Source organism: Neoarius graeffei, chromosome 1 (assembly GCF_027579695.1).
Source record: "Neoarius graeffei isolate fNeoGra1 chromosome 1, fNeoGra1.pri, whole genome shotgun sequence".
NCBI classification, from domain to species: Eukaryota; Metazoa; Chordata; class Actinopteri; order Siluriformes; family Ariidae; genus Neoarius; species Neoarius graeffei.
In genome coordinates this window covers 40057178-40129266 of record NC_083569.1, presented here as the reverse complement: position 1 = coordinate 40129266, position 72089 = coordinate 40057178, and the positions used below count along the sequence as shown (strand labels likewise).

At 44.0% G+C, this 72089-nt stretch overlaps 1 protein-coding gene across 1 annotated transcript; it reads right to left on the bottom strand.

The window, feature by feature from the left end:
- Window positions 1-16162: 16162 nt before the first annotated feature.
- On the bottom strand, window positions 16163-48009 carry LOC132887421 (cystatin-like protein). The gene is made up of 4 exons (XM_060922898.1): window positions 47827-48009; window positions 24913-25026; window positions 24671-24751; window positions 16163-16404 (listed from the first exon to the last, which is right to left on the bottom strand). The coding sequence occupies exons 1-4, from the start codon at window positions 48007-48009 to the stop codon at window positions 16306-16308; spliced, it is 477 nt and encodes a 158-aa protein (XP_060778881.1). The 3' UTR covers window positions 16163-16305.
- Window positions 48010-72089: the final 24080 nt, after the last annotated feature.

The following is a 72089-nucleotide window of genomic DNA, read 5'->3' as shown; positions in this document are numbered from 1 at the left end:
TTAAATGAAACGTGATTTGGCAGCCATTAACAATCTGAGTGCCATTAGTTTCAATATTTCATTGATTTTTGTTCAGATATTTTTTTTTCAGAAATAAAAACTAAAGCAGGAGTCTGAAGGAATCTAAAGTCTTCTGAAGGGAAGCTGAGTGGTTAAAAACTGGCTGATTGGTAGAAACAAAAGCTGGTATGTGTAGTGTGTACAGACAATTTTTTTAATTAAAAGTGATCCTCTTGGCACTTTTTATATTTACACAGCAAACAGTTTCTCTGCTGTCCTCATGTTGTGGAGTCTGTAGAAGAGATTTCTTTCCAAATGAATAACCGCATAATCATTTCATTACCCACAATCACTTTCAGGTCTGATGCCATTTGAGTCTGATCGAAACTGTCACTATTTTGTTCTCCACCTTAAAAGAACATCTAACAGGTGATTGCTGAGCAATACCCATCTTCTAAAGATGCTTACGTACACTGACCTACCAGTTTATTAGGTCCTAGATATTACATCAGGTAAATGTGGCTATACAGGATCAGTAATGTCCTACTTTATTATGTTACTCTGAACTTCCAGCAAGTAAGAGTGATGATCACATCTGCCACAAGACATAAATGAGCAATCAGCATGTAGTGTAAGTGTGGAATAATAAAGAATGAAATCAGTCAACAGAACCTGAACTTAAATTTGCAGTGTATTTTTTTTTAAACAATCAGCAAAAACCAGCCGTTTTAGCATATGCTGAAGCATGACATCATTGTGCTGTGTGGCCAGGATTGAGTTTATTACAGCCTGGCTCGTTTCCTCTTTCTGAGTATCCTCAATGTTCTCTCTGAATTGCTTCAACTTACAGTACCAGTCAAGTTTGTATACCCCTATTCATAGTTTTTTAATTTTAGTTTCTTCAAAGTAGCCAGCGTTTACCTTGATGACGCTTTGCACACTATTGGCATTATCTTAACCAGCTTCATGAGGTAGTCACCTGGAATGCTTTTCAATTAACAGGTGTGCCTCGTCAAAAGTTATTTAGTGGACTAGTTTCTTACCTTCTTAATGCTTCTGAGATCAAATAGTAAATAATAAGTAAAGTAAATAACCTTATTCCACAAATGTAGTAATCCATATTATGTCAAGAAATGCTCAACTAAGTAAAGAGAAATGTTTACATGTTTGTTTTTTACATTCATTATATTTTCACTTCTTGAAAAAAGATGAAATACCAAAACAATGTAGATTTATTTTATTAACCTTTGTAACCTCACTTTCATTGCGTTCCTCCAAAGATCATGTCAGGTACAAGGCCAACTTTAACAAATATGAAATTAGTCAGTCTGACGAAAGGTGTCTAAAATCTGGTTAGATAAGTGTGATTTCCCCACACAGTGGATGTCATGCTTTGATCAGGTTGTTGGAGAGTTATGTGCCATAACAAAATGGACATAAGCCTAATCAGTGTAAAATTCAAGGTTTATTGGTCATACACACCAATTTAGTTAAAACAACACTGTCTATGAGCTATGAATTTAGTTCTTAATCAGATTCAGGCTGTTGAAATATCCATGCTTCTGCCACACAGATCTTCTCAGTTTTCACTTTTGGGGGTAAAAAGACTTTAAAGTGCTCGAAGTTCACTTGAGAAGATAAATATTTTAGTTCAGTTCACCATGTGAATGGTTTTACATGGCTACAAAACAATTATAGATGAAGATAAAATTACAGAGTACAAGTGAGAAAACACTCTTAAATGTGCTTTATTTACTCATGTGTGATCATGGCAAATTCAAATTTTCCATTGAAGCATATATTTTCACTTCTGCCATGAGCATTTTTTTAATGATTTGCAGATTGACAGATTAAAAATTATTTTTTTAGCCCTTCATTTTCTCTCACTTGTATGATTTGATATATAAAATGTAGTGGTGGCAAGGTGGTGTCGTGGTTAGTGCTGCCCCATGGCTGGCGAGGGCCTTTCTGTGTGGAGTTTGCATGTTCTCCCCGTGTCCACGTGGGTTTCCTCCGGGTGCTCCGGTTTCCCCCCACAGTCCAAAGACATGCAGGTTAGGTTAACTGGTGACTCTAAATTGACTGTAGGTGTGAATGTGAGTGAGAATGGTTGTCTGTGTCTATGTGTCAGCCCTGTGATGACCTGGCGACTTGTCCAGGGTGTACCCCACCTTTCACCCGTAGTCAGCTGGGATAGGCTCCAGCTTGCCTGTGACCCTGTAGAACAGGATAAAGCGGCTAGAGATAATGAGATGAGATATAATATACAGTGTGTTTATATATATATATATATATATATATATATATATATATAAAGATATACACGTGTGTGTGTGTGTGTGTGTGTGTGTGTGTATACAGTGGTGCTTAAAAGTTTGTGAACCCTTTAGAATGTTCTATATTTTTGCATAAATATGACCTAAAACATCATCAGATTTTCACACAAGTCCTAAAAGTAGATAAAGAGAACCCAGTTAAACAAATGAGACAAAAATATTATACTTGGTCATTTATTTACTGATGAAAATTATCGAATCTGTGTGTGGCAAAAGTATGTGAATCTCTAGGATTAGCAGTTAATTTGAAGGTGAAATTAGAGTCAGGTGTTTTCAATCAGTGGGATGACAGTCAGGTGTGAGTGGGCACCCTGTTTTATTTAAAGAACAGGGATCTATCAAAGTCTGATCTTCTCAACATGTTTGTGGAAGTGCATCATGGCACGAACAAAGGAGATTTCTGAGGACCTCAGAAAAAGCGTTGTTGATGCTCATCAGGCTGGAAAAGGTTACAAAACCATTGCTAAAGAGTTTGGACTCCACCAATCCACAGTCAGACAGATTGTGTACAAATGGAGGAAATTCAAGACCATTGTTCCCCTCCCCAGGAGTGGTCGACCAACAAAGATCACTCCAAGAGCAAGGCGTGTAATAGTCAGCGAGATCACAAAGGACCCCAGGGCAACTTCTAAGCAACTGAAGGCCTCTCTCACATTGGCTAATGTTAACGTTCATGAGTCCACCATCAGGAACAACAATGAACAACAATGGTGTGCATGGCAGGGTTGCAAGGAGAAAGCCACTGCTCTCCAAAAAGAACATTGCTGATCGTCTGCAGTTTGCTAAAGATCACATGGACAAGCCAGAAGGCTATTGGAAAAATGTTTTGTGGACGGATGAGACCAAAATAGAAATTTTTGGTTTAAAAGAGAAACGTTATGTTTGGAGAAAAGAAAACACTGCATTCCAGCATAAGAACCTCATCCCATCTGTGAAACATGGTGGTGGTAGTATTGTGGTTTGGGCCTGTTTTGCTGCATCTGGGCCAGGATGGCTTGCCATCATTGATGGAACAATGAATTCTGAATTATACCAGCGAATTCTAAAGGAAAATGTCAGGCCATCTGCCCATGAACTGAATCTCAAGAGAAGGTGGGTCATGCAGCAAGACAACGACCCTAAGCACACAAGTCGTTCTACCAAAGAATGGTTAAAGAAGAATAAAGTGAATGTTTTGGAATGGCCAAGTCAAAGTCCTGACCTTAATCCAATTGAAATGTTGTGGAAGGACCTGAAGTGAGCAGTTCGTGTGAGGAAACCCACCAGCATCCCAGAGTTGAAGCTGTTCTGTACGGAGGAATGGGCTAAAATTCCTCCAAGCCTGTGTGCAGGACTGATCAACAGTTCCCGGAAATGTTTAGTTGCAGTTATTGCTGTGCAAGGGGGTCACACGTCCAGATACTGAAAGCAAAGTTTCACATACTTTTGCCACTCACAGATATGTAATATTGGGTCATTTTCCTCAATAAATAAATGACCAAGTATCATATTTTTGTCTCATTTATTTAACTGGGTTCTCTTTATCTACTTTTAGGACTTGTGTGAAAATCTGATGATGTTTTAGGTCATATTTATGCAGAAATATAGAAAATTCTAAAGGGTTCACAAACTTTCAAGCACCACTGTATATGTGTGTGTGTGTATATATATATATATATATATATATATATATATACACACGGGCGGCACGGTGGTGTAGTGGTTAGCGCTGTTGCCTCACAGCAAGAAGGTCTGGGTTCGAGCCTCTTGGCCGGCGAGGGCCTTTCTGTGCGAAGTTTGCATGTTCTCCCCGTGTCCACATGGGTTTCCTCCAGGTGCTCCAGTTTCCCCCACAGTCCAAAGACATGCAGGTTAGGTTAACTGGTGACTCTAAATTGACCGTAGGTGTGAGTGTGAATGGTTGTCTGTGTCTATGTGTCAGCCCTGTGATGACCTGGCAACTTGTCCAGGGTGTATCCCGCCTTTCACCCGTAGTCAGCTGGGATAGGCTCCAGCTTGCCTGCGTCCCTGTAGAACAGGATAAAGCAGCTAGAGATGATGAGATGAGATGAGGGCAGGAATTTCACGAGGGCCATGGCCCTCATGCCCTCTCAATTTGGCCTTGTACCCTTGGAAAAAAATATCTGCTGTAAGGCCACAGTGGCCTTGATGCCCTGCGGTTTTGTAGTCTGCCTCGTGACTGCCAATAGGCTTTAACATCACCTGCGTCTATTGAGAAAAAAAATGTCTTTTGATGACATTCTGGATTCTTATTGGGAACTCATCAGTGGTGGATCAGACTCGAGCCTGGCATGAACCGCTCCGACATGCTATAATGACACCAATCTATCACCAGCCAACCAGGAGACTTAATCAAACCTATCCCATGCTCACTTGTGTCCATGTCTGAGACGTTGAATTTTCACAGTAGGAGGGAAGAAGTTGACTGAGGTAAGACTGTGTGATAAATTAACGAACAAATAAGATAGTAATTTCAACGTATAGGGCTTAAGTTTCTTACTGTTAAATAAGCATTGCTTGTACAGTAATGTTATGTCCAGGGGCATCAGAAGTATTTTTAATGTGGGGGGGACACACTGGCGGGGGGTCTGGGGGTTCTCCCCCAGAAAACTTTTAATTAATTAGATGCCATTTCCTGCATTCTGGTGTACTTTTAACAGGTTGTTAAACACCTAATTTTATCTACAAAAGTCACTTAATTCAATGACTATTTTAGAGACTCAACAATGCGTCCTCATTCAACTAGTCCATATATTCATCAGCCTGTTTTTAAACCCACTGCTCTGCCTAAGATAATGAGATGAATGTGACACAATTTATCACCAACAACGACTTTATGGGTGCATTTTACTTTTTATTTTGTGTTTTCTTTTTTATTTAGTTTTAGATGTAACACAACATGCCACTGGGCCAAGCAATAGTGACACTCAACTGTATGTTTAAAAATAAGAATATTCATAATTTCACACAATGAACAGGCATGACATGGCATCATGCAAACTTCATAACACAAAATCACACTGTGTCAAGCTACATGCAATAGTGGTACTACAGTAACATTTTCAGATTAGTATAACAAATAGATTTATAGATATAACTCCTTCTTACATTGGTACCACCACAATTTCTACCACTTCATAACTTTTATCCCCCTTTCCTTCACAATCCACCTGGAATAACATCCAGCAAGGTAGTAGAAAACTTTGCTTTCTACTATTCCTTCCCCATACACTGATTTCCCATGTTACTTTCCAGAAAACTGGCAAAGACCAGACAAAACAAGTTCTTCAAATCACAACAGGGAATCAATAAATATCATCAGAGCAGACTTGACCTCATTCTTGGCATTACAGTAAGGCAGGCCTACTGGGTTTGAATTAAATGATAGCTAACATTAAGCTAGCTGATACATCTCCTAACATTGACTAGCCAGCTAAGGCTACATCCACACGACAACGGCAACGAGATTTTTTTTTTAGCGGGTAAAAAAAATATCGCGTCCACATGGGCAACGGATCAGTAAAATATCAGGTACATATGGCAACGCAACGCTTGCTGAAAACGATGCAATGCACATGCCACACCTCTACGTGTGCTGTAAGACGGTCCCATCGGAGACACCAGAACAATAGAAGAAGTAGGACGCATGCGCATAAACCCCTTCTTCTACCCGGCGTGAAGCACTCACAGGAACACAGGATCACAACAACAAGAAGAAGATGGCTGCGACTACGCGAGGAAAAAACGACTTTCTTGTCTGGACCGATGACAAAGTGGATTTACTTCTGTGAGTTACTCCTGGGGTCTGCCATTGTTGCTGTTGTTGTTACGAATGATGCGCGCAAGAGTGCTGCTTGTTCTAGTCATGTGGTTGTGACGTCATCATAAACAAATCCGTTCTACTCATCCAGATGACTTCGCAATGGCGCCGTTGCCAGATTTTTCCACTCTGGAAACCGTCCTCAAAAAATATCATTTTGGGGCACCCAAAACGCCGGTGCCGTGTGGACGCCAGGCCGAAACGATAAAAAATTTTATCGGATTCACCTGAATCCATTGCCGTGTGGACAGGGCCTAAGACAACATTTATCAGCCTAAGACATCATTTATCAGCAGCAAAAAGGGCAGTAATGTGCAAACGTGCAAACAATGTAAACAGATGTAAACAGTCAAGGAAACGGCAGCAAAAAGGGCAGTAATGTACAAACAGATGTAAACAGTCAAAGACAATTTGCAGGGAGGTAGTCCATGGTTATGACTCCTCCTGTCAGCTGTTCAGGAGTCTGATGGCGCTGGGAAAGAAAGAGTTCTTTAGTCTGACAGTCTTACATTTCACACTTCTGTACCTCCAGCCTGAGGGTAGAAATGTGAACAGTCCATGCTGAGGGTGGATGGGGTCTCTGAGGATGGAGGCAGCTCTCCTGTGGACTCTGTGGTAGATGCTCTGCAGAGAGGGCAGTGAAGTTTTGGTGATCCTCTCGGCAGTCTTCACCACCCTCTGCAGGCATTTGCAGTCCACTGCTGTAGTGCTGCCATACCACACAGTGATGCAGTTGGTCAGGATGCTCTCAATCACACAGCTGTAGAAGTTGTTGAGTATCTTGGGCGACATACCAAACTTCCTCAGCCTCCTCAGAAAGTACAGTTGCTGTTGAGCCTTCCTAACCAGCTGTGTGGTGTTAGGTGTCCATGTGAGGTCCTCACTGATGTGAACACCCAGGTATTTGAAGCTGCTCACCCTCTCCACCTCAAGCTCCCAGATGAACAGTGGCCAATGAGGTCTCCTCTCCTTCCTCATGTCCACTATCATCTCCTTCATCTTGTCCATGTTGAGCGTGAGGTTGCTGTCCTCACATCATGACACCAGACTGGCCACCTCCCTCCTGTAGGCCATTTTGTCTCCGCCAGTGATGCGTCCTATCCATAGGCGGTTTTAAACGGGGGCCGGGGGGGCCAGTGCCCCTGTAAAATTGCTCCTGGCCCCTGTTGTGGCCCCTGTGCTGAACAGGTAACAAGATTTATTAATTTTGACGTGCGCTGGCTCGAAGATCGGAACTGACATGACGGAGTGTTCTACACGGACTCCTTAAAGCGCTACACGCACACTGTTACCTGCAGCAGAAAGACGCACAGCAGCGCGAATTGTAAACTTCGGACGTGAGAGATAACAGCTGCAGCCCTGCAAGGACTAGGCTACCTACTGCAAAGAGGCGAAGGTAAGGAAAATTATTCAATTTCGTAACGTCAGTGTTTGCACATATCCGTGTTTTACTGTTGTTGTTCACTACAATAATAAATCCGTTTTATTGCGCTTTCTTAAAAGTGCGTTGCACAGCAATAAGTAGCGTAACTTAATATTTTTGGGAAATGGGTAAAATAACCGACAGTGTTTAACCTACTTGTAAAACTTTAATGGCCTTTTGATATGTAGAGGCTACATTCCTCTCCGTTTACTTTTTAGTATAGACCTACTGTAGGCTATCATCATGGAAAGGAGCAAGAAGGACATTATGTCCTTTTTTGCCCCTGTTGGCAAAAAGCAACATAGAGAGAGTAAGGAAGATGAAGATTATGAAAGAGGAGAGAGAGCCAGAGGTGGAGAGAGAGCCAGAGGTGGTGGTTGGAGAGGTGGAAAGTGAGGCATCTGAAAGGCAATCTGAGAGTGAGGATGAAGACATTCAGGATCAGATTGAGGGACAGAATGAGGGACAACCCAACGAGTCATTGGGACAACCAGATTCACCATGCATATCAAGTACAGCACCATCAGGTTTGTGATGTTGAACAAATGTATGTGTGTGAGCAGTGTCGACCTACAATTCATATAGCCTACCCTGAAAGTGTGAAGTCTGAATAATAATTAATAAATATAAAATACAAATAATAGATATAATAATAAATTAATAAATGAATAATGATAAATAAATGTTGTTCTCAGTCGCACTCTCATATTTACTGTATTCATCTTTCTCCAGATATCAGCAAGTGCTTGGACAACACTCCAGTGCAGCCACATCTGAAGAAAAGGTTCATTGTATGCAAAAATAGAAATCTTATTTTACAAAAAAGAGAAACATGGTTTTAAGATTTACTGAGCACAATTTATGTTTAGGCTATTGAGACAGAATGTTTCTCATTGTATTTATGCTCAATGTATTTTGTTTTGGTTTTAAATAAACTAAACAAAACATTTTGAACGCTTAAATATTGCCATGTTTTGCTTATATGTGCCCCCCTGAAAAAACACTGGCCCCACCTCGGCCCCCCTAGTAATTTTGGTCTAGAACCGCCACTGGTCCTATCACTGCAGTGTCAATCTGCGAACTTCAGGATGATGTTGTCCTTGTGGGAGGCGACACAGTTGTGGGTGAACAAGGTGTAGAGGATGGGGCCGAGGATGCATCCCTGTGGGGTGCCAATGTTTGTAATGATGCTGGTTGAAGTCCTATTACCAATCCTGACAGTCTGGGGCTAGGAAGTCGAGGAGCCAGTCACAGAGGGTGGGGTGCAAACCAAGTGTGGACAGTTTATGGGTGAGTTTGTGGGGGATGACTGTGTTGAAGGCAGAGCTGTAGTCAACAAAGAGCATTCTGATGTTAGAGTCTTTGTTTTCCAGGTGGGAGAGGGCATAATGGAGGGCAGCAGCGATGGCATCTGAGGTGGACCTGTTGGGCTTGTAGGCAAACTGCAGGGCGTCCAAGGTTTCTGGTATACTGCTCTGAATGTGGGCCAACACCACTATCTCAAAGCACTTTGAGATGACTGGAGTGAGTGCTATCGGCCTGTAATCATTCAGGCAGGTGGGTGGGCTCTTCTTGGGAAGAGGGACAATGGTTGTGGTCTTGAAGCAGGAGGGAACGGTGTTCTGGCTGAGGGAAATATTGAAGATAGCAGTGAAAACATCAGCCAGCTCATTGGCACATACTCTGAGGGCCCACCCAGGGATGTTGTCTGGTCCTGCTGCCTTCCTAGGGTTGATCTTCCTCAGAGCTTTGTATACCTGGCCTGGTGAGACTGTTGGTGGGGGGAGAGGGGGATTGGGTGGTCCAGGTGTGTGTGTGTGTGCCTCCTCTCTGTGCTGTAGCTGGAGGTCTCAAAGAGGGTGTAGAAAGTGTTGAGGTCATCAGGCAGGCTGTCTGTGAAGTTGATGGTGCTGGTGGTGGTCCTGTAGTCTGTGATGTGCTGCAGGCCTTGCCACATCCTCCTGGAGTCAGCAGTAGAATTAAAGCCGTCCAGCTTCTCTCTATACTACCTCTTGGCCACTGTAATGGCTTTCCTCAGTCCATACTTCACCGCTTTGTACTCCATTTCATTACCTGATCAAAATGCAAGAGATCGAGCATGCAGCATACGTTGTACCCGACTGTTTACCCAGGGCTTTTGGTTGGGGAACTTCCTGATCTGTATGGTGGGCACAATGTTGCAGACACATGTGCTGATGTACCCAGTTACATACTCAGCATAGTCCTGTATACTGACAGAAGAGTCCTCCAAAGTGGCTGCAGCTTTAAAGACATCCCAGTCTGTCCGAGCAAAACAGTCCTACAGGGTGCTCTCAGTCTCTGGGCTCCAGAGTTTGACTTGTTTGGTGACAGGGTTTGTTTGTTTTAGTCTTTGTCTGTAGGCCGGGTACAGGAACAAAGAGATGTGGTCCGAGTGTCCGAAGTGGGGGAGGGGGGCGGCCCTGTATGCACCGCGTATGTTGCTGTAAACATGGTCTAGTGTGTTCTTATCATGAGTGGGGATGTCCACATGTTGATAATATTTAGGGAATACAGTCCATAAATTGCACTGATTAAAGTTGCCGGCGATGATAAAAACAGCATCGGGATGAGCCATCTCTAACATGCTGATGTTGTCATGGAGTTTGCTGAGTGCTGCCGTGGAGTTAGATCGTGGGGGGCGGGTGCAAACAGCGGCCAAAAACACAGCAGTGAATTCCCTTGGTAGATAACAAGGGCAGCATTTCAGCATTAACAGCTCCACATCTGGCAAACAGTGCTTATAAAAAGTCTGTATATCTCCACACCAAGAGTTGTTAATAAACACACACACACACACCTCCCCCTTTAGCCTTACCTGAGGCTGCGGTCCGGTCTCCTCGGTGTACAGAGTGAGTCTGTTGCTAAATGGTGCATTCTGGGATTTTGTCTGAGAGCCAGGTCTCGGTGAAAATTAGAGCACAGCTTTCTCTTATTTCCCACTGAGCTGTGATTCTGGCTCTTAGTTCATCCAGTTTGTTTTCCAGAGACTGCACAGTGGCTTGCAGGAGGCTGGGTAGCTGTGGTCGGCTAGCATGAGCTTTTAGCCTAGCATGGAGCCCCCCTTGCCTCGCTTGTGTCGCTGTCTCCGAAGCACTCTCCTGGGGTCAACATGCTCACTCGGGCCTGGTGCTTCAAGGCCTTCCTGGGGCTGGTGGTGGTTGCGGGGGCGAACAATGAGTTGTAGCTCCGGTGGTATAAAGCCAGTAAATTCCAAATGGCTGTGTGTGTTAGCAATGTCCAGCAGTGCCTGTCTGTTATATGTTAGCAGTGCATGACATTTGTGCACTCCAGAAAGAACAGAAAATACACAAAAACGAAGAAAAAGCCAGCATTCAAGAGCAGAGCGAGCAAACACGTCTGCCTCGAGGGGCGCCATGACTACTACAATCTCATCTCATTATCTCTAGCCACTTTATCCTGTTCTACAGGGTTGCAGGCAAGCTGGAGCCTATCCCAGATGACTACAGGCGAAGGGCGTGGTACACCCTGGACAAGTTGCCAGGTCATCACAGGGCTGACACATAGACACAGACAACCATTCACACTCACATTCACACCTACGGTCAATTTAGAGTCACCAGTTAATCTAACCTGCATGTCTTTGGACTGTGGGGGAAACCGGAGCACCCGGAGGAAACCCATGCAGACACAGGGAGAACATGCAAACTCTGCACAGAAAGGCCCTCGCTGGCCGCAGGGCTTGAACCCAGACCTTCTTGCTGTGAGGCGACAGCGCTAACCACTACACCACCGAGCTGCCCGACTACTACAATGTGAAGCAAAAATCATGGCTACTACAAAATGTGAAGCAAAAATCATAAACCATCGGCCGTGGTATGTTCTGGGAAGTGGAGATTCTGGTGTATCTTAATTTTGGATGTAACACTTGTCGTGGTTCCATCACTTGATTTATTTAACAATTGATAAATAATGTATGTGGGCGGGGGGGGGGGGGGGGGGTGCAGCGTAGTTATGCAGTAATTAGCACTGTCACCTCATGTCGACTTCGAACCTCGTGGCTGACTGGGGCCTTTCTGTGTAAAGTTTGCATGTTCTCCCCATGCCTGTGTGGGTTTCCTTTGTGTATAAGATTGGACACCCATGGCTTAAAAGATTACTGACTGATGTAAAGAATCAGACTTTTCCAGTCGTGAGCAGATCATATGATCAACCTCAGCTACAGTTAATCATTTGTGACCTTGTGCTGTCAGTTTTATCATTTATTTATTCAATAATCATTTTTGCTGAACACAAAGAAATGTCCTAAACACAACCCTACATCAGAAATATTGGGATGGTATGTTGAAATTGGAATAATAACTGAAAACAATGATTTGCAATTTAGTCCTTGACCTGCATTGCACTCAAAACAATACAGCAGCACATTATGTGATGTTTTATCTCATGATTTTTTTTTCAAGATAAACACATTTAAACGAGAGTTACAACAGTAAAGCATTTACCACTTTGTAATGTTGCCATTCCTTCTCACAACACTTAAAAGATGTTTAGGGACTGAAGACACCAAGTGAGAAAATGTTTCAGATGTTATTTTGTCAAATTCTTCCTGCAAACAGGTGTTAAGGTGTGCCGTAGTAAAGGGTCATCATTGTCAAATTTTTTTTATCTCAAAATTCCAGAAAAAAAAAACATGAAATATATTGTTTTCATACTGTCTGCAATGAAATACAAGTCAAAGTAAATTTGGAAATCACTGCTTTCTGTGGGCAGCACGGTGGTGTAGTGGTTAGCGCTGTCGCCCCACAGCAAGAAGGTCCGGGTTCAAGCCCCGTGGCCGGTGAGGGCCTTTCTGTGTGGAGTTTGCATGTTCTCCCCGTGTCCGCGTGGGTTTCCTCCGGGTGCTCCGGTTTCCCCCAAAGACATGCAGGTTAGGTTAACTGGTGACTCTAAATTGACCGTAGGTGTGAATGGTTGTCTGTGTCTATGTGTCAGCCCTGTGATGACCTGGCAACTTGTCCAGGGTGTACCCCGCCTTTCGCCCGTAGTCAGCTGGGATAGGCTCCAGTTTGCCTGCGACCCTGTAGAACAGGATAAAGCGGCTAGAGATAATGAGATGAGATCATGGTACACCATTTGCAAAGTGATATCTTCAGGCAAATATTATTAGACTATTCATTAATGTTTAGCTATTGAGAATAACACTAAAAATAATTGTTTTGCAATATTTGCATGAAACTAAAGTGAGTGTATTGAGGACGATAACGGCACCTTATATGGATAATGAGATGGCTTTCGGTTTGTGAGTGATATAAAGGAATAGGAGGACATCTCATGACAGGGAAGGGAGTTAAAGTAAAATTAATTAATTAGAGGAGGCAAAAATATCCCATCTTTGGGATTTTTAAGGTCATGCATGACAGCCATTCTTCAGTGTTTGCTCTTGAGGCTCACCTCCTTTATTGCTTACTACCTTTGTAATAAAGTTTATGATGATTTTGAGAAGTTTTAGTTTCCTTGTTTATCCTCAAACCTGCTGTATATGGGAGAAGGGGAAGTACTGCATGATACATTTCATAAAAAAAAAAGATTATTTTCATCATTTCAGGTTGGAATTGCTGCCATGTGGGGTGGGGTGGGTGGAGTGTGATTTCCCTATGAATTGCACTACAGGCTTCATTACTTCATGACAGATGAAGGTAACTAATAGAATGATCAGTTGCTGTAAAATAGACTGAGCTCTTGTGTGTGGATGACAGATATTTTACCTACTTATTGTGTATCTTATGGCAAGATCTTTTCAAAAGTCTTCTCTGTTTTTTTTGTTTGTTTGTTTGTTTGTTTGATACCTTGACTTTCGTTACCTGGTGTAAATCTGTACTTGAAACCCAGCACATCTCTGCATAGAAGAACTTGTTAAACAACACTGTCTATATTTGGATTACAGGTTAATTCACAGTGAGAGTCATGAAGCGATGGCCTAATGGTTAGAGAAGCAGCTTTGGGACCAAATGGTAACCAGTTAGATTTGCTGGAACAGCAGGAATGACTGAAGTGCCTTTGAGCAAGGCACCTAACCCCCAACTGCTCCCCAGACTGCTCTGGGTATGCTGTATGTCGCTCAGGATAAGAGTAGCTAAATGCCATATATATATATATATATATATATATATATATATATATATATATATATATATATATATATATAAAAACTGACTAGTGGCTTGAAATAAACCCTTTTTCTCATCATTATACTCTTAAGCATGACTGTGAAATAGATACCAAAAATACAAGAGCTGTTTTTGTCAAATCCCACATACTTGGAAGATAGCAGATACACTTTTAGTATTTTTACTGCAAATGACTGTCTTTCTGGGCGGCATGGTGGTGTAGTGGTTAGCGCTGTCGCCTCACAGCAAGAAGGTCCAGGTTCGAGCCCTGTGGCCGGCGAGGGCCTTTCTGTGCGGAGTTTGCATGTTCTCCCCGTGTCCGCGTGGGTTTCCTCCAGGTGCTCCGGTTTCCCCCACAGTCCAAAGACATGCAGGTTAGGTTAACTGGTGACTGTAAATTGACCGTAGGTGTGAATGTGAGTGTGAATGGTTGTCTGTGTCTATGTGTCAGCCCTGTGATGACCTGGCGACTTGTCCAGGGTGTACCCCGCCTTTCGCCCGTGGTCAGCTGGGATGGGCTCCAGCTTGCCTGCGACCCTGTAGAACAGGATAAAGTGGCTAGAGATAATGAGGTGAGATGAGACTGTCTTTTTCTAAAAGGTGGTTTCAGGGCAAATTACCTCTTGTACTTTGACATGAACAAAAACAAATATTGAAATGACCTGTACAAAGACCTGTAAGGCCTTCACCTTTGGTTAAATAAATGAAGAGTGATTTGGCAACTATTAACAATCTCAGAGTACCATTAGTTTCAACATTTTATTGATTTATTTTTGTGTTCAGATATTTTTTTCCAGAAATAAAAACTAAAGTAGGAGTCTAAAGGAATCTAAAGTCTTCTAAAGGGAAGCTGAGTGCTTAAAAACTGGCTGATTTGTAGAAACAAAAGCTGGTATGTGTAGTGTGTACAGACACAATGTTTGTAATTAAAAGTGATCCTCTTGGCACTTTTTATATTTACACAGCGAACAGTTTCCCTGCTGTTCTCATGTTGTTCATTCATAGTTTTTTTTATTTTAGTTTAGTTTCTTCAAAGTAGCCAGTGTTTACCTTGATGACGCTTTGCACACTATTGGAATTATCTTAACCAGCTTCATGAGGTAGTCACCTGGAATGCTTTTCGGTTAACAGGTGTGCCTCGTCAAAAGTTAATTAGTGGACTAGTTTCTTACCTTCTTAATGCTTCTGAGATCATGAAACAGTAAATAGTAAATAATAAAATATACAGTAAATAGCCTTATTCCACAAATGTAGTAATCCATATTATGTCCAGAAACGCTCAACTAAGTAAAGAGAAATGTTTACATGTTTTGTTTTACATTCATTATATTATTTTCACTCCATGAAAAAAAAGCTGAAATACCAGAACAATGTGGATTTATTTTATTCACCTTTTTCAGCTTGCCTTGACTGCATTCCTGCAAAGATCATGTCGGGTACAAGGCCAATTTTAACCAGCCTCACTAGATAAGTGCAACTCGCTTTGATCAGGTTGTTGGGTAGTTACCGTATGTGCTGTAACAAAAAGGACATAAGCCTAATCAGTGTAAAATTAAAATTTTATTGGCCATACACACCAATTTAGTTAAACAACACTGTTTATGAGCTATGAGTTTCATTCATAATCAGACTCAGGCTGTTGAAATATCCATGCTTCTGCCACACAGATTTTATTCCTTTTCACTTCTAGGGGTAAAGAGACTTTAAAGTGCTCGAACTTCACTTGTGAAGAGAAAATTCAGTTCACCATGTGAATGGTTTTACCTGGCTACAAAACAATTATGTTTCTGGTTGAGAGTATGCTGTGCGTATTTTGGCTGCCGCTTCTTACCTGAGCTTTTTATACTTCTTTTTTCCCCTCTTTGTTTTTCTTTGTGTTTGTATTGTTTGTTTTTTGTTTGAATGTTTTGTCTGCTGATTGTGGCGTCATTCCGAATCCAGTTTTGGGCATCAGTTTCCTTCAGGCCTTGGTCCGCCATGGGGGATGCCTGTGCTCCTTGCGATGGACTGTAGTGAGCTTGTTGCACCTTTTTAACATTGGGGTTGTCCAGCACTCTGTGCAGCAGTGCTTCTATGCTCACTTTATGGATCCATGGTGCGGCGTTACCCAGTGGCGGCTGTGCAGGTGGTGCGAGACATCCCTTTGTGCGCCTTTTGTTGGGACTGTGGTTAGCTACGTCATTGGAATTACCTCCTGACCCTCTTAGGGTGGATTTTTTTTTTTGTAATTGTCAAGCGATCTCGGGTGTGAGAAAGGTGCTATATAAAGTTGAATATTATAATTATTATAGACTAAGAAAATAAAATTGAGAACAAGTGAGAACACTCCTCTTAAGTGTGCTTTATTTCCTCATGTGTGTAATCATGGCCAACTTAAGTTTTATATTGAAGCATATTTATTTTCACTTCTGCTGTAACAAGAAAATGCTGTTTTTAAAATGATTTGCTACTGTATTAACCATTTCACTGACAGATTAAAAATTCTTTTTTTTAGACATTTCTCTTTCTCTGAGTGTGTGTGTTAGAGTTTGTGCTATTGTGATTTGTGCAACTTCACACACATCTGAGACATCCAATCTACTTCACATCATCCAGAAATGGTGGCTTCAGACCCATGATGCCTCCTCCTGAAGGGAAATATTTCTCACAGTTATCTCGAATTTCTTTGCGTTGTCCCTGAAAAAGAAGCAATTAGTTTTTAATAGTCTTGATGCAGCCCTATGAAAATTAGATAATAGTTTACAGGTTCATCAATAGTAGAAATGGAATAAGTTCATAAACAGGATTTAAAAGGTTAGAAATATTTGAATAATATTGGCTGGCTTTTTTTCGTGGTCTATCAGATATATTCTATTCAGCTAGCATGATATTGAACTTTTCTTCGACTTGTTCAATATAATATGATTTACACACACACACACACACACACACACACACACACACACACACACACACACACACACACACACACACACTCTCTCTCTCTTCCAGTTTTTTGATGTCCATTAGTATGTTTTTCTCTTGTAAGCAGAGAGGAACTGTCAGGGCCTTTTAGACATTCAGAGAAGGCCAAAACATAACATTTCAAATGGTATATTTAATTTCTTTCATCATTTCATTATAATAATTGTCTTCTAATTTGGCCTCATTGTCTATCAGATTTGCTTTAGATATGAAAGGGTTACTGTCCCGAATACATTAAAATCAAGTTATTCAATTAGATTTTTTTTTGTCTGTCTCTCGGCAGAAAAGAGTTTATAGCTGGCTCACTCATTGGTTAGGACTTCATTGCCGGGACAGAAGACCATGGCAGTGCATGTTTATGTAGGAAGTGACAGATGAATTAACCAATCAGATTTTGATTTGGGGCGGCACGGTGGTGTAGTGGTTAGCGCTGTCGCCTCACAGCAAGAAGGTCCTGGGTTCGAGCCCCGGGCCCGGCGAGGGCCTTTCTGTGTGGAGTTTGCATGTTGTCCGCGTGGGTTTCCTCCGGGTGCTCCAGTTTCCCCCACAGTCCAAAGACATGCAGGTTAGGTTAACTGGTGACTCTAAATTGACTGTAGGTGTGAGTGTGAATGGTTGTCTGTGTCTATGTGTCAGCCCTGTGATGACCTGGCGACTTGTCCAGGGTGTACCCCGCCTTTCGCCCGTAGTCAGCTGGGATAGGCTCCAGCTTGCCTGCGACCCTGTAGAAGGATAAAGCGGCTAGAGATAATGAGATGAGATTTTGATTTGTAGTGGGAGGGACCAAAAATTTATCATCCTCGGCCTTCTCAAAGGCCGACGCTAGCTTAAACATGAATTGGCGCCATCAGCGCGGCAGTGAAGTCACCTTCTAGCCGGTGTAGCGTTCATCAGTAGTGTTAGTGAATGCTAATAAAGCAGTCAAGCCAGTGCTATCGAGAACAAGTAGCACAGGCTAACGACTGAGAAAGTAAGATTGGAGTCTCCAGACTCTTCCACGCATGCTCGCCCAGTATTTTTCACTCATACTGAAGTATTCATTTCCCTGTGTAATTTACTTTTTTACTTTTAAAATCAACATCGACAGCTACACACAACGGAGCGACCTGGCAGCCTGACGATATTCTCTTGCAAAATCATTTGCCCTGTTGCTTTTTGGTGTATCTGGCTAAGCTTTAGCTGAACTGAACTCCCAGCTCTAATTGCAATGGTTCACCACTGCTTGTAAATATGCGTGAAGAATATCTAATGAAGTTTTGGTCGCTTTTTGGGTCTTTAACATGTCTTTAGTTTCAGTTTTCAGTTTATTTATTTAGTGCTTAATTATAGCATAGTTAATCTTAGCACTGGATTCGCCTAGTCTTTCTCTTTCCCAGCAAATAAAGAAATGGTTCTGTGCATGCACAGCAGAAAACTCTCTCACTGGATATTCACATCAGCTCCAATGTGTGACATGTTGTCTTGACAACATGCAGTATCATAAACCATATTCAATGCTCATTCTCCACTGGGTAGAGTGGCACAATACACGTAGGATAAGCAACCTGCTAAGAAGATTGTATGTTATCAAACCAAATGAATGAAACCTGCTTGAAGGGGATAGAATACATATATTTACCAGCTGGGAGGTCCGTATCATGAAATACCATGACTGAGGTCTTGAAAGTACTGACCAAGGCCCTCTGGGCCAAGGTCAGTATTCAAGGCCAAGGTCACAGTATTTCACCGTACGGACCGACCTTAAGCTGGTAAATAATATATTTATTGTTTTAACCAAATTCTAACAGATAATGAGAGCGCCCAAAAGGGAAAACCGAGGCGAGACGCCATTTTGAATCCTCATTCACAGCTGTAATGCAAATTGCTTCCTCCTCGGTATATAAGTGCACTTCCATGGCAGGAAAAAAACTACATTTTGCCACCTATGTAGTCCCCTATTTATACAAAATTGAGTCATTCAGGATTCAGCCATGCTTTTGCTTGGCTTTAGCAAGTTAGAGGTTTTTAGCTTTCTCCTGAAATGTTTTATTTTATTTTGTCTTCCTCAGGGTAGTAAAACTCACTTTCACTGTAAAGACTGTTGTTATCACTATCCATGATGTAAAATTAATGCTATTCTCATGAGACATGCTGGCAAAAATTTATAAGGTTTTTGATAATCTTATAAATAAATCTTATAAAAAACAAGATAAATGTTGACAAAAAACTATGTTTGTTGTTGTTGTGAACGAGCGAGTTGCCAGAGGTCTGTAACTGGGCTCCATACCATAGGATACGGACCTGCTCGCCAGCCAAACAGAGTGCAGGATTTGATGGAAACTGCACTGCGAAAAAAATAAATGTTTTTATTCCATGGAAAAAGTAGCCTTTATCTGTAATAATCTGTGATACTGCATAGTTCATGCATATGTTGGTGTACGGAATTTCATGGTTTAGTTCATATGTTGTGTCATTTACATGTTATATTTATTTTGTTTGTTAAAATACTAATTTCATCATGATGGAAATGCTTTAAGAATATTTTTTGTATGCAAAGAAAAATGGGATTGAAATGTATCATTTGTTATTTCTATTGTCCGAACCAATGAGAAATTTGTTAGAGGTCAAGGGTTATCTGGAAGTGAATGGGAGAGATGGGAGAGAGATGAGGAGAAGAGCAGGAAGACAGTGAGTGAGGAGCGGGGAGAACACAGTTCATATATCTTGCCTTTCAGATTTTTCAGGTTTTGGTCATAAAAAGACTTTTCCCTGACACCCAATTATTTTTGTTTAGTGGACCGAAAGCTACTGAATTCAATTCACAGACTTCAAATTTTATTTTTTTAAAAATAAAACAATTAATGAATTTAGGGCCATGTGGCCACCAAATTATCCGCTATTTTTTCCTGCTTCACCATGACCCAATTCAAGATACATCATGTGATGGGCTTTCCCCATTCATGCAAGGCATTGTGGGATACGAATTTGAAACAGAAGAGAAAAATGGAGGACATTGTGCGATTGAAACGTGAAAGACCGACTACAGTCACAGAAAGCAAGAAGAAGACGTTTTGTTGTGAAGAAAAGGAAACACAGGGCCAAACTAATAAATATCGGCAGTCAGCGAGCACCTCGGTATGATCAGCTGTTCGTTTAGCGACAGAATGATGTAATTCAGTGCATGGTCAAAAGGTAAGTGTGCGCATGCGGACTTCCTCTGTCTGCTTGACTGCGCAAAGCATTTTCAATCAATGGGATGACAATCAGGTGTGAATGGGCACCCTGTTTTATTTAAAGAACAGGGATCTATCAAAATCTGATCTTCACAACACGTTTGTGGAAGTGTATCATGGCACGAACAAAGGAGATTTCTGAGGACCTCAGAAAAAACGTTGTTGATGCTCATCAGGCTGGAAAAGGTTACAAAACCATCTCTAAAGAGTTTGGACTCCACCAATCCACAGTTCAGACAGATTGTGTACAAATGGAGGAAATTCCATTCCATTGTTACCCTCCTCAGGAGTGGTCAACCAACAAAGATCATTCCAAGAACAAGGCGTGTAATAGTCAGTGAGGTCACAAAGGACCCCAGGGTAAATTCTAAGCAACTGAAGGCCTCTCTCACCTTAGCCAATGTTCATGAGTCCACCATCAGGAGAACACTAAACGACAATTGTGTGCATGGCAGGGTTGCAAGCAGAAAGCCACTGCTCTCCAAAAAGAACATTGCTGCTCATCTGCAGTTTGCTAAAGATCACATGGACAAGCCAGAAGGCTATTGGAAAAATGTTTTATGGATGGATGAGACCAAAATAGAACTTTTTGGTTGAAATGAGAAGCGTTATATTTGGAAAAAGGAAAACACTGCATTCCAGCATAAGAACCTTATCCCATTTGTGAAACATGGTGGTGGTAGTATCATGGTTTGGGCCTGTTTTGCTGCATATGGGCCAGGACGGCTTGCCGTCTTTGATGGAACAATGAATTCTGAATTATACCAGCGAATTCTAAAGGAAAATGTCAGGACATCTGTCCATGAACTGAATCTCAAGAGAAGGTGGGTCATGCAGCAAGACAATGACCCTAAGCACACAAGTCATTCTAACAATGAATGGTTAAAGAAAAATAAAGTTAATGTTTTGGAATGGCCAAGTCAAAGTCCTGACCTTAATCCAATTGAAATGTTGTGGAAGGACCTGAAGCAGGGGCGATTCTAGCATCTGATCTTTGGGGGTGCTTAGCCCCCAGAGCTGACAGAGGCACCTGGCTTGAACGACAGTGTTTCCACGTTTATTCCGCATTTAGACTAGACTTAACTAGACAAGAAGACTAGACTAGACAAGACTAGACTTATGCAATGTTTTAACAGAAGCTGACCCAATAAACTATGATATCTACACATTTACAACCACTGACACAAATATTTACGTTATATTTTTAACTAAACAAGACCTACTACTGCATTTGTAATGTTGGAGCTATTCATTTAGAACAGTGGTAATTGTTAATTAATGTGTTATTGTGTATTGTGTAATAAGTGTGTATTATGATTTTACATTAGTTTACATTAGTTTATATTTTTTGTTATATTTGTTATATTTTGGTAGTGTTCTTTTGAAAATGTAGGCTATATCCAAACCACACTCACTGTCCCCCCAGACAATGACCAGGGTTTGGATTTGTGAATGATAAGCAAACGTAAACGCTATGTTACATTAAATAAAATTGACTAACACACGGTGGTCTAGCACCGTAGCACTTGTACAGCTCTGCACAAAAGTATCTCGATATCATATCGAGATACTTTTGATGATCGATGATAAATGTCATTTTTATCATTCTGTTCATAGACCAGGGAACATTAATATTGCATTATGCATATTATTGTGTTGTGTTTAACAATTGTAACTCCAGTCCGTACCTTCACATCTCGCTATGCCAGTAATACTCAGGTGCTACTTCGAGTTCCTCATCGGCGTGGAATCCAGTTAAAAAAAAAAACACCATGTCGTAGCAAGCACTCGCGCGGACAGGCAACCCAATCAGAGGGGACGCAAGGAGGAGAGGTATTTTACTGGTCATAGAACTATCACGTAACAGGTGAATTCAAGAACACACACACGCCCGCGCACACATTCATTGCGCAGTGCGCAAGGGCACTTATTTCTGAAAATTACGTCCAAAAGCAGTGTTTTTGAGGGTGCTGAGCTAGGGGGTGCTGAGCTCGTTTTTGGGGGTGCTTGAGCACCCCCAAAAATAGGCTAAACACGCCCCTGACCTGAAGTGAGCGGTTCATGTGAGGAAACCCACCAACATCCCAGAGTTGAAGCTGTTCTGTATGGAAGAATGGGCTAAAATTCCTTCAAGTCGGTGTGCAGGACTGATCAACAGTTACCAGAAACATATAGTTGCAGTTATTGCTGCACAAGGGGGTCACACCAGATACTGAAAGCAAAGGTTCACATACTTTTGCCACTCACAGATATGTAATATTGGATCATTTTCCTCAATAAATCAATGACCAAGTATAATATGTTTGCCTCATTTGTTTAACTGGGTTCTCTTTATCTACTATTAGGACTTGTGTGAAAATCTGATGATGTCTTAGGTCATTTATGCAGAAATATAGAAAATTATGAAGGGTTCACAAACTTTCAAGCACCACTGTATCACAATGACCAAATTTCAGTGGGAACTAAATTTCACCGATTTTATGAAATCAAAAGGCCGTCTACTTTTAAAACACCATTTTTAGTTCATATAAGCGGTCGGCCAGATCACGGAGAGTGGCTATAGTGTTGAGTTCGTCAGAGCTGGAGTATAACTTCGGACAGAAGTTTAACTGCCTCAGAACAGAGTTAAAAGTTTGAGTGAGCTAGCCATCAGCAGCTAAATGTGTCTGTCGTTAGCTGGACTGAGCTTACAAGTTCACATACACACACATATACACACACACACATATATATATATATATATATATATATATATATATATATATATATAATCTCATTATCTCTAGCCGCTTTATCCTTCTACAGGGTCGCAGGCAAGCTGGAGCCTATCCCAGCTTACTATGAGCGAAAGGTGGGGTACACCCTGGACAAGTCGTCAGGTCATCACAGGGCTGACACATAGGCCAAGTTTACATTAGACCGTATCTGTCTCGTTTTCTTCGCGGATGCACTGTCCGTTTACATTAAAACGCCTGGAAACGCCGGGAAACGGGAATCCACCAGGGTCCACGTATTCAATCCAGATCGTGTCTGGTCCGGTGCTGTGTAAACATTGAGAATACGCGGATACGCTGTGCTGAGCTCTAGCTGGCGTCGTCATTGGACAACGTCACTGTGACATCCACCTTCCTGATTCACTGGCGTTGGTCATTTGACGCAACTGCTGAAAAACGGCGCGGACTTCCGCCTTGTATCACCTTTCATTAAAGAGTATAAAAGTATGAAAATACTGCAAATACTGATGCAAATACTGCCCATTGTGTAGTTATGATTGTCTTTAGGCTTATATATATACACACATATATATGCATATGAGGAACCGATCATGTAAACGTGTAGTATTGTAGAAAGGAAGATGTCTGTCGCCATACCACCGCAACAATGAGGGAGTTGTGCCCTTATAGGCAGACGATAGAAGCTGAGGAGCAGCACGAAATGATCTTGTTCTTCAGCCGAAAGACAGATGCAGAATGCTGCCGACACGCTGGTTTTATACCCACTCCTGGCTTGCTTCACACGCAAGTCATGAGTGACTGTCACGTGCTAATCACGTGCGTCACACATGCTTCCCAAGTGTGGCCCATACTCCTAGTGCAGGAAACTTGTAAAATGCAAGTCACATGCACTCGACACTCACTGAACACGCACTGATCATGTGCGTCAGACATACGCTTTCCATGGGCTAAAGGCACAATTTTTCTCATGCTCGAGGAAGTCAGGCATGTAACCTGTACTTGGCACAAGTACTTTGCCCGTACTCCTCCCACAAACTTTCCCCTGGGTTCACCATGACCCTGCAGCACAGCTGAGAGCTACCAAACCCTGCGACCTGTGCGTGTCCAAAACACTTATGGCAGGTTGAGAGTGTGGCATAACACAGCCTATTGCCAAGACAAGGAGGACACAGATGGCACCAGACAGTGCACTTTGGACTGGAGTGATGTGGATGACAGCTGCCGTGGAAATCTCCTCTTCATTTGCTTTCCTTCACATTTCCTCCATGTGTAAGACACCAGGTACTTAATTTCGTTCAGGTACCACGTTTTATTTTTCTCTCATGGTGAAGCAGCCATCTTGTTTTTTTTGGTTACAATGCACCTGAGCAAATTTCAAGCCTGTAGTGATGGACTTTGAAGTTTTTGTTTTATTAACATTCGTAGGCTATTGCCGGCTTAGTATTATTTAGGCGCTTGGTATAAAACTTTGGAGAGTTGAATTAATGTGAACATTTATTTTGGACATGCGCGCTTTGAAAACAAAGGTAAAACTGAAGGTTATAGTGAAAGCTATTGAAATTGCCTGTGTGTGATGTATATTAATGTGTACATAATAGTAAATGGTTAATGATTTTGTATATTTGTGTGTGACTTCTCATCAGTCTGTAACTGAAGATACTTTAAGAGACTACTCTTCTTAAAGTGTTCTAAGCTTAAAGGGCTTCACATGGGGATACTAGTATGACAGTGTGGAAATAGGTTACACAGGGGTGTGAACTACGTTGGAAATTATTCGTTCAAGTGTGAGTTGAACATTATAAATTAGATTAACATTGCTATATCATTTGTTAAGACCCAACACATAGACTAAAGTCATATAGTTTGAAATTAACCTTTATTGTTAGTGATAACTACAAAGAGCTCAGGGTAGTTACCGCCATTTAGTGCCGGTAAAGCAAGGGGACGATACATTGACAAACTCCAACCTCATGTACAGTTGATGTCTTTTCTTTGTGGTGCGTGTTTCTATATCTGCTGCAGTATACTTACATTATTGACATCCATCAACCTGGCACAGTCAACCAGTTCTTTACCATCTTTTGTCTTACACACAAGACAGTCAATTATGGGCTGTGGAAAATAAAGTTATGACCTTTTTGTGAGCTGAAAAAATATCCAGGATTGCAGTGTTTCTATGGTTAATGGGTATGTCAGTGTCAAAAGGTGAAAGACTTTAAATGAAAATGTTTATATAAGGTCAAGAATAAGGGCAATAAAGATGTCATACACACCGTATTTGGTTTTCGTGTAACACAATCATCTCGGTGCTCATATGCGTTTGGAGAAGCCTTCTTGCATGGTGTGACTATCAGACGGGCATTGACATAGAAGTTGCTTTCCTCAGTCTGTGAACAAGGGTATTATATAGCCACATTAATACATGTCTTTAAAAGAATGACTTGAATACATAGTGATAAACACAAAATGAGCAATCATATGATGCTACTGATATTGATATCGATTGATAGTTATTTTTTGTTGTTCCTTTATACATCCTAGTTGAGACCACAGTAAAGTTGATTTTTATATTCAACAATCACCAAACATTTGCATTTAAAATTCCATTAGCATACATATGCTCCATCAGCACAATGTAATGTCTACACACACACACACACACACACACACACACACACACACACACACACACACACACACACACACATCCATAGAGCCATTCACACCTATGAGTAGGCAGTTGACCAAATCCACATGTCTTTGTACTGTGGAAGGAAACAGGAGGACCTGGAGGAAACTTATGCAGACACAAGGAGAACATGAAAACTCAACACAGAAAGGCCCTGGTCAGCTGGCAGCTTCAAACACATAACCTTTTTGCTGTGAGGCAACAGGACTAAGCACTGCACCACCTCAAAGATTATTTACAAGTCATTATTTTCAGTTTTAATTTCAACATACAGTCCCAAATTTGGCGGCACGGTGGTGTAGTGGTTAGCGCTGTCGCCTCACAGCAAGAAGGTCCGGGTTCTAGCCCCTTGGCCAGCGAGGGCCTTTCTGTGCGGAGTTTGCATGTTCTCCCCGTGTCCGCGTGGGTTTCCTCCGGGTGCTCCGGTTTCCCGCACAGTCCAAAGACATGCAGGCTAGGTTAACTGGTGACTCTAAATTGACCATAGGTGTGAATGTGAGTGTGAATGGTTGTCTGTGTCTATGTGTCAGCCTTGTGATGACCTGGCGACTTGTCCAGGGTGTACCCCGCCTTTCGCCTGTAGTCAGCTGGGATAGGCTCCAGCTTGCCTGCGACCCTGTAGAACAGGATAAAGCGGCTAGAGATAATGAGATGATAATGAGAATGAGTCCCAAATTTTTCTGATTTGGGGCTATAGAAAAGAAATGTTTTGTTAAATTTTAATTTCTGCTAAAAAAAAAATCAGTAAAGCAATATAGTAAAAATTTTAAGTATTACACATGTAAAACCACACGATGCATAGTTCTAAAATACACTTTTGGTGCAACTTAAGACACATCATCAGTGTTATAACCTGGGTTCATTGGGTGTTTCGGGTCTCACAAGACACCCTCGCCCAGGGGACCCAGCCGGGGTGATCAAGTCCCGGCTTGTGTCTTAAGAGCATGTGTCCACGGATCGCCCCGCTTGATCCATAGCCATCTGGACGCCTTTTCTGCAGCATCACTGATATTTTTGATGGCTCTCCTGCTGTGCAGTCCCTTCACCCCCAGCATCTTGAGCGCCCTGATGAGAGACTGGCCGGCGAATCCTCTGCACCCGACCTCGATGGGGTTGCATTGGGTCCTCCATCTCCTACTTCGGCATTCACCTGCCAGCTCCTCGTACTTGGCCCTCTTCCTCTCAAAGGCCTCCTCTATCTGGTCTTCCCAGGGAACAGTCAACTCCAGCAGGACCACTTGCCTTGTTGTTTCTGACACCAGGACCATGTCTGGCCTGAGTGTGGTCACTGCGATGCTCTCCGGGAACTTGAGCTGTCTCCCTAGGTCAACTTTCAGCTGCCAGTCCCGGGCTGTTGCCAGCAGCCCCCCTTCTTGACTCCGGAGCTGCTGCGGCTTCTCCCCAGCCCTAACAAATGCGATGGACTGCTTTGATGGTTGTTGGTGTTTGCTGGTGGAAATCCCTGTACTGATGGCCTCCGCAATGACCCGCAGCACCTGATCATGGCGCCAGCGGTAACGCCCATCTTCCAGTGCCCTTGGGCAGCAGCTCAGGATGTGCTCCAGTGATCCAGTTCCTTGGCAGAGAGGGCACAGTGGGTTCTCAGCCAAGCCCCAACGATGGAGGTTGGACGGGCTTGGGAGGACATCGTAGACTGACTGGATGAGGAACTTGATCCGGTGTGGCTCAGATCGCCATAGTTCTGTCCACGATACCTTCCGGTCAGCTGCCTCCTCCCATCGAGTCCACGCCCCCTGCTGCCGCATCCCTACTGTCCTACTGCAGCGGGCTTCCTCCACTCCTGCCCGGACCTCCTCCTGGATCAGCTGACGCCTTTCCTTCCCCTGCGCCTTATTATAGGAAGATCTTGGGTTGCTCCCGAGTCCTGCCCGTCCGGATGCCACTGTTCCTACCGATTCACTGTGCCGTAAATGGGACTCCGCCTGGTCGACTGCCTCTTGAGCACACCACTTCCTGCCGGTCCTCACTTCTATGCCAGCCGAGGAGACTTTCATGTCATTAGAGTCCCTATACAGCAGCACCTCTCTTGCTCGTGTAACCATAAACTCCTCCATCAGACTACTGAAGGGTAGTTTCAGTTTGTTGTTCCTCCCGTACAAGGTGATGCTGCTAAGACTTCGCGGCAGGCCCAACCACTTCCGCAGGAAGGAGCTGACCTTCCTCTCGAAGCACTCGACGGTGGTTATTGGCACATCATAGACCAGCAGTGGCCAGAGGAGTCGTGGCAAGATGCCATGTTGGTAAATTCAGGCCTTAAACTTGCCTGGTAGTCCTGTCTTATCCAACGCTGTCAGCCAGGTTCCCAGCTCCTCTGATGTTGCTCGGAGTGCTGCGGTGTCCTTCAAGGTGCAGTCATAGATCTTGCCCAGGCTCTTGACTGGCTTCTCTCCCACAGATGGAATCTGGGTGTCTCCTATTGAGAAGCGAAACCTGTCTGAAACCTTCCCTTTCTTCACCACCAGGGACCTGGACTTGGCTGGCTTGAAGCTCATCCGGGCCCAGCTAATGAGACGCTCAAGGCCTTGGAGGATCCATCAACAGCCCGGGACTGATGTTGTAGTCACTGTTAGATCATCCATAAATGCTCTGATGGGGGGCTGTCACATACCTGATTTGGTGAGTGGTCCTCTGCACTCCACCTCCGCTGACTTCACCAGCATGTTCATGGCCAAGGAAAACAATATCACAGAAATGGTACATCCTGTGATAATGCCCTTCTCCAGCCGATGAAATGCAGATGTTACTATTCTGGAAGTGACTCTCAAACTGAAGCAGCTGTAATAGTCCAGTATGAGGTCCTTGATCTTGCCTGGAACGTGGTGTCGGTCAAGCGAGGTTTCCACCAGCTTGTGTGGAATAGACCCATAGGCATTGGCAAGGTTGAGCCAAAGGACTACCAGGTCTCCTTTGCCTTCCCGTGCCTCCCGGATCAGCTGGGTGACGACTCCTGTATGCTCGATGCATCCTGGGACCCTCGGGACTCCCCCCTTCTGCACAGAGGTGTCAATGTATGTGTTCCTCAGGAGGAACTCCGTCATGCGCCAGGCAACAATACTGAAGAATATCTTGCTCTCGACGCTGAGGAGTGAGATGATCCTGAATTGCTTGATGGTAATTGAGCTCTCCTCCTTTGGAATCCAGACCCCTTCTGCATGTCTCCACTGCTGGGCCACCTTCCCCCTTCTCCAAATGACCCTGAGGATCGTCCATAGTCGCTTCACGAGTCTGGGGCATGTCTTGTAAACCACATAAGGCACTCTGCTGGGGCCCGGTGCTGAATTAGATCTGGCTGCCCTGACAACCTCTTCAACTTCTTTCAAAGTTGGCTCCTTGGTGTTAAATGCCAAGGTGGGTTCTGGCGGAGTTATCAGGGTTCTGCATGGCCCAAGGTCTTCCTCTCTTGCATTGTCACTGTAGGTGGCATTGAGGTACTTATTAACCTCGTCTTCAGTGCAGGCAAGGTGGCCACTTCTTTTTTGCCCAAGGATCTTCTTGGTGAAAACAAAGGGGTTCGAGATGAAGGCTGTACGTCTCCTGGCTCTCTCCCTACCCCTCCTCTTATGCCACTCTGCTTGACGGAGGGTGGTGAGTTTTTTCCTCAGGATGCTACAGAGCTCTGCCAGCCCGGCCTTCTCCTCCTCCCTTGCCACCTTAAGCTGCCGTCCAAGCAGTCTAAGCTCCTGTCTAAGCTGGCTTATTTTCACCTCCCATCTGTTTGGCTCCCCTGGACGTCTGGTTGGCTGTTGTTCCTTTAAGCCAAACCTCTCAGCACCAATGCTGATGATCATTGCAGACATTGACAGCAATTTCTGGTCTGCATCTCCCCTTACAGTGGCATCAAGGACTTGATCCAGATCTTCATCAAACTGGAGCCACTCTCTTTCTTTGTTGGCAGCAGGCCACATGACCCGACGGTGTTCAGAATGCTTGAAATGAGGTAGGATTTGTGGGGCGTGGAGGGTCTGGGCACTGTGGGTTGACTCCTGGCCGGGCTCCTCCTGCGTCTCACCAGGTACTGGGCCTGTGCGTTGCACCACCTGCTTCCCCATCAAACATCTCATTTTGGTCTGGTGGATCTTTAGACCATGCTGGTTCTTGCAGACCTTGCCACATGGACAGACTGCACTCGTAGTTGTTTTTCCATTCCGTTCCGTCACCTGTTTATCAGTCCTGTTGGGGTGCTCATCCTCCCCCCCTCTCGGGCACCCCTTGGGGTATACTTCATTAGGGCTCTTCGTAGCTTATTTGTGGGTGCACCCTCTCGGGAGCTGCAGTTTGGGTTGCTGGCCCTCTCTGCCCCTGTTACTGTCTTTCCAGTTGTCAGCTGTCTCTCCAGCTGTCACCATACTATTCATGGTCGTCATCCGGCCTATTCCCGGAGGTCACTGGCTTAGCCAGATCAACTAGTTCTAAAATACATTTTTGGTGCAACTTAAGACACATCATCAGTGTTGTAACCTGGGTTCATCGGGTGTTTCGGGTCTCACAACAGACACCCTTGCCCAGGGGACCCAGCCGGGGTGATCAAGTCCCGGCTTGTGTCATAAGAGCATGTGTCCACGGATCGCCCCGCTTGATCCATAGCCATCTGGACGCCTTTTCTGCAGCATCACTGATATTTTTGATGGCTCTCCTGCTGTGCAGTCCCTTCACCCCCAGCATCTTGAGCGCCCTGATGAGAGACTGGCCAGCGAATCCTCTGCACCCGACCTCGATGGGGTTGCATCGGGTCCTCCATCTCCTACTTCGGCATTCACCTGCCAGCTCCTCGTACTTGGCCCTCTTCCTCTCAAAGGCCTCCTCTATCTGGTCTTCCCAGGGAACAGTCAACTCCAGCAGGACCACTTGCCTTGTTGTTTCTGACACCAGGACCATGTCTGGCCTGAGTGTGGTCACTGTGATGCTCTCCAGGAACTTGAGCTGTCTCCCTAGGTTGACTTTCAGCTGCCAGTCCCGGGCTGTTGCCAGCAGCCCCCCTTCTTGACTCCGGAGCTGCTGCGGCTTCTCCCCAGCCCTAACAAATGCGATGGACTGCCTTGATGGTTGTTGGTGTTTGCTGGTCAATATAATATATTTGTTTAAATTTGCTCATTTGCATGTTTTAGATTGTGTTGCAAATGTAATCAATGTCTGTGAAGATTCTCAGTCATCCAGGTCATAGTAAACTGTGGGTGGTAAAAGAGAGCAACTGGACTTGGTTGAAGATTCTTGAAGACATTTCACCTCTCATCCAAAAGGCTTCTTCAGTTCTGTCTGACTAATAGGGAGCATCAGGTATTTATCCTCTCATGGATGAAAAGCAATCCTAAGGTGTCATTGAGTCATCCTGTTGGTGTGGGTCACTGGGGGCTGGGTGTGAACAGCCTCGAGAGTCGTTGAGGTGATCAATGTATTGCTGGTTCTCTCTATCCTTCTGTGAGTCACTGAAAACAGCTGGGTTTTGGTGTGCATTCAATTGTCTGGGAAGTGTGCCAAGGACTGCATTGTAGGTGGCTGATAAATGATGTCTTAGACCCCCACCTCTGTTCAGTGATGGCCGTTCCAGGTTGACAAAAATGGCTTCTTTAACTCCTCGCTCATACCGACGATCCTCTCTGGCTAAAATGTGTAGATTGCAATCCTGAAATGAGTGTCCTTTGTTAAGATGAAGATAGACAGCAGAGTCCTGGCCTGAGGAACTGGCTCTCCTGTGTTGAGCCATGCACCTGTGAAGTGGTTGTTTTGTTTCACCTATATATGAGTCCGTGCATTCTTCACTGCACTGAATTGCATACACTACGTTGTCCTGTTTGTGTCTGGCTATTCTGTCTTTAGGGTGGACCAGTTACTGCTTCAGGGTGTTACTGGGTCTGAAATGTACCAGAATGTTGTGTTTGTAGAAGATCCTTCTGAGTTTCTCAGATAGACCAGAAATGTAGGGAATGACAATGTTCTTGCGTTTGTTCCTGTTATCCTCCTTGTCCATTATGTTCCTTTTTCTGCTCCTAAAGAAAGCCCAGCTGGGATACCCACAGTTCTGAAGTGCTTTCTTGATGTGATTCTGCTCCTTCTCTTTTCCCTCTACCGTTGGAGGAATCTTCTACAAGCACAGCATTGTGGTACATTTCAGACCCAGTAACACCCTGAAGCAGAAACTGGTCCACCCTAAGGACAGAATAGCCAGACACAAACAGGACAATGTAGTGTATGCAATTCAGTGCAGTGAGGAATGCACGGACTCATATATAGGTGAAACAAAACAACCACTTCACAGGCGCATGGCTCAACACAGGAGAGCCAGTTCCTCAGGCCAGGACTCTGCTGTCTATCTTCATCTTAACAACAAAGGACACTCATTTCAGGATTTCAATGTACGCATTTTAGCCAGAGAGGATCGTTGGTATGAGCGAGGAGTTAAAGAAGCCATTTTTGTCAACCTGGAACGGCCATCACTGAACAGAGGTGGGGGTCTAAGACATCATTTATCAGCCACCTACAATGCAGTCCTTGGCACACTTCCCAGACAACTGAGGCCCTGTCCACACGGCAACGGATTCAGGTGACTCCGATACAATTGCTTATCATTTAGGCCTGGCATCCACACGGCACCGGCGTTTTGGGTGCCCAAAACGCAATCTTTTTGAGAACGGGTTCCAGAGTGGAAAGATCTGGCAACGTTGCCGTTGTGAAGTCGTCTGGATGAGTAGAACGGATTTGTTTACGATGACGTCACAACCACATGACTGTGAGTGCTTCACGCCGGGTAGAAGTGTAACGAACTCGATGCGAGTTGTCAACAAATCCTATAACTTGGTTCATGAAACGCGCTTACAAAATATTTTCACTGTGAATATTTATTGTGTAATGGTGCAAAGTGAGAGAGAGAGAGAGAGAGAGAGAGAGAGAGAGAATAACCCTTAGGGCAGAGTCAATCCCGCCAGCAAAAATAGGGAACAAAAGGAGCAATCTCACCTCTTCATATGTTGGTTTAAGTCCTACAATACATTCCTCAAAAAGGGCGTAGAAGAGCAAATTAATCCATCAACGTGTAGCATTCAATTTATTCCAGACCATTAAAGACACCGCCTTCCGCGTAGAATCATACGTCATCCTCGCCGCCATATTGGATAGGTCAAAGCGGAGAATAAAGATTAGCTGCGTTTAACTGTACCAACAGGTTTGCCGTCCAAACGAGATCACATGGGATTACCTTTCACAGGTGAGACTGGAAAAATACTTTTCATTGTATTTGGTCATTATAATGTAATTTTACGAACAGATTTTCCTGACTTTGTGGCTAATATGAAGTCTCGCGCATAATAGTTTATGCACATGCGTCCTTACTTCTTCTATTGTTCTGGTGTCTCCAAAGGGACCGTCTTACAGCGCCCCTAGAGGTGTGGCATGTGTATTGCATCGTTTTCAGCAAGCGTTGCGTTGCCATATGGACCTGATATTTTACTGATCGTTGCCCATTTGGACGCGATATATTTTTAAATAGCATCTCGTTGCCGTTGTCGTGTGGATGTAGCCTGAATGCACACCAAAACCCAGCTGTTTTCAGTGACTCACAGAAGGACAGAGAGAACCAGCAATCAATTGATCACCCCAACGACTCTCGAGCCTGTTCACACCCAGCCCCCAGTGACCCACACCAACAGGATGACCCAACGACACCTTAGGATTGCTTTTCATCCATGAGAGGATAAATACCTGATACTCCCTATTAGTCAGACAGAACTGAAGAAGCCTTTCGGATGAGAGGTGAAATGTCTTCAAGAATCTTCAACCAAGTCCAGTTGCTCTCTTTTACCACCCATAAATGTAATCAGTGATATGTCAAGTGACTGGGCATGCCAAGAAAAGGTTTTTAGAAGATTAAAGACACTATGGAATTGCTCTTTTTGCAAATTATTTTTTTTTAAAGATATTTTTTGGGCTTTTTTCACCTTTATTGGATAGGACAGTGTAGAGACAGGACAGGAAACGAGTGGGAGAGAGAGACGGGGAGAGATCGGGAAATGACCTCGGGTCGGAATCGAACCCGGGTCCCCGGATTTATGGTACGGCGCCTTAGCCACCTGAGCCACGACACCCCCTCTTTTTGCAAATTAAATAAAGAACCAAGAAATTTATCCTTATGAAACAGGAAAACAATACATAAAGAAAGTAAATAGGTAAGAAGATATTGCTATGAGCACTGCCTTGCTCTGGGTGCTGTGCACCTTACAAATGCAACGCTGCTTCACTACACTTCCGAGTTCAGCCCGGGACTCCAGTTCCCAACATACACTGCATACCCTCACTCACTCCTGATAACCACACACTCCTGCCTCTCATTACACACCATGCTGAGGACTTCAAATAAATGAACTCTTTTCACACACTCACTTGACTTGGTAATTTGCTCAGCACAGTAGTTTGTTATAACCAAGCTTGATTACTCTGAACTGGTTTCCAATATCCTTGTTTTGCTTAGGAAGGTTCCTAATTGAGTGAAATGACCTGGAAGTATTTAAGTGGCAGCCATGACAAGAGCTATTCAAATTCTCTAAATATTAAGGAAAAGCAGACAGGATTGAGGTGGAATCTTTGGGAAAAGGTGCTTTAATGCGATCTCCTTGAGCAGTGGGTGCACTGGACCATTCTTTATGAAAGGAAAGGAGATGATGTTGTTCCACAATTTCTTCTGGGAGCAACATTTAAAGTGACTCCCCATCTGCACACCATTCATGTAAACAAATAATTATATAAATAATTAAATCTTACATAATTATACAATAATTGGGATTCATGTTGATATGAATGTGAATAGAAAAGAAGGTGAGCGTGAGCAGCCATTGTCATAATGAGAATCATTTTGTTTCAGTTTTGTGACTGGTAGTCTATATTCCTTTTTTATTTAAATTCCAACTTTGGTAAGGAAGTAATATTTTAAGTAACACTGTAGTCTCACATGGCAGACCCACATCAATAGTATCATCCGTGACAGAATTGGGTAGCCTAGTGTACGGTAAGTGCAGTTGGATTCTCTTCGCATCGCAATTGTCTTTTCCTACATCCTGAGGAATTCTCTTTCTCATCTTTTATTGATCTCATAATGTTTTCCATGGACGCCAAGGAAAAGTGGTCAGGAAAGGACATAGGATGGACTATTGGAATGCAGCCCAGGATTTTGTTTCTGGTTATTGTTTGCGGCTAGCCTGACCCATGCCTGTTATTGATCTTGGACTTTGCTGCTTTGATTTTGTTTGCCCAAACTTTCTTAGTGAAGAGTCAACCACATTTGTTTCCAGTATCTGCCCCTCAGTCTCTCCGTGTGTGTGCATGACAGCTGAATATTTATTTATTTATTTATTTATTTATATTTTAAGCAGGGTTTCAAAACATCCTCCTTCTCATCCTCGATCATCATCTTCCCTCCATTCACCACTCTTTGTTTCAGTGTGAATTTGGTATGGATTTAAAGTGGGTGACTCACCCTTTCCAGAATCCAGTTCATTACCTCCGCCAAGGAGGTTGTTTTCGGTAGCGTTGGTTTGTTTGTTTGTCTGTTAGCAACATTACGGAAAAAGTTATGAACGGATTGCTCTGAAATTTTTTCCAGAGGTGTGACTGGGCACAAGTAACAATCCATTAAATTTTGGCGGTGATCCGGATCACCTTCTGGATCCAGATTTTTTTTTAAAGGATTCTTTATCATTGCGAGATGAGCTGCTTGGCGGAGGTCTGCGCTCTCCAAGTGCTTTTCTAGTTGTTTTTGTTTTGAAAGCACGTGACAGCTACTCTGTTAGTTCTCTGAGCAGCAAAACCTTTGCAAATTCACTGTTAGTGATCCCTTCAAAATCCATCTCTTACTTTTTCACCAACGTGTTCTACATGGAAGTTTTCAGTAGAATATGCCTGATATTTTCTTTCCTTCGTGGCTGTCCATGAGACAGCTGAGGCCGGCTCTGGTCCACTATAACTGAGTAACGATATGAAAAAGGAATGGATCAGTTAAAAATATTTAAAATATACAACCCCAATTCCAAAAAAGTTGGGACAAAGTACAAATTGTAAATAAAAAAGGAATGCAATGATGTGGAAGTTTCAAAATTCCATATTTTATTCAGAATAGAACATAGATGACATATCAAATGTTTAAACTGAGAAAATGTATGTGTACAAAATTCCCTGCCGCCTTCTGTGTAAATTCCTGTTGTCCTATGTGAAATATTTTGCCTTTAAGAAAATGCGGCACCGCCCCTTTAAGGAGCTGCTGATCACGCTTCGAATGCATGTTTAGCTGCGTGATATGAAACAGGCACGGACATTTCTCTTTCATGCCGTCGCATTCTCGGAGTCTCATGTCTCGTTTGAAAGTCTCTCGGTGCTGTTGTGCGTGAATGTACATGTAAGTGCCCTTATTTTCCTTGTTAGGCTTCATTTCGTTTGTACAGCAATTTATTTTGTTGGTACAGCCATTTCTAAGTTTGTATTTAAGCTAGACAATCTTTCTTTGTAATTGGAAATGTCTAGAATGTTCCGTGACTCAGCAATATCATGTTAGCAATCCTATCAACGGTGTTTTATGTTAGCACATGGATATATAAGGTGGTACGATTTCCTGTGTTGTTTTCATGCTGTAAATGACGTTTAGTACTGTTAATCACCATATAATTATTGCTGTGTATTCTGTACCTTTGCTGTAATTATTACCTTCGAATAGAGTGAGATAGGACATGTTTGTAATGTGAATAACTTAGCATTGTCCTGTTTTTCCTTTTATTTCTGTCTTTGTTTTAGAGACCACAACACAACTTCAGAACCTTTGACACAGATGTAGATATGCACAGTGACAATTAATAAATGACAAGATACAACCTCTAGAACAGCTGCGTTCTTTCTGACCGAAGAATTAGGCCAGCGGGTGTACGACCAGTACTTTCCTCATCGTTATATCCTACAAAATTGGTCCTTTGAGCCGGATTGTACACCAGCTGTGTCACGGCTGCTTCTAGAGATGTCTAGGGTGAAGCACATCAGCCTGATCCTCGCCCTAGTCGGAGAAGACAACCTCCAGCTTACCTAGAGGACTATGTGCTCAGCCACCCTCGCCAGTCATCCCCCTCCAGACCACATGTAAGTCAGAGCAACATTTCTTTCCCATCTGAGGGAGCTACAGCTGCTAGAGCCTCTGCATTAGATCGACTAGAGGAGAGATGGAGAAGTTTAAGCACTGAAATGGAACAGCTTGCTGTGGAAATGGAGAATGCAAAGCATGCCTCTTATCCATTAAGTACAATGGGCTTTTCTCATGAGCATCCAAGATCAACCTCTCCTTATCAGCAGTACAGTAGCAGTTTGCCACATTCATTTGGCCATGCACCTGTCACTACTACCCACACTGGAGGCAGGCCTCCCTCAGATTACATGTTAGCTCCCCAAACATTATGGACCAAACCCCCTAGTCACACTTATGTGCAAGAGTTGAATCCCTTCTTGTCTCAGCCACTCATTCACTCCACTTCATCGGTGCTTCAAGGAGCAGCTTCCAGAGTAGGATCCTGGTTAGGCATTCAGGGAGAGCCTGCACGTCGAGACACCAAGTCCTCCAAACAGACAAAAGCGAAGTCATCCATTGTGTTACTAAACACTGCTGCTACACTGAAGGCAACTGTACCGGAAGCAAGTGCACCTTCCACATCGCCAAAACACAAGCATGAGCGATTCAAGCCCTTTTGCCCATATTGCAAGTCCAACGAGCACTACCTGAGTGGATGTTCAGAATTCACCAGCATGAATACATCTCAGAAGTCAGATTGGATAAAGGAACAGAACCGCTGCTGGAGGTGTGGTAGAGGGCATAAACCTGACAAGTGCACTCTGAAGAAGCCTTGCATTTCCTGTGGAGAGCAGCATCTCTTGACTTTGCATGAGGTCACAACTACGCAACAGCCCGGTGTCCTTACCGTCAGCACTGTATCCACAGTTGTTTACATGGATCAAGCAAGTCACTCACGCTGAGTGATGCTCAAAGTTGTCCCTGTTCGCTTGCGCAATGGGAACAAGATCCTGGATACCCATGCCCTGCTTGATGATGGGTCTGAAAGGACGATCATACTTCCCACTGCAGTTGACAAGCTTGGCCTGAAGAGGGAGTGTGAGTTCCTAACTTTGAGAACTGTCCGGCAGGACATAATGCACCTGAAAGGAGCCTCGGTGACACTTGAGGTATCAACCATGTCGAACTTGGGCATCAGACACAAGCTCAAGAATGTATTCACTGCTTCAGAGCTGAACCTTGCTGAACAGTCCTGCCCAGCTGATGTCCTGAAGAGGAAATACCACTACCTGAGGGATGTTCCAGTCGAGCCTTTCCACAAAGCTAAGCCGATGATCCTCATTGGGTCAGACAATTCACATTTGATCACTGCCATATGTCCAGTCCACATGGGCTCACCTGGCTCTCCTGTTGCTGTATGCACAAAGCTGGGATGGGCCATCCAAGGGCCTGCAACGTTCCTGCAACAGCCCTGTCATCAGAGTTCATGCCTACACACCTCCTTCCTGTCGCCCGCTCAAGAGCTACGACACAGTGGAGAAATTATGGCAACTCGACACTCTGCCTCGTCGCAATGAGAAAGAGATCACACGCTCAAAGCAGGACAGCTCCGCACTTGCTCTGTTGGAAAGTGACACGGTATGGATCAATGTGGATGGCGTGGAGAGATACGCGACACCTCTCCTGTGGAAAGAGGACCATACCTTACTCCAAGCTTCACCCTCTGCTGTGATGCCTCTCCTACGAAGGGCTGAGAGACGGCTGTCGCACAACCCTGAGCAGGCCACCATCTACAACGGAGAAATACACAAGCTGGAGAAGGAGGGATACGCCGTGAAGATCACCAGTGAGGAGGCTAACAGTACCACTGGCTCATGGTATATTCCCCATCACATGGTGTTCCATAATGGGAAGGCAAGAGTAGTGTTTAATTGCTCTTTCACATATCAGGAGCACACCCTCAACGCCAACCTGTTGCCTGGGCCTACCTTAGGCCCTCCTTTACTAGGAATACTGCTCAGATTCAGAGAGCATGCTGTCACTATCAGTGGTGACATTCATGCAATGTTTCACCAAGTTAGGCTTTTGTCCTCAGACCAGCCTTTCTTGAGTTTCCTGTGGAGAGACATGGAGCAAGACCGTCCGCCGGACATTTATGAGTGGCGTGTACTACCGTTCGTGACTACATGCAGCCCCTGTTGCGCCACTTATGCAGTACAGAGGCAGATCAAGGACCATGTGAAAGGCAACGAAGATGTGATGGAAACAGTCTTGACAGCCTTTTATGCGGACAACTGTCTCCAGTCCTTATCATGTCCTAAGCAGGCCGCAGCACTCATCGACAAGTTGAGAGCAGTTCTTGCCAAAGGTGGCTCTGACATCAGACAGTGGGCCTGTAATGTACCAGAAGTGGTAGCTCATCTTCCTTCTGAGGCTAGATCCGAGGCCTGTGAGCTTTGGCTCTCTGCAGACAAAACGGAGCCCCAAGAATCCGCTCTCGGCCTGAAGTGGAACTGCCTATTTGATGTCCTCGGTTACAAGAAGAGATCAGTCTCTACCACCGAAGTGACCATGAGAACGGTGTACCGCATACTCGCTAGCCAGTACGACCCTTTGGGGTTCATTATCCCATACACCACTAGGGCTAAAGTACTAGTGCAGGCATTGTGGCGGACCGAGCGACAATGGGATGACCCCATTCAGGATGACTTGCTCCCACTGTGGAAGGCATGGGAATCTGAGCCGACTGACCTCCAGGATGTTACCATTCCTCGGCGTTACACCCCATTCAACATCACAACTGAAGACGTGGAGTTACATGTGTTCTGTGATGCATCCGAGAAAGCTTATGGAGCTGTAGCTTACCTCCAGGTGTTAGATCCAGCTGGTCAGACCCATGTCTCCTTCATCCTGGCTCGGTCCCGTGTTGCACCCAAGCACCAGCTTTCAATCCCACGCTTGGAATTATGTGCAGCCCTAACTGGAGCACAACTTGCCAAATTACTGAGTACTGAGCTCACAGTACCCATTACACGCCCCATCATGTGGTCTGATTCCACCACTGTTCTGAAATGGATTCAGTCAGAGTCCCAGCAATACAAAGTGTTCGTAGGAACACGTTGCAGAAATCCAAGACCTAGTCGGGACTAGTAACTGGAGGTATGTTGATTCAAAGAATAACCCGGCTGATGACATAACCCAAGGTCTAACTTTGTCTCAGCTCTCACAGCCTGGTCACTGGCGTTGCAGTCCTCCATTCCTACAGTTCTCACCAGAGCACTGGCCTGTCTGTCCCTCCACTGTCCTGGATGATGCGACCGAGCTCTGACATGGCAGTTTCTGTGGTACCGTCTCCACTACAGACATGCCATTACCCGACTTGGTTGCCTGTGAGACCTGGGAGGACCTCCTACTTACCACGCATCAGGCTCTTCACGGGGCAGCTTCCACACCCCCAAGCGCCTCTGAACGCATTGCAGCCGAACTGGCTCTCCTACAGAGAACACAGTTAGAGAGCTTCCCAGAGGAGGTGACAGCTCTCAAAGCTGGAAAGGCCATACCAACCAATAGCCAACTGAGCTCACTCTCACCAATGCTCGACCAACTTGGACTGATAAGAGTTGGTGGGAGGCTTCGCAAGGCTGAGGATCTAGAGGACGACACTCTTCATCCTACTGTACTATCACCTGATCACATGGTCACACGCCTACTGATTAGAGACTGACAATCGTCTCCTTCATCCTGGACCAGAAAGAGTCTATGCAGAGGTCCGAAGATCGTATTGGATACTGCGTGGACGTCAAGCCATCCGTAAGCATCAGAGGCAGTGTACAGAGTGTTGCAAGTGGCGCAAGAAACCGGGGATTCCCCAAATGGCCGATTTACCCTCTGCACGACTTCGTTTGAATAAGCCTCCTTTCTGGTCCACGGGGGTTGATTGTTTTGGGCCCTATGCAGTCAAAATAGGCAGAAGACAGGAGAAAAGGTGGGGCATCATATTTAAGTGCCTGACTACAAGGTGTGTCCACTTAGACCTCCTTTGCCATATGGACAGTGACTCTTTCCTCCTTGCCCTACGGAGGTTTGTAGCAAGACAGGGAAAGCCATTTGAGATTCTATGTGACCAGGGCACTAACTTCCGAGGGGGAGACAGAGAACTCAAGGAAGCCTTTGCTCAACTTGAACCTTTCCTGAGGGAGCAGCTCGTCAGACAGAGCATCTCCTTCAGATACAATCCACCTCATGCACCTCATTTCGGAGAAGCGTGGGAAAGAGAGATCAAGTCTGTCAAGGCGGCTCTCCAGGTTGTGCTACACGACCAAATTGTTCCAGAGGAGGTCCTTGCCACCGTGTTGGTGGAGGTGGAAGGGATTCTTAATTCAAAACCTCTGGGCTATGTGTCATCAGACGTGGTGGACCCGGACCCGATCACGCCAAACCTACTCCTTATGGGGCGGCGGGATGCCTCCCTGCCACAGGCCTTGTACGGGCCTGAAGCTCTGCTGGGACGACGACTCTACCGACACAGCCAGGTCATCGCCGACCACTTCTGGAACCAGTTCATCCGGAGATACCTTCCCAACCTTCAACTGCAACAGAAGCGGAAGGGTTCATCAGAAGACCTAAAGGTTGGACAGGTTGTCGTGGTAATGGACAGTCAGCTGCCAAGAGCTATGTGGCCAGTAGGACGGGTCAGTAAGGTCATTACTAGTGATGACGGTAAAGTCCGGACTGCTGCAGTGGACATTAAAGGTAGCACCTACCTACGAATGTTAACCCATTCTTGTCTAATGTAGGATTCTAGTCGCTCAACTGTCTTGGGTCTTTTTTGTCGTATCTTCCGTTTTATGATGTGCCAAATGTTTTCTATGGGTGAAAGATCTGGACTGCAGGCTGGCCAGTTCAGTACCCGGACCCTTCTTCTACGCAGCCATGATGCTGTAATTAATGCAGTATGTGGTTTGGCATTGTCATGTTGGAAAATGCAAGGTCTTCCCTGAAAGAGACATCGTCTGGATGGGAGCATATGTTGCTCTAGAACCTGGATATACCTTTCAGCATTGATGGTGTCGTTCCAGATGTGTAAGCTGCCCATGCCACACGCACTAATGCAACCCCATACCATCAGAGATGCAGGCTTCTGAACTGAGCGCTGATAACAACTTGGGTCGTCCTTCTCCTCTTTAGTCCGAATGACATGGCGTCCCTGATTTCCATAAAGAACTTCAAATTTTGATTCGTCTGACCACAGAACAGTTTTCCACTTTGCCACAGTCCATTTTAAATGAGCCTTGGGCCAGAGAAGACGTCTGCGTTTCTGGATCATGTTTAGATACGGCTTCTTCTTTGAACTATAGAGTTTTAGCTGGCAACGGCGGCTGGCACGGTGAATTGTGTTCACAGATAATGTTCTCTGGAAATATTCCTGAGCCCATTTTGTGATTTCCAATACAGAAGCATGCCTGTATGTGATGCAGTGCTGTCTAAGGGCCCAAAGATCATGGGCACCCAGTATGGTTTTCCAGCCTTGACCCTTACACACAGAGATTCTTCCAGATTCTCTGAATCTTTTGATGATATTATGCACTGTAGATGATGATATGTTCAAACTCTTTGCAATTCTACACTGTGGAACTCCTTTCTGATATTGCTCCACTATTTGTCGGCGCAGAATTAGGGGGCTTGGTGATCATCTTTACTTCTGAGAGCCGCTGCCACTCCAAGATGCTCTTTTTATACCCAGTCATGTTAATGACCTATTGCCAATTGACCTAATAAGTTGCAATTTGGTCCTCCAGCTGTTCCTTTTTTGTACCTTTAACTTTTCCAGCCTCTTATTGCCCCTGTCCCAACTTTTTTGAGATGTGTTGCTGTCATGAAATTTCAAATGAGCCAATATTTGGCATGAAATTTCAAAATGTCTCACTTTCGACATATGTTGTCTATGTTCTATTGTGAATACAATATCAGTTTTTGAGATTTGTAAATTATTGCATTCCGTTTTTATTTACAATTTGTACTTTGTCCCAACTTTTTTGGAATCAGGGTTGTAACTGACAAAATATTTTCAATTTCATTTTACAATTTATGATCTATGACTAATGATGTCACTGGATTGTTGTGGATTGTTTTACAGTATCAATTGTTGTGAAAATGGCAACTGCTTGCCACAGATGATTCTGGGAAGGGTGAGCTGGCCCTTTTCAAGCTAGACTTTAACACCAAATGCATTTAGTATAATCAGAACACTATTTTGACGGATTTGGTTAATATCTGTTTGACTGCCCATTTTAATGGTTGATGCTGCTGTTTTTAAATAAATAAGCTTTTAATCTGCTCGTTGGTTGAAAGATACTTTTTCTTTCTTGTGCTCCATTATTATATTTTACGATATACCACAGCAATGCTGTGTTCTTGAATCAGAAGGTGTGCATACATTTTCTATAACAGCATGGCCCTGATAGTATTTCTGACTATAAAATCAATAATAGCTTTACGGTATATTAATCCACTGGAATGCTAATAATAAGTAGATTAAAAAAATTCTTGGTACACTACATGGTAGTCTTCAGGAGAGAGGACTTTGCTCTTTCTCGTTTCTCAGTCACACAAACAGCTGCATTTTTGTCATATTAACTTCAAGGGAGAGAAAAAAAGGAGACACTGTTGAGCAAATGCCTGTTTAGAGCTGCTAACAGGATAATAGGAACTAACTTGTCTTGTGAAGGTTCCATAACATGAGGTAACTATAAACAGTTAAAAAGTGCCATCTGTCTTTTTTTTTTAATTGAATTCAAATTCATAATGATGGGCTAATAACAGTGGTTTAAGCAGAATGACACACTTTGGACTGTGCTACTTTACAAAAATAATCAATTTCAGGGTGTTACCAGCTGTCTGCATTGAGTCAGCATGGTGCAGAGGAAAAATGTAATTTTAGAGAATTTCTGTGCCTCTCAGATCCTTAGAAAAGAAGGTCAGTCATTGTGTCTCATGTTTATATAAGATGAAGAATGTGTTTGTACGGAAGCCGCAAAAGGCCCTTCATATAATCTTTTTTTTATTCACCTTGTTATCCCGAGATAACGACATAATTAATTCAGGATCTCGAGAAAACAACACAGCTAATTCGAGATCTCGAGAAAACAAAACAATTATTCCGTGTTCTCGAGAAAACAAAAGAATTATTTCATGATCTCGAGTAAACAGCTGAGAAATGGTTCATTCAGGTACGCCAAGAGACTTGTGATATGCTGACTTTGGGGCTGTTTCTCATTCTGTATAGACACAACTTTGGTCATTAGAATGTCTGGAATAATCGATCACCTAATAAGGCAATATTTTGATCAGGGGTTGACACAGGGAGAGATTGCATTAAGTCTTTTAATAAGGGATAATTTCAAAATTAGTCCGCGGCACCTCCGCAGAAGACTGGCCCGGCTTCGTCTCTACCGACGGAGATACAGTGATCCAGCTGAGGTCGTAGATTTTATCTCTAAACTTATGAACGGGCCAGGACGGCTTCATGGCTACCGTATGATGCACGCAAGGTGCCGTTTAGCCGGATTCCGTGTCAGTCAGAATAAAGTGGTGGGTGTGTGCGTAATTGTGTGCGTAACAGTTTGGCCAGTGCGCACACAGCCAGGCCAATTGGCAATCTATTAAACCCGTGCGTGTATTGAATCATACTTGTATATTATATTTCTCACTCTCAGTGCCTGCCTTACAGGACGAGCTGGACACAGTGGTGCAAATGTGGGACAACCATCGCATTCGTCCGGGGAGGAATGAGCGTGATCTCTACCATGGCAAGCCAGTGATGATGTACAACGTACCTGAGCTGTATCATGCACAGAATTATCTGCATCCAGTTGAAATGGACAAAATTAACGCAATCCTAGGTGAAGACATTTGCCAGTGGAAAACAGATATTCCATGTGACATTGACCTACATGACTTATGCTTGCTGGTGATGGAACAACAGAACTTGACTCGCCGCCCTGGCGCTGAAGGAACCATTAAACTCTACAAAGACCTGAGGCCATTGATAAAGGCACTCCTGGAAGAAGCTGATGACTGATCTAACAGCTGATGACCGATCTAACAGTCATTGTGTCTGTTGTATATGTTCTTGCTAAGGTCATGATTTCAGTAAACTTACACTTGACATGTCAGCTGATTGTCTTTTTTTGCTAGTGTATCTTTTATTTTGCATGTATATTGTGGATTTGAAAGACAGTATTTCCTCAGCACACTGTAGTGAGATTAAACTCAAATGACAATAAGTGACTAACTTATGCAGACAATCAAATGATTCCAAGGGGTTCAAAAACTTTCAACTTTGAATGTATTTAAGAAGTGCAAGGAAGGGCAGCATACAGTATCATCAAAACTGAAGTCAGCAATATTACACAATCCACAGTAATGTGTGTAACGGTGAGTTCAGAAAATACTGCAGCAGGAAGATTTTAAGATGACATAGTCACACGGTCATTGCCGTTCAGACATTTAAAATGTTATGTCAGCAACAAAAGGCAGAACAAGTAATAATTTAGAAAAATACTGCATCAGGAAGAACATTTGAGTTCTTATAAGTTGAGTGTAGGGCAGCACGGTGGTGTAGTGGTTAGCGCTGTCGCCTCACAGCAAGAAGGTCCTGGGTTCGAGCCCCGTGGCCGGCGAGGGCCTTTCTGTGTGGAGTTTGCATGTTCTCCCCGTGTCCGCGTGGGTCTTCTCCCGGGTGCTCTGGTTTCCCCCACAGTCCAAAGACATGCAGGTTAGATTAACTGGTGACTCTAAATTGACCGTAGGTGTGAATGTGAGTGTGAATGGTTGTCTGTGTCTATGTGTCAGCCCTGTGATGACCTGGCGACTTGTCCAGGGTGTACCCCGCCTTTCGCCCATAGTCAGCTGGGATAGGCTCCAGATTGCCTGCGACCCTGTAGAACAGGATAAAGCGGCTACAGATAATGAGATGAGATGAGATAAGTTGAGTGTGAGGGAAGCATATCATTCAACAACTATCATGACTATTGCAAAACTGAAGTCAGCAATATCACACAATCCACAGTAATGTGTGTAACGACGAGTTCAGAAAATACTGCAGCAGAAATGTATTACAGTAATTTTAGGATGAAATTCAATAGTCAATGTCATTGCAGGTTTTAAAACACATTAAAACATTTAAAATGTTATGTCAGCAATAAAAGGCAGAACAAGTTGTAATTCCATCAGGAAGAACATTTGCGTTCTTATAAGTTGAGTAATGCAACATTCAGAATATACTGAATCAGGAAGAACATTCAGGAGTTATTACATAATGATTTAAAATCATAGAATCCTGTCAAACAATCCTGTAAACAAGTATGCTGTCGTTGCAATTCAAACATTTTAAAAATAGTGACAGCAACATGACAAAAGGCAGAAAAAAAAGAATCAGGAATGAAAAGTGGAATATTTCTCATAGATATTTTGATCACTGTATCTCCGTTGGTAGAGACGAAGCCGGGCCAGTCTTCTGCGGAGGTGCCGCGGACTAATTTTGAAATTATCCCTTATTAAAAGACTTAATGCAATCTCTCCCTGTGTCAACCCCTGATCAAAATATTGCCTTATTAGGTGATCGATTATTCCAGACATTCTAATGACCAAAGTTGTGTCTATACAGAATGAGAAAAAGCCCCAAAGTCAGCATATCACAAGTCTCTCGGCGCACCTGAATGAACCATTTCTCAGCTGTTTACTCAAGATCATGAAATAATTGTTTTGTTTTCTTGAGATCACGGAATAATTGTTTTGTTTTCTCGAGATCTCGAATTAGTTGTGTTGTTTTCTCGAGATCCTGAATTAATTATGTCGTTATCTTGGGATAACAAGGTGAATAAAAAAAAGGATTATATGAAGGGCCTCTCTCGGCTTCCGTATTGTTTGTGTTCTATTTTCTAGGTGAGTATAAACATGTGTATGTGTCGGGACAGTGGTTAATGACAGAGGGGGTGCAAAGGCTGGACACCCTGAGATTAAAAAGATATCTGATATGCAAGTTTTGTTCTTGTTATTTTGGCAAGTATAAAACAGGGCCTATGGAAATGGAGAATGCTTCTCTGGGTGAAATTCATTTGGAGGAGCCTTCTTGCAAGAAATATTACAATAAACTTATTTTTGTCTGCTTTCTTCCTGACAGCCTCGAGTCTTAAGCTTTTCCACCACAATGGTCTGTTGTGTATTCCTTTTTTATCCCACATTATGATAGTAGATAGCTCACTGCAAAACCCTGATTCCATAGTGCTCTCATAGTCAAAATATAAACTAGCAAACAAAAGCCAAATATGAACAACATATAACGATGCATAAGTCTGCCCCTGCTGCTTGCACATCTGTGAAGGGACCATTAATGCTGAAAGGTAAATACAGGTTTTGGAGCTTCATATGCCGCCATCCAGACCAAGATTTTTTTCAGGGATGTCCCTGCTTATTCCAGCAAGACAATGCCCAGCCACATTCTGTATGTGTTACAACAATGTAGCCTCATAGTAAGAGTGTGGGTGCTAAACTGGCCTGACCACAGTCCAGACCTGCCTCTCATTGAAAATGTGTGGCGCATTATGAAACGCAAAATATGACAACAGAGACCCCAAAGTATTGAGAAATTTGTCATATATCAACCAAGAATGGGAAAGTTGTTCACATTCAAAACTTTAACAATTAGTGTCTTCAGTTCCCAAATGCTTACTCCATCCATCATCTGTAACCACTTATCCTGTGCAGGGTCGCAAACAAGCTGGAGCCTATCCCAGCCGACTATGGGCAAGAGGCGGAGTACACCCTGGACAAGTTGCCAGGTCATTGCAGGGCCGACACATAGAGACAAACAACCATTTACATTCACACCTACGGTCAATTTAGAGCCACTAATTAGCCTAACCTGCATGTCTTTGGACGGTGGGGGACACCGGATCGCCCATAGGAAACCCACGCAGATACGGGGAGGACATGCAAACTCCACACAGAAAGACCTCCCGTTGGCTGCTGGGCTTGAATCTGGAACCTTCTTGCTGTGATGTGACAGTGCTAACCACTACACCACCGTGCCGCCCCCAAATGCTTACTGAATGTTGTTAAAAGTGATGTAACATAATAGTAAACATGTCCCTGTCCCAAATTTTTTGGAACATGTTGCAGACATCAAATTCACAATGAGTTTATATTTACAAAAACAATAAAAATTTTTAGTTTGACTATTAATGATTTTGGATTGTATTCAATTGAATATAGGTTGAAAAGTATTTGCAAATTATCACATTCTCTTTTTATTTACACTTCAGTGTCCTAATTTTTATGGAATTGGGGTTGTGTAAATAACCCCGTTGGAAACGATATAAATGATCATATTATATTCAAAATATTACTTAAACAAGTAAGACAATTCTTCAAAATGCTGACAGAACTTACATTCGGGATGCCTTCGAGTGACTGATAAGCAATGTGAGAATTCCCTCCAAAGTCCTGGTTTGCCTTTTCCAGTGCTTTGTCTACATATTTTTGTTGTACATAAGGCAAGTTTCTATAGCCATTCTGGGCAGAAACCAGCAGAATCAGGGCAGCCAGCAGCAAAACCTTGAGTGCACAATCCATGATGTGCAGGACGACTGAACTGTTTGTGTTTGCAGATCACATCTAATCTTGTAACACACACACAAGGCACTGTGATGGGCAGAGTTTCACATGGTTGCAGTAAGAGTGCACTTTACAAGATAAAAGCATGAAAGAGAGTGTTTAAAAGTCTTTAAATGCTGACAAAAAAAATCATAGGAACCCAGAAGCGATTAGTGTCAATTCATTCCTTTTGGTTGTCAACCCACTTTTTAAAGTATCATAAATTATTCACTGATGTTAAAGTAGAAAGAACCAACAGTAAACAAAGAACTTAACAATGAACAGTACAGGAGACAGTCAGTGCACACAATGATCTTCGTTACTGAAGGTACACCTTTGACCAAGGAACCAAGATGCCTGTGTAAATACAGTAGTCAGTAAAGCCAGTTAATGACAGCTATAGCCAATCCCTGTTCTCTCAAACATTACCAGGAATGATAACTTTGACAAGACATTTATATGTTAATAATGTTAATAGCTAGCACACGCAAAGCAAACTGGCCAGATAAAGATTATTTGAGCCAACAACAGAACCTAAATACCGTGGTTTTACAGCTACACACTGGTTAGTACAAGAAGCCATGCTGCAAGACTAATGCTCATGCCAATGGTGTCTTAATCCTTTGGAAGCTAAAAACCACCTATGTGCTCTCTCCCTCAGCACTGATCATTTAAAAGATACTGTGTCTTGGATATCTCCTGCACAGACTGCATACAGATGTCAAACTACTTGCTAGCCACAAAGCTCCATGTCCAGCTTGAAATGATAAGCATAATAAGATCATAAAACTGTTTGGTTTTGGAAAATAAAAAGGATGTCATCCTGTCAAATCAGGAGTTCGCGGTCTGAGTTAGATTGGATGATTCTATACAACACTTACCACCAAGGCACGCTGTCACAGAGATGGTTATGGCGGAATTCACAATGCCACAATGCAAGGATTTCATTGAGAACCTATGTCCAAACTTCTTAGCACACTTTCTAGCTAATATGTTGTATCACAAGCAGTTTGAGTGTGGCCACATATCTGGTTAGTCTCACCAGATGGAGCATGATGTCCAGATGTTGAATGCAGAGTGAGAATGTACGATGTTGCATTGCGATGCATTATCTGTCTTATTAGCATTGGTCATTTCATTCCAATCTATATAAGTGGGTCCTTCAGTGAGAACACTAACACTAGCAGCAGGACATCTACACCATGTATAAATCTTGTTTATGCATGGGCAAATGACCCATCTACTCAGCACTTTTAGGTTACTGCAACCACATACATGTACCATCACCCTAATCGAGTAGTGCCATATTTGGGGCTTGGTGACTAAAAGGTGTCACAGCCAGGGTGGCAGCGGTGGCGCCTCAAGCTGGCATCATGACCCGTCATGATCTATCTGTTTCAGTGGGTGCCTGTAACTTATCACCTCTAATTTAACAAGTGGATCACTAAACAATGCAGCAGGCAATAAATGGAAGAAAACGAAGATTCCAGCTCTTCGCATTGCAAGCTGGAATGTGTGCACATTGCATTCTGGACTGTCAGATGACCTGCAACAAATCGATGATGTTTACAAGACCGCAGTGATTGACAGTGAGCCTTGTAGACTGCACATCGACACTGCAGTCCTGCAAGAGCCTTGTCTCCCAGACAATGGATCTCTAAGGGAGAAAAACTATACCTTCTATTGGCAAGGAAAAAGTGCAGAGGCAACCAGGGAACATCAGTGTTTCCACTATGTACAACTGGCTGCGGCGGGCCCCTGCACCTTGATTTTTGCCGCCGCACGTTCAGGAATTCCTGAAGGGGGGCCGTGGCCCGGGTAACTTTTTGAAAATAATTTTTTTTTTATTATTAAAAAAAATAGGCTAAACCAATATTTTTTGACGTTGAGCGGACTCGAGCCTGGCATGAACCGCTCCGACGCGCTATAATGATGCCAATCTATCACCAGCCAATCAGGAGACTTAATCAAACACATCCCCCGCCCACCAATCTATCACCAGACAATCAGGAGACTTAATCAAACGCATCCCCCACCCACCAATCTATCACCAGCCAATCAGAAGACTTAATCAAACGCATCTCCCGCCCACTTGTGTCCGCGTCTGAGATGTTGAATTTTCACAGAAGGAGGGAAGAAGTTGACTGAGGTAAGACTGCGTGATAATTTAATGAATGAATAAGATAGGAATTTCAACATATAGGGCTTAAGTTTGTTACCGTTACATAAACATTGCTTGTACAGTAGCGTTATGTCGTTACAACGTTGACCCACTTTTAACGTGCCAAGTACCGACTGTAGCCGGTAACATGCTAATTAGCTTGCTGTCAAAAGTGCAAAGACCTTAAATTGCTCTGTGTAAATTAGAAAATGGCGCAACTTCCTCTGTAGCCGTCAACTCAACTTGTCTTGAGTTTTGAGCCGATCACAAAAGGGCAGCACTGTGGCCTGAGGTAAAACATGATAGTTTTAGTTTGTTTAAATTACAAAAATGAGTACACCCAATGACTGTCTCATATACTCTTCATATACTCATACTGTTTAAGTAATGCAATAAAACTAATCTTTAAAAGTGGGGTTTACTCAAACTGTTTGCATAGAATGAACTTTCGGGTTAACAGTGTAATAGTGTTGCAGTGTTCTGCAAATTTGCAATTTAATATTTCAGATCTTGAGACATGAAAGTGCTATTTTAAAAATAAAAGGTCAGAAATGTTTTCTTTGTCGTCTATTTAGTTCATTTTATTTCCTCAATAATTTTCCTTGATTGAGAAATTGGTCTGGGCTCTTATGGGTTAATCAGTAGCCTGCATGCTAGTATATGTTCCATTTACAGTCAAACATTTTGATGTACTCCAGGCTCAATTTTGATTAATCAAAAATCTGCGTAGTAGTACAGTCTGAAGATGCTCTTGCAAATTCGATGTCAATTGAACAAAAATTATGGGAGGATATAGGTTTAAGTTTTACAATTTTTGAAGTGAGTGATGGATTGATAAGTTTAGATGTGTTCAATATTTTCTTATCTTCAGACATAATATTGTAGATGTTTCTTTACCTGCTTGATAGTTTTGACCGGGACTCCAATCTTCCTCAGAAGAGTCATTAGTCCTTAAATTAAATTCATTATAGACATGAACTTAAAATCATTGTTTTATTTTATGGCCTCGGTGCCCTGGCTTTTGGCCTTCGTGCCCTCTGCATCAGCAGAGCGTTTGTTTTCCACACTTCGTCGACTGAAATCATACCTCTGATCCACAATGACACAAGAGACTGTGGGTGTATTCAGACAAGGATAGTTCGATAGTTCACTTGCTTTGGTCCGAACCAAATGTTTTTTTTATTTTTTCATTTTGGTGCAGTTCGCTTTCACACTGTACATTTTAGTAAGCGGGCCAAAATCTGTCAACAAAGCCACGCCTCAATTATATTTTGACCCCAGAATAGTATCCAGGTCATTGTAATAGATGAATTTCTTTTTTGCGTCGCTAGTACCGCCACTTTTTGAAAGAATGTCCCTGATTTTAATGTAGGTCTGACGGAGTTTCTTCACTTTTAGCCGACATTGTTCTGGGGAGCGCGTGAACCCCTTCTCCTTCATTTTCTCACTGAATACAGCAAACACGTCAGCATTTTTGTGTGTTCTCTCCAAAAGCTCAGATATGTGGACATCTGCCCATATATCCACAAGGGTACGCATTTCTTCCTCGGCCCATGTTTGCCCCCTACTCATTTTTTGTACTCGCCTACCACTGGTGACTGAATGACTGTTGTAAGGTTCCCTTGACAACCGAAACAGTGTTTGCACTTTGCGGTGGAGTGTCAAGACTCTGTTTCCAATAATGCTCGACAAACGACGGAAGCTCCCGAGGTACAAAAAAGCAAAACTGTCGGATTAGGTCCGGTCTGTTTTCACACCTCCAAAAGATCCGCACCAGGGTTCCTTTGGTCCGGACCGAGTCCGACCTTGCAGCTCGGTCTCGGTCCACTTGTTTGGTCCAGACCAGAGTTCGGTGGTTTGTATTCAGACCAACCCAAAAGGTCCGGACCAAGGGAAATTTGGTTCGTTTGGTCGTTTGGTCCGGACCAAACAACGTAGGTGTGAATACGCCCTGAATGACTTGATGAACTGCCATATTCACCGTGACATTCTGGAACAAACTGACATGACAGCCATCACAAAGGAGTTCATGCAGGCCAATGACAGACGCAGGCAGGCCTTTGGGAAGTTTTAAGCGTAAGTCATTGGTTACTTCTATTAGCACCGCCGAGTGCACTGTTTTCAATGTTTCTATACTGCATTGGTACTGATACAAACAAGTTGTTTAAGTTGAGTTAGCCTACTACCGAGGTGCTTTTGTTGTGTACTGTTGGCTGTTTTAGCATTTTATTCTGCGCAGTTATGTGCTGGCATGTTGTGGGCTAAAGTCATGACCAATGGATTAATCTATGTATAGCCTTCTGTGCTGTTGGCTGTTTTTGTCCTCGTACTGGGGTGGGACGTCTGAGCGCAGATCTTGCCACCGCACCTTCAAACATTTTCTAGGGGAAACACTGAACATGGTGTTGATTTTGCCATCAGGAACACTTTGCTACCCATGATTGAACCTCCAGTGGGTGACACTGAGAGAATCCTTGCCCTGCACCTCCTTACACATGAGGGTGCTGCTAATCTTGTTTGCATTTATGCACCAACACTAACTGCTGCTCCTGAAGTCAAAGATCAGTTTTACGAACAGCTCGACAGTGTTATCAAAGGAATCTCAGCAATAGAGCATATCTTTCTTCTAGCCGACTTCAATGCAAGGGTTGGCACAGACTATGAACCACATGCATCAGTTAGACTTGGTCATTGTTTAACGACTCACGTCTAGTAATGTCTGCAACACTAGAGCTTACCACAGTGCTGATTGCAACACTAATCACTCCCTGACCGCCTCAAAGGTAAAGCTAAAACCAAAGAGACTCTACCATTCCAAGAAAAGATGCAAGCCAAGAATTAACATCAGCAAGACTGCTTATCCAGACAAAAACTTGGAGTTCATTGAATGACTTAAGGTGTCCTTGACCAGTGACAAACCTCCTGATGTGGAAGGTAGATGGAAGTTTCTTCGGAATACCATCTACACCACTGCAATCAAGACTTATGGCAAGAAAGAGTGCAAGAATGCTGACTGGTTTGAAGTGAACATTCCTGTGTTAGAACCAGTCTTTGATGCTAAGCGTAGTGCACTGATCAGCTACAAGTGTGATCCCAGTCAGCATAACCTTCGAGCACTGAGAGCTGCTCGCTGTAAGGCCCAGCAAACTGCACGTTGCTGTGCAAACACCTACTGGCTCTAACTTGCAGATAACATTCAGCATGCTTCAGACATGAGTAACATCAGGAGCATGTATGAGGGCATTAAGCAAGCACCTGGCAAAACAACAAAGAAGACCTCATTCCTAAAATCCAAGATTGGGGAGGTGATTACTGACAGACACAAGCCAATGGGTTGAGCACTACCTGGACCTCTATTTGAGAGAAAATTTTGTCTCCCAAGAAGCACTTGACAGCATTGTGGACCTTCCCATCCTGGAGGAATTGGACTCATAGCCCACTGTGGAAGAGCTCAGCAAAGCTATAGATGCCTTATCCAGCAGAAAAGCGCCAGGCGAGGATGGCATACCACCAGAGATTATCAAATGTCGGAAGCCAGCCCAACTGGAGCCACTACACAAGCTCTTGTGTCTCTGCTGGAGAGACAGCAGGGTACCTCATGATTTGCGAAATGCAAAAATAGTCACCCTGTACAAGAATAATTGCAATCGCAGTGATTGCAACAACTACTAGGGTATCTCATTGCTGAGCATAGTTGGCAAAGTCTTTGCCCATGTGGTCTTGATGTGTCTCCAAGTTCTTGCTGAACCCATCTATCCAGAATCTCAGTGTGGATTTAGGGCTAATACAGTAGATCCACAGTAGATATTATTTTCTCTGTTCGTCAACTGCAGGAGAAGTGTCATGAACAGCAGATGCCATTTTACATTGCTTTCATAGACTTCACAAAGGCATTTGATCTTGCAAGCAGGAATGGTCTGTTCCACCTGCTGAAGATCAGCTGCCCTTCACAGCTGCTTAGCATCATCACCTCTTTTCACAAAGACATGTAGGGTGTGGTCAGCTATGATGGGGAAGTGTCAGAGCCCTTCGCAATAGGGAGTGGCATAAAACAAGGTTGTGTCCTTGCACCAATTCTGTTTGGTATCTTCTCGCTGCTGCGTGACTTCTCATTCAGACATTCAACACAGGGTGTCCATCTACACACCAGAAGTGATGGTAGGCTGTTCAGCCTGGCCAGGCTGAGAGCCAAGACAAAGGTTCATTCTGTACCCATCAGACAGTTGTTGTTTGTGGATGATGCCACCATGATTTTGCACATTGAAAAGGGTCTTCAAGCCATTATCAACCAATTTGCCCATGCCTGCAGGGAGTTTGGACTGACTATCAACTTTAAGAAAACCAAAGTCATGGGACAGGATGTCCCTGCACTACCATCACTCAGAATTGACAGTGAAACTCCTAATGTTACCGACCACTTCACTTATTTGGGCTCTACCATCACCAACAACTTGTCACTTGATAGAGAAATCGACATTCACATTGCAAAAGCAGCAGATGTGTTGGCCAAACTAAGCAAGAGAGTGTGGGACAACAACCAGCAAACCTTTAACAACAAACTTAAAGTTTATCAGGCCTGCATCCTGAGTATGCTGCTCGATGGCAGTGAATCCTGGTCTACTTATGCCAGACAGGAAAACCGCCTGGAAAGTTTTCACCTTCGTTGCCTACGACGGCTCCTTGGCATCACATGACAAGATAAAATCACCAATACTACTGTAGGTGTCATGCCGCCATCTTGTGTCTAAGAACTACAACTCCCAGCCAACTTCCGCGTTGACTACGTCACGCCTGGGCGGGATCACGTACATCATTCCTCAGGTTTCAACAAAAGGACTTGGAACCCAGACATCTTGGCTCTTTCGCGTCGGACTCCAGGCGAGACTGACTTTTGAATTAAGGCTGGCACTGGGCAAAATAATATTAGTCTAGACAGTAATTAATTCACTAAGTGTGAAGTTATATTCAGGAATAAGTGTGCACACTGTATTATTGTTGATTTTAATTTGGTTAATCAATAAGTATTGCATGTTCTCTCTCTCTCCTAACATTCTAATTTCATTTAACTCAGTCATATTGTGACCTCATTAAGATTTCAGAATGTTTTGCCTCTAAAAAGGGCCTTTGCATGCTTAGGAAGAGCCCCTCCTCCTCTCCCTTTGTTCTTATAGATAAATATCACATTGGCTCTGCCTGGTACAACCACATTCCGGGGGGGGGGGGGTCTTAGCTCCTCCCCCACAAACACGTGGAGTTAGCCACAGGAGCCAACCCTCCTCTGTATCAGTATTGGATAAATACCACAAGTCCTAAGTTTAATTCAACCTTGATAGTAATTCTCCTGTTTACATTTAAAGCCATATAACTACAGATGACTGTTTGAATGTATTTTAATAATTAATTTCTGGTTTTTGACACACATAGTTCACTAGGTCTAGCTTTTCTTTGTCTAGTTAGCATGTATAGCTAATCACCACTAGGCCTAGCCTCTTTGTCTGTTAGCCACAAAGCTAAACACGTGGCCTTAGGCCACGACCACATGGTGTCTAGTGTGGCCATATAGCTAATCACTCAGCTACACCCACACACACACACATACAGAGACCCACTCTGTTATAAAGATTTCATTCTGTTGCCATTCAATTATTAAATTCTTATTTTTCCTTTTTTTAATTAATTTCCTTTTTTATCTTTTTATAATAAACTCCATTATTATTGAAATTGTGTGTGGTGTCTATCTGCTGTTCTAAATACTTTTGAAATCGCCCACATCACAAAAGAACTCTTAAGGTGTATGAATAATTAGATGCAGTTTGGTAAGTGATAATTTGAATTATCAAATTTTAGACGATTCTTCAATTGATTCTTTAAAGGATTCACTAAATGATTCACTTGATTCACTAAATGATTCACTTGATTCACTAAATGATTCACTTGATTCACTGAATGATTCACTGCAAACGATTCAAATGAGACTGATTCTATAGTATGATTCAACTCAAATGAGTCAAATTAAACGATTCAATAGGATTGATTCATTTTAACTATTAACCTTCAAATTTAATGAGACTGATTTCATGTAATTATTAAAGAGTGATCACTTATCCAATCTTAAATACACAAAATCATTAATTACACCTACATAAGTGGTGCCCCATGTGAGGCGATTGGTTTGTCGACTTCTTGAGTATCGTTACAGCAGATCCATTACCAGTGGATTCAGCACTGCTAAAGTATATCCCCAGGTGTGTTAAAACAGGAGTGTGATAACCATATCACAAATTCTAACAACCTATTGATAACTTAGGATAAGAGAACATCTCCAACCAATTAAACCTTGTTAATTAATTAATTACATAGTTAATATTAATTAATCCTAATTGATTAATAATTAACTCATTGATTGGTTAATTACCCAATACCCAATCTAAATAAAATGGCATCCCCTCGTGTCTCAGAGACTGAAGACAACGGCCAAGACGTGTCTCTTTTTGAGGTCATCGCAGACCTCATTCACTGCTCTGACTCTGATAGGGCAACCATTAGGGGCATGAGTAGGCATGATTGCCAAGCTAACATAATCAACTCAATAGCACAAATGAGAGATCCAAAGAGAACAACAATCAGTGTCCAAGATGCACTAGGTAAACTATTCTTGTTACACTTCCAAGATGCTGATCAGGAGATCAGGTCCCTGCGCGGAAAGGTTGACAGGCTGACCACCAGCAATGCCGAGCTGACAGCCGAGGTCAATGATTTATATAGGGAGCGTAGCCTCTTGAAGGACTCCCTCGGTGAGTGCGCCGAAAGGCTAGAGAAAGCCGAGAAAGGCGCCGGAAGGGCTGCCAAGGAGCAGAACCCCAAAGAAGGGCGCGAGGGGCGTGAGAGACCCCCAAGTATGCGTCAAAGTTTAGAGCGGGAAGAGGCGTCCGAACTGGACACCGAGGATTACCTGGTCGAGGACCAGGCGCCCCGCCAACCTCCATCAACTCGCTACATGACTCCGTCATCGTCTAGCCAGGGTGGAGTTGCCCTGCGCTCATCCCGAGCCCAGGCCCGTAGCACACCTAGGTCAATGCGCTACAGCTTCCCTGATCCGCCTTCGGGTGAATCAGATTATGACTCTCGTGCGGGACGGGAGCAATTCCAGAGTAGCTCAGATAGTGAGCACTCAGGAGAGCGAAGGGGGTCATGTAAAGACGCCCACCAAGCCCTCCGCATACGGCAAATTGACCTACTTGCCAAAGATATCGAGCAATTCGATCCCGAAAATAAAAGAACCAACATAAATGATTATTTACGAGAAATTGACCGATGCCTGATGGATCTACCGAGAGCCACAACACGAGAGAAGCTCAAACTGGTCTGGAAAACCTCCAGTAGCAGCGTCCGTGCCTTTTTAGAGACACTACCACCAAACGTTCGCGATAGTTATTTGAAACTTCGCAATTACATGAGGGAAGAATATGCGCCGTACACGGATGAAACCTCCGTGACGTTGTGTGCAATACAAATTAGGCAGAAACGGTCTGAGGCACCTCGTGAATATTATAGACGGCTACGTACTGCCTACTTCCAGGGTAGCAATGCACCAGGTTTAGAAGAAGATAGGGGCTTCAAATCCCTTTTCTTACATAACCTCCACCCAAGTGTGCGGATTCAAGTCACACTGATGTGTCGACAAAATTGCTACTCGATGAAGGAAACTAGGCAGCTAGCCCAAATGACCTGGGAGACCATCGTCAAACCCGTAAACGGAAATGATGATGATCCCAGAGTCCTTAGCCTCCAGGGTGAGGACAAGCCCCTGCTAACCTTAGAAGGAGGTGAAGCACCAAAAGGGGGACCCACCTGGAAAAATTCCGGTCCAGCCCGATCCTTGCCGAGCCATCACCAAGGTGAGTGGGAGAATCGGCAAGGTAAGGCCAGAAGAGACCGATGGCAAGGTCATAGTGACTATGGCAACCGCCCATCATGTAAAAAGGGTCACAAGGAACAAAGCGGTTGGCAGCAAGACCGTCATCCCCGCTCTGACCAGAAACGGCAGGAGCGTTCTGACCATAACACTAAACGTAAAGGTAACTGACACCGTGACTCGAACCAACCTGATGAGTCCCACTCGGAACTGGACTCTTTGAAGGCCTGCTTGGCTGAATTTAAGAAACTGTTACAGGAACAGTCAAATTCCTCAACCGGTAAAACCAAAGAGCCCGAAGAAAATGACAAAAGCTACCCACTGGCATGACTAGGCCAGGAACCATGAGTAGATCTCGTGAAAGGGGGAGGAAATCCCTCTGAAACAGCAGGCGAGGGTCAGGATGTAGGGCCCCCCCTGGTGGCGAAGGCAAACACACAAAACGCACCTCTCACGTGTGCTACAGTCTTCACCACCATCTCTGACACACGGCTCTCACAATGCGACCCAACCCCAACCAAGCCCTGCAATATAAACTTAGTCAGCTTTACACAAATCAAAATCCCACAGTTGTTGGATCCCATAAAACATGCACAAACTCATTGCAATGAGATTAGTGCGAACACTGATCAACCAAGTGCCACGCGAGATCAAGTTTCTGATGAACTTCAGTTCATGTCTTTGCACACCGAGTCCGGTGTCAAAACATCCGACATCGCGACTCCCCCTAGTGGCCACAATTCTTTGAAAAACCTCCCTCTATCCATCGACTCAGACACAGGCACCCATTTCACTGTTGGTGTAATGCCTGCGCTGTGGAACATGTTAGGCGTTGAAGCGAAATTCCATATCGCATACCACCCTCAATCCTCTGGTCAGGTTGAACGAGCCAATCAAACCATTGTGAGCATGCTGCGAAAGTATGTCACTCACCATGGTAAAGATTGGGATGTGAAACTTCCCTTGGTGCTAATGGCCATCAGGTCCACCCCTCATCGCACCACTGGAGTCACACCTTTTGAGATGATGACTGGGCAAGAAATGGTTCTCCCACTGCATCTTCTATACAGACCAGAGGACATGAGCGTCACCACCGCATACACCGCACATCAATATGTCAGCGACCTACAACGCCACCTACAATCCACCTTTGCATGGGCCCAAAAGAATCTCGAAACAAGCGTGAAAGGACAACAGGCCTACTACGATCGGAAAGTCTCCCGCCACGAATACCAAATAGGCGACAAAGTCCTCTACTTCAATTTTACCAAGCCGGTAGGCGTCTCGAAGAAGTTCCTACCACACTGGTCAGGACCTTTCGAAATCGTGGGAAAACTGTCCCCCGTCGCGTACCGCATTAGGACATCCAGACCTAATCAGACGCCCTCCTACCGATGGGTTCATAGCAATCAAATCAAACCCTTTCAACAGTCCTCATTCCAAAAGGGGGTGACTGATAATTAGGCCATCCAGTCCACCCAGCTTGTATGCATCACTTAAGTGTATGCTAACATTCCTGATCATATGTATCAACCCAATAAAATAAAAGAAAATCCTTCTGTATGTTACAGAATGGACTCCCTCGGAATCCTGTGCATCATCCTCACCCTACAACTGAGTCAGTCAAGTGAGGTGGTGGAGCCTGGCCCCCCAGCTGGCATCATCCTGCAGGAGGCTCCTGGGCTCCTTCTTACAAACTGTCGCATCCACACTCAACGGGTATACGCCCGACTAGACCCAGGGGTCGTATACCACAAACACTTCAAGGCACTGCTACCTTCGACCGATAACTATGGACCAAAGGGCGAGATAGCCAACGCAGTTGAACACACTGAACGCACCACTACCCACATGCTAGAACAGTTACAGAAATTCATAGTCACCGAGGAAGAACTGAGCGGGAAAACACGTCAGAAAAGGTTCCTCGGGGGGTTAATTATCGGTGCATCTGCCATTGGATCCTTGTTTTCTATTGGTCTCTCTGCAGCCAACACAGTCAGTTTGAATACGCTGAAAAAAGAAGTTAGCATTCTGCAAAAGGAAATGCTAGAGATCCGAGAGAAACTGCTTATCCAACAATACGAGCTGCAGGGCTTAGGCAGATCCCTGCAGGGAACTATACTAACCGTTAACCTGCATACTGATCTAATCCATAACACCATGCAGACTGTAGACAAATTGGCTGAAAGAGTCAAGAACGAGATCAAATATGTCAGAGAAATAAGGGATTTAATGCAAGACCTGCTTAGAGAAGTAGGTGACTCAATCAGTTCCCTGAGTAGTGGCAAGGTCCCATCGTATCTCACACCCCTTAGCTTGGTGGAGAATATACTACAATCCACTACTACTACTACTACTAGAGACGTGCATTCCTCGCAAATACACCTGGCATATAGTCTCGGTAGTGCTATCCCCATTTTTGTGAGTCCACAAGATTTCGAGATAGGTTTCATACTAAATCTACCCATCATTGAGAGAAACAACATATATAGACTCAAGTCTGTCCTCAACGTAGGTTTCTGGAAGGACAATGTCCGTATACACATACAAACACCACCCATGGTAGCATACCATGACGACAACCCCTCTGTCTATTTTATTCCCAACCTAGAGATGTGCACCTCCACTAAAGACATCCACTGGGTCTGCCCAAGCAACCCATTTATTAGAGACACTACGGATCGCCTGTGCGGTCTGAGGGCGAAAGCGCCCGAACAAAAGTGTGTAGGTCAAATGTCCGCAAAGGATGAGGATATGGAAACTAGAGTAGAAAGAGCTGGTAGTTGGTGGGTTGTTAACACTCCAAAACCTGAAATCTTGATGTCATACAACCAGCACCACACAGCCACAAGAATGAAGATCCCAAACCAAACGGTGTTCCTTAGTGTACCACAGGGAGCCACCATTCACATAGGTGACATCACCCTACACCATCTTAGTACTGACAGGTACGATTCGGAGATTGAGATGATAGACGCCTTCAAAGGTTATGATCTTGAGATCAGTAACACCCTCCAACAGCAATTGCTGGTTGAAGGGACCAAAACGGTGAAATTTAGTGTAGATCAGAATGGAATTTCGACCATAGTCTCCCAAAACCAGGTCAGAGGGTCACTTGACCTCGAATCTGCCCTAAGTCTGATTGTTTTGGGACTACTTCTCTGTGGCTGGGTCTTTTCTGCTGGTATCGCATGCATGCTACACAAACGAATAGCGACGCTATACGCCAAGCTGGATAAAGGGGTCTGCGTTCCTGACAGCTTCGGCCATAGTAGCACACGCTTTCTGGCCAAACCATCTGTTGCCGTTACCGTGCCAGAAGATTAGGTTAACCACTAACCACTAACACTTCTTTTCTCTACTCCACTTCCTCTTTCTTCTTGTTTTATTATTTTCTTTGAGTAGGAAATGAAGTATGTATATGTAGTGTTCACTGAAATGAAGTATATATGTAGCCTGCACTGAAATGAAATATATATGTAGTCTTCACTGGAAAAATATGTAACGTTCACTGTTTGAACTTTGAGGTAACCCTAATCTAGTTAGATAGTGATTATCTGCCCAAGTGCCTATGGTGGTTATATGCTCAGTGCCTATGGTGATTATATGCTCAAATGCCTCTACCTCCAACTGTCTCACTGGAACTCACAAGTTTACACAGTCTTCACAGGACACCATGAACTGTATGGAACAAGTCTACCTCACGGACTATGGACACGGCGATGATATGGTATGGTGCTCTCAGTGCTACGACTCCGTCATACCCCTGAGACCAAAAGGGGGAATGTAGGTATCATGCTGCTATCTTGTGTCTAAGAACTACAACTCCCAGCCAACTTCCGCATTGACTACGTCACGCCTGGGCGGGATCACGTACATCATTCCTCAGGTTTCAACAAAAGGACTTGGAACCCAGCCATCTTGGCTCTTTCGCGTCGGACTCCAGGCGAGACTGACCAGATAAAGGGCACTCATCATCAGACGTCTAAACAGCGCGTTTCCTTCTTTAATCTGCTCCTGATCAAAGTAGATATCGGAAACACGCGATTATCAACTCAAGCGAGTTATTAAACCAGTTTGCAAGTATTACTTTTCTTTTAAAGTGTACGCAGCTGCGAGCAAAGGCAGTTTTCTGAAGAGCTCTTCTCTTTTCTTTCTTTTAAATCCGTGCACGGTGTTGAACAAAGACTTTTCATCCTAACCCTGTCTGATCAGAACTTTCTTCTCACGAACTACGAAGCTTCTCCAAAGAACCTCTCCAGGCTCCTGTGAACATCTGATTCATCAGAGATTCTCCGCTTTCTACAGAAAGGCGAGACTTTTGAATTAAGGCTGGCACTGGGCAAAATAATATTAGTCTAGACAGTAATTAATTCACTAAGTGTGAAGTTATATTCAGGAATAAGTGTGCACACTGTATTATTGTTGATTCTCTATTATTTGGTACTATTGATTTTAATTTGGTTAATCAATAAGTATTGCATGTTCTCTCTCTCTCCTAACATTCTAATTTCATTTAACTCAGTCATATTGTGACATCATTAAGATTTCAGAATGTTTTGCCTCTAAAAAGGGCCTTTGCATGCTTAGGAAGAGCCCCTCCTCCTCTCCCTTTGTTCTTATAGATAAATATCACATTGGCTCTGCCTGGTATGACCACATTCCTGGGGGGGGGGGGTCTTAGCTCCTCCCCCACAAACACGTGGAGTTAGCCACAGGAGCCAACCCTCCTCTGTATCAGTATTAGATAAATACCACAAGTCCTAAGTTTAATTCAACCTTGATAGTAATTTTCCTGTTTACATTTAAAGCCATATAAACTACAGATGACTGTTTGAATGTATTTTAATAATTAATTTCTGGTTTTTGACACACATAGTTCACTAGGTCTAGCTTTTCTTTGTCTAGTTAGCATGTATAGCTAATCACCACTAGGCCTAGCCTCTTTGTCTGTTAGCCACAAAGCTAAACACGTGGCCTTAGGCCATGACCACATGGTGTCTAGTGTGGCCATATAGCTAATCACTCGGCTACACCCACACACACACACATACAGAGACCCACTCTGTTATAAAGATTTCATTCTGTTGCCATTCAATTATTAAATTCTTATTTTTTCCTTTTTTTATTAATTTCCTTTTTTATCTTTTTATAATAAACTCCATTATTATTGAAATTGTGCGTGGTGTCTATCTGCTGTTCTAAATACTTTTGAAGTTGCCCACATCGCAAAAGAACTCTTAAGGTCTCGTCTCGTCTCGTCTTCTTCCGCTTATCCGGGACCGGGTCGCGGAGGCAGCAGTCTAAGCATGGAAGCCCAAACTTCCCTTTCCCCAGACACCTCGGCCAGCTCCTCAGGAAGAACACCGAGGCATTCCCAGGCCAGCCGAGAGACATAGTCCCTCCAGCGTGTCCTGGGTCTTCCCCGGGGCCTCTTCCCGGGGGGACATGCCTGGAACACCTCCCCAGGGAGGCGTCCAGGAGGCATCCGAAAAAGATGCCCGAGCCACCTCAGCTGATTCCTCTCGATGTGGAGGAGCAGCGGCTCTACTCCGAGCTCCTCCCGAGTGACTGTGCTTCTCACCCTATCTCTAAGGGAGCGCCCAGCCACCCTGTGAAGGAAACTCATTTCGGCCGTTTGTATCCACGATCTTGTTCTTTCGGTCATTACCCAAAGCTCATGACCATAGGTGAGAGTCGGAACGTAGCTCGACCGGTAAATTGAGAGCTTCACCTTTTGACTCAGCTCCTTCTTCACCACGACGGACCGGTAAAGCGACCGCATCACTGCGGAGGCTGCACCGATCCGCCTGTCAATCTCATGCTCCATCCTTCCCTCACTCGTGAACAAGGTCCCAAGATACTTAAACTCCTCCACTTGAGGCAGGACTTCTCCACCAACCTGGAGAGGGCAAGCCACCCTTTTCCAGTCGAGAACCATGGCCTCGGACTTGGAGGTGCCGATTCTCATCCCAGCCGCTTCACACTCGACTGCAAAACGCCCCAGTGCATGCTGAAGGTCCTGGTTTGAAGAAGCCAACAGGACATCATCTGCAAAAAGCAGAGATGGAATCCTGTGGTTCCCAAACAGGATTCCTTCCGGCCCCTGGCTGCGCCTAGAAATTCTGTCCATAAAAATTATTAACAGAACCGGTGACAAAGGGCAGCCCTGCTGGAGTCCAACATGTACTGGGAACAGGTCTGACTTACTGCTGGCAATGCGAACCAGACTCCTGCTCCGTTCGTACAGGGACCGGACAGCCCTTAGCAAAGAGCCCCGAACCCCATACTCCCGAAGCACCCCCCACAGAATACCATGGGGGACACGGTCGAATGCCTTCTCCAGATCCACAAAGCACATGTGGACTGGTTGGTCAAACTCCCATGAACCCTCGAGCACCCTATGAAGGGTATAGAGCTGGTCCAGTGTTCCGCGACCAGGACGAAAACCGCATTGTTCCTCCTGGATCCGAGGTTCGACTATTGGTCGAATTCTCCTCTCCAGTACCCTGGAGTAAACCTTCCCTGGGAGGCCGAGAAGTGTGATTCCCCTATAATTGGAGCACACTCTCCGGTCCCCTTTCTTAAAAAGAGGGACCACCACCCCAGTCTGCCACTCCAGAGGCACTGTCCCCGACCGCCACACGATGTTGCAGAGGCGTGTCAACCAAGACAGCCCCAGAACATCCAGAGACTTGAGATACTCAGGGCGGATCTCATCCACCCCCGGTGCCGTGCCACCGAGGAGCCTGCAAACCACCTCAGTGACTTCGGCTTGGGTAATGGACGAGTCCACCTCTGAGTCATCAGCCTCAGTCTCCTCAGTGGAAGACATGATGGTGGGATTGAGGAGATTCTCAAAGCATTCCTTCCACCGCCCGACAATGTCCCCAGTCGAGGTCAACAGCTCCCCACCCGCACTGTAAACAGTGTTGGCAGAGTACTGCTTCCCCCTCCTGAGGCGCCGGACAGTTTGCCAGAATTTATTCGAGGCCGACCGATAGTCCTTCTCCATGGCCTCCCTGAACTCCTCCCAGTTCCAAGTTTTTGCCTCCGCAACTGCCCGAGCTGCAGCACGCCTGGCCTGCCGATACCCGTCAGCTGCCTCAGGAGTCCCGGAGGTCAACATGGCCCGATAGGACTCCTTCTTCAGCTTGACGGCATCCCTTACTTCCGGTGTCCACCACCGGGTTCTGGGATTGCCGCCACGACAGGCACCGGAGCCCTTGCGGCCACAGCTCCAAACAGCTGCATCCACAATGGAGGTAGAGAACGTGGTCCACTCAGACTCAATGTCCCCCGCCTCCCTCAGAAGCTGGGAAAAGCTTTCCCGGAGGTGGGAGTTAAAGACCTCCCCAACAGAGTGCTCGGCCAGACGTTCCCAGCAGACCCTCACCATACGTTTGGGCCTGCCAGGTCTGTCCAGCTTCCTCCTCTGCCAGCGGATCCAACTCACCACCAGGTGGTGATCAGTTGACAGCTCAGCCCCTCTCTTCACCCGAGTGTCCAAGACATAGGGCCGGAGATCAGATGAAACGACTACAAAGTCGATCATCGATCTCCGACCTAAGGTGTCCTGGTGCCATGTGCACTTATGGACACCCCTATGCTCGAACATGGTGTTCGTTATGGACAAACCGTGACTAGCACAGAAGTCCAATAACAAAACACCACTCGGGTTCAGATCGGGGAGGCCGTTCCTCCCAACCACGCCCCTCCAGGTGTCACTGTCGTCGCCCACGTGAGCATTGAAGTCCCCCAGTAGCACAATGGAGTCCCCAGTCTGAGCACCCCTCAGTACCTCTCCCAGGGACTCCAAGAAGGCCGGATACTCTATACTGCTATTTGGCCCGTAGGCACAAACAACAGCAAGAGCCCTCTCCCCAATCCGAAGGTGCAGAGAGGCGACCCTCTCGTTCACTGGGGTAAACTCCAACACATGGCGGCTGAGCTGGGGAGCTATAAGCAAGCCCACACCAGCCCGCCGCCGCTCACCACGGGCGACTCCAGAGAAGTGGAAAGTCCAGCCCCTCTCGAGGAGCTGGGTTCCAGAGCCCAAGCTGTGCATGGAGGTGAGCCCGACTATCTCTAGCCGGTACCTCTCAACCTCCCGCACAAGCTCAGGCTCTTTCCCCCCCAGCGAAGTGACATTCCATATCCCAACAGCCAGCCGCTGTGTCCGGGGATCAGGTCGTCGAGGCTCCTGCCTTCGACTGCCACCCAATCCACACTGCACCAATCCCCTACTGCTACCTCTGTGGGTGGTGAACCCACAGGAGGTCGGGCCCATGTCACCTCTTCGGGCTGAGCCCGGCCGGGCCCCATGGGCAAAGGCCCGGCCACCAAGCGCTCGCATATGAGCCCCAACCCCGGGCCTGGGTCCAGGGTGAGGCCCCGGCTGCGTCATACCGGGCAACGTCACGGTCCTTGATTTTTTCTCCATAGGCGTTTTTGGTGAACTGCTCTTGGTCTGGCCTGTCACCTAGGACCTGTCTGCCTTGGGAAACCCTGACAGGGGCATAATGCCCCCGACAACATAGCTCCTAGGATCATTCAAGCACACAAACCCCTCCACCACAATAAGGTGACAGTTCTAGGAGGGGAACTCTTAAGGTGTATGAATAATTAGATGCAGTTTGGTAAGTGATAATTTGAATTATCAAATTTTAAACGATTCTACAATTGATTCTTTAAATGATTCACTTGATTCACTAAATGATTCACTTGATTCACTGAATGATTCACTTCAAACGAATCAAATGAGACTGATTCTATGGTATGATTCAATTCAAATGAGTCAAATTAAACGATTCAATAGGATTGATTCATTTTAACTATTAACCTTCAAATTTAATGAGACTGATTTCATGTAATTATTAAAGAGTGATCACTTATCCAATCTTAAATACACAAAATCATTAATTACACCTACACTACAGTGCTGCAGCAAGCCAGTTCCCAAAGCATGCATTTCCTTCTTTTCCAGCACTGTTTACGTTGGCTGGGGCACGTATACTGTATGCAAGACAGTCGAATTCCTAAGACCATCTTATGCGGAGTGCTGGCCACTGGTTTTTGCCCTGTAGGCCGTCCAGCACTGCGCTTTAAAGACATCTGCAAGCATGATATGAAACTCACTGGAATTGACCAAGATAGCTGGGAACTACTTGCTGGTGACCGCAGAAGTTGGAGCCATGCTATACATGAAGGCATCAAAACAGGCAAGGAAAAGCTCAGACAGTCAGAGGTAAGAAGACAGTGCAGGAAGCAGAGACAGCAAAGACAAGAAACTCAGGTCCCCAATCTGCATTCCCAGTTCACCTGCAACCTGTGCGGGAAAGATTGTCACGCAAGGATCGGACTTCTGAGTCACTCCAGATGCTGCTCTCAACCAGACTGACTGCTACTAATGCTCAACCCATTATCTCACAAGATAGACGGATGCTGACTAAATTTGGGGATTGGCTCTGAGTGTTGTTTTCAAGACCACTAAGTGTATCAAGACTGAAAGAAGACCAAGACTTTGAGGGGTGAGATCAAGTTAAGACTAAGCCCAAAGCAGGGTGAGACTGAAAACAAAGACCAGATCATTGGGTGTGAAGGGGGGTGGGGAAGGGTGAAGGCCATTAACAGTAATGAAAATTTCAAATTAGCAATGAGTCACATTACTGGTTGCATTTGTGGGGTTGGTTTGTGAATCAAGGGCAGGGCCAGGGAAGGTGAGTGGCAAAGTCATTACATCTGTTGTCAATTAATGTTGTGTGTGTGTGTGTGTGTTACAGTGAGCAGAAAAAAGGAGGGAGAAAGTGAAGAGTCAAAGGCTCTCCCAACAAGAGCACCTGTGTGTGTGTGTGTGTGTGTGTGTGTGTGTGTGTGTGTGTGTGTGTGTGTGTGTGTGTGAGAATAGGTGAATGAGTATAGTAAAGCTGACAAGCAACAAAAATAGTAAAAATAAAGTCTGTATTGGCATAATTTCCTGCCTGTATGTGCTCCAGTATTCCTCTTACGTCAGAGACATACTACAGTTTGAAGTAGGAAGTTTTACATCCAATCACAGTAATTATCTTAATAAATAAATCAGAAAATGCTTTGGCAATTTACTGATATCCCCATATCTGTGGTCTTGACTGGTCTTGAAATAAAATTCAGAGTCTTCTATGTCCGAGACCAATACAAGGGCGAGAAAAATGTGTTCGATTCCGAGACAAAGCCGAGACCTTCAAAAAGTGGTTTTGAGACTGGTCTCGAGACCAAGACCGGACTCAAGTACGACTGGCTCCTTTGGGCCCTCACCAGGGAGCAGGCCATTCAGGACACAACTGCTCTCCTTGCACACGTGACAGTGTTCTGGCCCCCTAGAGCTCCTTAACACCAAAGAACCACCACACATTTTATCATCGTGAAGCTAGATTCACTAAGAATTCTTGTCACTCTGTCACCCTAATGTGTGCCAGGTTTGTATTGACAATACTCAGACTAAAGATGGCAGCCACAGTCAGCTACATCAACCAGTAGAGTATAAAAAGGTTAATGAGAATCTCTGCACCTTGTACAGAATCTCTTCAAGTGGTTTTGGTAAGATGGAGGTGAACCTTTTCACTAATCCCAAATCAACCCACTGCCGAATGTGGTTCTCTCTGGCAGACCCAGACAGCCTGCTGGGACAGGATGCACTGGACCAGGCCTGGGCTTATCATTTGCTATGTACACTGACTACTGATTCTTCCCATGTTCAACAGAATTCAGCAATTCGATCACAGAGTCTTGCTTGTGACCCAGAGATGACCCGCAAGACCTCATTTTCCATTACTGCTTTTGCTGGTGGTCAGAAACACCCTTGTATACTTCCCCAAGCATATCTGCTGTTCCAAATGATTAGATTTGGCATTGTCAGGTGAGTATCATGTGATTGTACCTTATTACATAAGTGAAACTTAGTGACCTTTTTTCTGGAGATCACAAAGAGTGGGAGCATAAATTTGATAATAAGCTTACATGCTAACCTCCCTTAGTGGAAGTGGACACTCATTTCTAACTAATGAAGAATAATTACCTCCACCAACTTTGTTGGAGGAGGTTATGTTTTTGGCTCCATTTGTTTGTTTGTTTGTTTGTTTGCTTGCCTGTTCCCACCATAACTCAAAAAGTAGTGAATGGATTTTGATGAAATGTGGTGTACAGTTTAGCATTATCCTATGTTCAATTGAGTTCATTTTGACGTTGATAAGTCGATTGGTGGAGGTATGCCCTCTACCAAGTGCCCTTCTCATTCTCAATGTGAACACGTGCACAGTGAATATTGGGCATGTAGAAAAAGCTTACATCATTTAAAAAGGCTGCAAATTGCATGTTTGGTACTTTAAAAAAAAGGGTACTGTAAGTTCAAGTTGTGCCATTAAATGCTGTCCAGCAGAGAACACATCGTAAGATTTATGGACTTTGATTTGAGCAAATGAAAAATGTTTGTGTTTCTGACTCCTTCGCTGAAACAAACTTATCTGGAAAGAGCTTGGCTCTTAATCAAGGTTAAGAGTGGTGCACCAAAGTGCAGACTTCGACTAAGAATACAGGGCTCAGAGCGTCATTTTGGCTGAGCATATTATTTTGTTAAAAGCTTGTAGGTATCGTGTGAACTGTTCCGCTTCACCTGAAAGTGTAAATATGAAGGTGTTATATAACACCCAGGACATAAGATTTAAAAAAAAAAAAAACCCTGTGATATAGTAAAGCCTAACTTTTTTCAGTCTCAGTATTACTATTAACTGATGACTGTAAATTATCCAGTAAATGCAAATAAAGTTTATTTACAAAGTTGTCATATTGCAAATGAGCAATGATGAAGGAGGCAGGTTTGTGGATTAGTGGATAAAAATGTGATCTCTGTCTTACAGTAATGATACATTCTTATATAGCACATTGCTGCCAGCAATCTTCTTTTCCTAGAACGTATTTATCCATTCAGCGATAACCATTTCTATACAGAGATATCAGTACTGAAATCTCAAAATGTAATACATGTGCACATTCACAATAAAAATTATAAAAAGAGTAATGTTAAAGCCAGGGGTGGCATGGTGGTGTAGTGCTTAGCATTGTCGCCTCACAGCAAGAAGGTTCTGGGTTTGAGCCCAGTGGCTGATGGGGACCTTTCTGTGTGGAGTTTTCATATTCTCCTTGTGTCCGTGTGGGTTTCTTCCGGTTGCTCCCGTTTCCCCCACAGTCCAAAGACATGCAGGTTAGGCTAATTGGTGGGTCTAAATTGACCGTAGGTGTGAATGGTTGTTTGTCTCTATGTGTTGGCCTGGCCATGACCTTGCAACTTGTCCAGGGTGTACCCTGCCTCTCGCCCATAGTCAGCTGGGATATGCTCCAGCTTGCCTGCGACCCTGCACAGGATAAGTGGTTATGAATAATGGATAGATGTTAATGTTAAAGCCATGTTTACATACTGTGTTCCTTTTATTTCTTCTTCTTTAAATACATTGTATTACTGTGTTTAGTTGTATTATTATTATTATTATTATTATTTACAATAATCACAAAAATATTGAGAATTCTGGGAGTAAACATTGCTTCATATTTTCTGTTTTTACAAGAAACAGTAAAAATATTTCAAGTTTCCACCAAAAAGTCTTTATCTGGGGTTTACTACAGTGCCCTCCACAATTATTTGCACCCTTTGTAAAGATTGTACAAAGTATTAAATACAGGGGTGCCAATAATTGTGGCACATGTGTTTTTGTTGAAAATAATTATTTCTTGATGAGCAATTTGGTTTTCTCTGAATAAATTTATTTTAGAGGTTATATAAAGGTTGGATTTTTTCTCAATTTTTCAGCTTGAATTGAAGCTACTTCAGCAAAAGTTTTTTTTTAATCAAATCCTTTTGACTAATCTTTAAAAGGGGTGCCAGTAATTGTGGAAGGCATTGTTTGTATAACTCACCACTTATGAATTCAACACTTCTCTAAAAGCAGTAAGTATATGGCATCATCCACATCGTCATATCCTGATTTACAACCAAAAATCATCACAGAGGGTTTTTTTACAAACTTGTTAAAGGATGGAAAAAGAATAAGCGAGACATAAAAATATCCCAGTGTCTTGCCTTGATTTAAACAAAGATAGCAATTGAAGGAAACTTTCAGAAATGTAGCTTAGGAAAAAACAGTACATAGGTGAAATTTATGTTGAATTTTTTTGACTACAAAGTGTCCAAAACTCTGGAAATACACAAAGCTGGGATTAAAACAGTTCTTATATACATCACCAAAATGATGTAGATACTCGACCATCACAGCTCTATGTGCTTATTGAAAATCTCATTCTAAAACCATGAACCTTAATATTACAGCCTCCATGTTTCAGGGAGATTTTCACTTGATTTTGGAACATGGCTGAGGGGAATTGTGCATCGTATGGTGTCAGTATGTGTTCTGTAAATGTGTATTCATGTTTATACATATATGTGATTACATTAATTACATGAACTATTTTTTTAACTAAATGCAAGTGAAAGCATACATACAGTATATCCACATGTCCTATGTCAGGGGAGGATGCACGACAAGATGAATATTTATGCCAGGAACAAACGACACAATATTTTTGTCCTCATGTCAGATTTGGCAATCATAGTGTCATAAATTCTTACTGTGTTTTAGTCAGGAGACTGGCAACTCTACAAGTTTGACCTCAAGTAATCATTGTTCAAGTTCTTGCGTGTCATCAGGGAGGAGGGTCAAGGAATTGTCAATCATGGCTATCAAGGAACACATCGTAGGATTTGTCAAACTAGGTGAGAAAATACAAATTCTGACATGTAATGCCTCGGTCACAACCGGCCGTACGTGCTCCTACGGCCGGTCTACGTGCAAAAAATGCAAGAAACGCACGGAGGGCACGCGTGAAACGCACGGAGGGCGCGCGTGTGACGTGCTGATTTTCGAGCGGTAGACTGGCCGCAGACCGGCCACAGAGGTT

Bases quoted from the DNA above. Each gene is read 5' to 3' on its own strand.
- LOC132887421 (XM_060922898.1), bottom strand. From the start codon at position 48,009: ATGGATTGTGCACTCAAGGTTTTGCTGCTGGCTGCCCTGATTCTGCTG. The intron at 24,752-24,912 runs GTGTGTATGACA...TATTTTCCACAG, and splicing joins TTACACGAAAACCAAATACG to CCCATAATTGACTGTCTTGT. The intron at 16,405-24,670 runs GTAAGTATACTG...CTTCTTTTTCAG, and splicing joins GGTTGATGGATGTCAATAAT to GGACAACGCAAAGAAATTCG.